The sequence below is a fragment of the Scardinius erythrophthalmus genome (genome assembly GCF_964197995.2).
Source record: "Scardinius erythrophthalmus genome assembly, chromosome: 19".
In the NCBI taxonomy this organism is placed as follows: domain Eukaryota; kingdom Metazoa; phylum Chordata; class Actinopteri; order Cypriniformes; family Leuciscidae; genus Scardinius; species Scardinius erythrophthalmus.
The window spans coordinates 28,675,119-28,736,066 of record NC_138239.1 but is presented as its reverse complement, the minus strand read 5'-3'; the positions used below and the strand labels follow the sequence as shown (position 1 = coordinate 28,736,066).

The 60,948-nt window shown below is 39.3% G+C and overlaps 3 protein-coding genes across 7 annotated transcripts; 2 read left to right on the top strand and 1 right to left on the bottom strand.

Moving 5' to 3' along the window:
* The first annotated feature begins 2,743 nt into the window (after window positions 1-2,743).
* LOC308707399 (transcriptional-regulating factor 1) lies at window positions 2,744-22,691 on the top strand. 4 transcript variants are annotated; one of them, XM_081393873.1, is made up of 15 exons: window positions 2,744-2,980; window positions 7,412-8,788; window positions 8,868-8,914; window positions 9,626-9,773; window positions 9,890-10,090; window positions 11,602-11,878; window positions 12,275-12,329; window positions 13,013-13,152; window positions 13,352-13,455; window positions 13,532-13,601; window positions 13,794-13,882; window positions 13,983-14,096; window positions 14,440-14,541; window positions 21,891-22,075; window positions 22,171-22,691. In XM_081393873.1, the coding sequence occupies exons 2-15, from the start codon at window positions 7,553-7,555 to the stop codon at window positions 22,460-22,462; spliced, it is 3,060 nt and encodes a 1,019-aa protein (XP_081249999.1). In that variant the 5' UTR covers window positions 2,744-2,980; window positions 7,412-7,552; the 3' UTR covers window positions 22,463-22,691. The 4 variants fall into 4 exon arrangements, with proteins under 4 accessions (XP_081249999.1, XP_081249998.1, XP_081250001.1 ...); XM_081393872.1 differs by lacking the exon at window positions 2,744-2,980 and adding an exon at window positions 4,471-4,720; XM_081393875.1 differs by lacking the exon at window positions 2,744-2,980 and adding an exon at window positions 4,479-4,720 and having other exon boundaries at window positions 21,894-22,075.
* A 3,035-nt stretch (window positions 22,692-25,726) lies between these two features.
* Window positions 25,727-29,582, top strand: dusp23b (dual specificity phosphatase 23b). Of its 2 annotated transcripts, none has more exons than XM_081393876.1 (3): window positions 25,727-25,954; window positions 28,959-29,236; window positions 29,316-29,582. In XM_081393876.1, the coding sequence occupies exons 2-3, from the start codon at window positions 28,967-28,969 to the stop codon at window positions 29,502-29,504; spliced, it is 459 nt and encodes a 152-aa protein (XP_081250002.1). In that variant the 5' UTR covers window positions 25,727-25,954; window positions 28,959-28,966; the 3' UTR covers window positions 29,505-29,582. The 2 variants fall into 2 exon arrangements, with proteins under 2 accessions (XP_081250002.1, XP_081250003.1); XM_081393877.1 differs by lacking the exon at window positions 25,727-25,954 and adding an exon at window positions 27,088-27,095.
* On the bottom strand, window positions 29,556-57,192 carry afdnb (afadin, adherens junction formation factor b; the record flags this gene model as incomplete). Its single annotated transcript, XM_081347839.1, has 26 exons — window positions 29,556-30,065; window positions 31,734-31,782; window positions 31,870-31,945; window positions 32,594-33,289; window positions 36,249-36,407; window positions 36,705-36,775; window positions 36,848-36,985; window positions 37,101-37,219; window positions 37,347-37,420; window positions 37,506-37,571; window positions 38,616-38,690; window positions 41,723-41,814; window positions 43,313-43,508; window positions 43,613-43,756; window positions 47,214-47,476; window positions 48,775-48,869; window positions 48,956-49,101; window positions 49,200-49,405; window positions 49,500-49,564; window positions 50,237-50,391; window positions 50,769-50,878; window positions 50,961-51,067; window positions 52,856-52,955; window positions 55,885-55,937; window positions 56,956-57,074; window positions 57,166-57,192. 26 exons carry the CDS (start codon window positions 57,190-57,192, stop codon window positions 29,930-29,932), a joined length of 3,537 nt encoding a protein of 1,178 aa, XP_081203965.1. The 3' UTR covers window positions 29,556-29,929.
* Window positions 57,193-60,948: the final 3,756 nt, after the last annotated feature.

Genomic DNA, 60,948 nt, shown 5'->3' with positions numbered 1-60,948 from the left:
GCAAATTAGGATGGCGGTGACTCATCGTCTCTCCAAGTTTGTTTGCTCTCCAAGTTTGTCCTCTCTCCGAGTTTTGTTTTGTGTTTTACCTCTGTTTTCTTAGCTTTTTGTCTTAATCTTATCTCCGGCTTCTAGCCTTGTTTTAGTCTCGCGCTCATTCATTTCTATCTACAAGTGAAATGGACTTAGCCTGAATTTCCGGCAACTTTGCTTACAAGTAAACCGTTTGAACTTCCCGCGAATGACGTGCGCTCCGGAAGAACCGAAAGAGCGCTTCAAACTCACGGACACATTGAGGACGGACACTCACACACACGCATTGTTGCTCAACATCAAAGATCCATTCAAGTATTTGCTGGCTCTCAAAGGTTAACTGTTTGTAATATTTTGCCATTCTGTGATCTGCTCTTTCTTTCTTTCTTTTTCTCTTTCTTTCTTTCTTTCTCTTTCTTTCTTTCTTTTTCTCTTTCTTTCTTTCTTTCTCTTTCTTTCTTTCGTTCTCTTTCTTTCTTTCGTTCTCTTTCTTTCTTTCGTTCTCTTTCTTTCTTTCGTTCTCTTTCTTTCTTTCGTTCTCTTTCTTTCTTTCGTTCTCTTTCTTTCTTTCGTTCTCTTTCTTTCTTTCGTTCTCTTTCTTTCTTTCGTTCTCTTTCTTTCTTTCGTTCTCTTTCTTTCTTTCGTTCTTTCTTTCTTTCTTTCTTTCTTTCTTTCTTTCTTTCTTTCTTTCTTTCTTTCTTTCTTTCTTTCTTTCTTTCTTTCTTTCTTTCTTTCTTTCTTTCTTTCTTTCTTTCTTTCTTTCTTTCTTTCTTTCTTTCTTTCTTTCTTTCTTTCTTTCTTTCTTTATTCTGTTCATATATATTCTATTTAAATGTAGTCGTATGTTTTTATAGTTTAATTTAGTAAAAACCCTTACACGCTTGATTGTCACTGTCTGCTGCTCACCGAACAAAGTCTCTTAAATGTGTGACCTTAAGCTACAAGCTTCAGTACTTTAGTTAGTGATCTTATAGAACAGAAAGTTATTCTTCGTGACCAGAAGAATAACCTATCTTAAGAGTTTATAAGAAGAATAATCCTTCTTGAGAGTTGATAAGAAGATCGTATGGTCGGTTCGGTGGACGAACGGATGATTCAATGTGAAATTAATTCTGTTAAAGGTTATTCTGAAATTTGATCTATGATCTTTATATTCATAATTGATTATAATTTTGATTATAATTCATTGTAGTTAATTGTCTAGATACAAATACATGGGCAATGTATTCCCTTTTAGGGCGATTTAAAATGTGTAGGTAATAATTGATCATAACCAGTATGATTAATTATTAATTATATATATATATAATATATATATACACTATTATATATAATAGTGAGATATGCGTGATTTTCGCTTGATCAGTAGCGAAACATTGAGCTTGAATCTCAAAGTAGAATGAGCAATGTATCAGAAACCCGCTGCACTTCTCGCCTGTGAATGTGGCTGGACGGGCCATGAGACTGGCAGAGGTAGATGTAGAAGAAGTGGTGACGAGTGGTTGCAGTGATAGACATAGCGCTTGCACTAGATCGGCAAATGAATCTGCTGTGGGATTGACGTCGTTTGAATCTAATCCCCGCTGCATATTGGTCTGGTCGTTTGTCAGCAACAGAAGAAGACAAAACAGGTAACTTCAACAGGATACTTATTAACATAAACGTTCAGGAATCAAGCGAAGTAAGCAGGTAAGTCTTATGAGCATAGAACAATGTCAGAACGTAGCTGAATGATAAACAGTCCTGTTTGTTGCTGGGGCTGACTGGTGCAAGCGGGCTGATTGACTGAAGATGACTGGTGAAGGCTGAAGACAGATGACTGAAGAAGATCTTAGAGATGAGCGTTCAGGTGAGTATACTAGTGATGTTTGGTTCTTGAACAAATCGTTCTATTGATCCGGTTCATAGGAAGTAACCAGTCGAGCCGGTTCATTAATCGAACTTTAGTTCCAGGTTGTTGACGCAAGAAGCACAAGCCAAAGTAGCACGTCTGACTCAAAAAGACCCGAATGAGCTGGTTCAACCAACTGTTGAAGTTTGCAGAGGATTATAGAGGAGTCTGATAAGTGAGTTGGCAAATACTATGCAAGCCTGCGGCACGTACTGGAAATATGCTTACTATGACTACTGTTATTAAATAACATTTTATTAATACCAGCAAAAACATTTGTCGAGAGATACAGGTATAAACAAATTTTACAATAGTTTGTGCATTCAGATTTTATTTTAAGTTAAGCGAAATCAAGGAGTTTAAAAGACTGGTTTATTATTTCTATATACTTAAGACTTGTAGAACATCCGCATTTATATAGTATCATCACTGCTTAGTGATGTAAGGAACTGATGAATCGGTTCCTTACAACAAGACCACACAGCGGTGAACTGGAAGGTGACTGCTTATAAAGGGGAGCTGTGATGAGTGGGTGCAGGTGTGACTGACAGACTGAACTGAGAACTGAATCTATTGGGTGGAGTGGAGAGGTCTAGTGTTGAAGTTGTGTTCTGACTCTGTTACAGTGGGATGAATTATTATTATTATTATTATTAATATTATTATTATGCTTTCGCTGAGAAGGAGAGAAAAAAAAGAATACTTTTTTTTAAACAAACAAACAAATAAATAAATAAAAAAACTCTTATGTTAAAGTTTGGTGTGTGTGCCATATTGTGTCATAGTGAAAGTGTGTTTAGAGGATGTTGAAGCGGAAGTGCGTTTTACAGCAGAGGGCACTACTGATGTTCACTGCAGATCTGTCCACCGAATTGCAGCTTTACATTTGGTAGATTTACGATCATTAAAACTGAACTGCTATTTGGAAACAAAAAAAGTTCTTGGAGCTGATGGCAGTGTGTGTCTGTGTCATGTGATCCTGGATCCTTCGACTGAAAGATGACAAATGAACACTATTCAGAGCTTCATCATGTGTCCTTTTACTTTCTAAAAAAGGTAAGTACTTTTTGTTTTTGCAAAACTCAACACTATATTTAATGAAGCTCAAAATGGAAGCAGATTATGACACTGAGTGAAAATATATTGATATAAATTTCCTTTCAGTTCATAAAAATATAATTTAACAACCTTAGCCCATTCTGATGCATCACAGAGCATTCAAATTAGAGCAGTCTAAAATAAAACTACACAATCTATTGATTCCTTCAGTTTACTATTACCTTTTTTCCTACATTTAAACTTTTAATTTGCACTAAACTGCCTAAACTATTTAACTGCAGATGGAAATAGAAGGTTTCGGTTAACAGGTGCCACTTTATGATCAGATAAGATGATGATGAAACCCTACTGCAGAACCAATTTCATTATTTCTTAAAGCTAAAGTCAGCTTTTAAAAAAATTAAATAGGGCCTATTTTGTGAAATCTTGTGGAAAATGTTTAAAACATTAGTTGCTGCGCGATAAAGTCCTTTTAAAATAAAATATAATGAAAAACATAAGACAGAAAACACCCTAGAACTAATTACACTTATAGTAGCAAATAGTGATCTGATCAGGGACCATGTTTGAAAGCACATCATTTGCTCATAGTAATTGGGTTGATGCATTTACATGACAGTTACATACACATAATATGACCTGATTCTCATTAATATCTGAAAATTCTCATGCACGCAAACGCAGTCAGTGTCCGTTTAATTAACAGTGAAATCAATGCAACAACCTTTTTTATAACACAAAAGGCTCTCGTCCTTACATAAATAAGAGATTCCTATAACATACAACTAAAACTCACTTTTGGGATGTGGTGGGTGTATAACTACAGATTTTATAATCATATGCATTGTATATTGTCAGCTTACCGATTTGAGATGAAGATTAGTAAGACGGTGCCGCAATTATTCTGTTCGCTGGACATCAACAGGCCTACAAGCAAGCATAAACATAAGGAAATAGATGTAAAATTCATATTCACTTATACACGCATGATTTATTCATATTGAAAGCACACATAACTCTTAATTAAAGGAGACCATCAACTCATAAAAACCATTATTCACTATGAAACTGCTGATGGCAGCAAATCTCTGCCAGTACACGTTCACCACAGGACACATTCACAGAAACGCTGACCTTTCTCAATGTGTGAATGAAAAAGTGTGGCTAAGCTGATACAAGAATAATGCAACCATAATTTACATTGGCAACATTTACATTTGATTGGATTGAAAGAAGATGCACATTGTAGGATGCCATGTACAACAACACTGTCATTGTAGACTTTGATTCTGACAGTACAGATTCTAATATAGCTTTCTATGCACCATTTTCCATCGGAAAGCCCACTTTTTATCCTCCTCCATTTTACAGATGAAGCTATGAGACAAATAAAAGCAGGTTGAGAAAATAGCTTGTGGTTATAACCCCGGAAGTCTCTGAGCTTAAAGAGAAAGATGACATTTCCTGAACTTCCTTGAACCCAACTCAGGCCTTTAGACATTTGCTGCAGCTATAAGAGGACACAAGCACAATTCATTAGTCAGCAGTATGAACTGAACTTACTTCCCATTTTCAGAAGTGCTTTTGAGTTATTCAGAGGTTTTTTTTTTGTGCGTAGTGCCGACCTCGTCTATGTTTGTTATGATATGGTTTTGCATTTTATGGTATTCACTGCATCTTGATGGGTCATTTTGATGTACTAAAAAAGTGCATTACGGACATAAAGAAACGAGTGAGGTAAGCATGATCACTTTTTATCACAAATGCACGCAGCATGTGCATCTTCTAAAGATGCCCAAACAGCTCAAGACGATTTTAAATGCAAATAACAAACTGAAAAAAAAAAAAAGTGGGTAAACACTATTTTACAGTGTCATTGTTAAATATGTTACAAGCAGTTTATAGTAATAACGGTAGCGCTTTATTTTACAGTCCTGTTCCGACCGCATGTACATACTACACATGTACGTACAATAACTGGGTTATAATTAGGTACTAACCCTGAACCTACCCCTAAACCTAACCCGTGTAGTTACCTTATATAACCAGTACACCAAGTACACGAAGTACACATACTGTAAAATAAAGTGTAACAGTAATGACTATAAATTATGCATAATTACATGCAACTTAACCTAAACCAAACCCTACAGTAAGTACATTTATTTACTTTATAATTATACGTTACTGAGTAATTGTGACATTCTGTTTACAGTCAATGAACAGATCAGTAATACAGTCAGTGCATAATGTAATACTTGCATGCATTGACCTCAGTTGGGTTGCGGATCGGTGTTGCAAACTTTGATTGTGTTATACTGTATGCACAGATATGGTTAAGAGCTCAACACAGTCTAACATATGTTGAGTCAAATATTTGAGTAGCAGTTTCTAAAAATGCTTGTAATTGAAAACACACATACAGCGATTTAATAGTCGACTGTACTATTGTGAGCACTAGGTGAAGTGGGTTTACCTCAAGAATAGATAAAGTTTAGCTAGAAGTATAAATTAAACTTGAGATGTGACCTTTGAGACACAACTCAAGTTACTCAGCTAATGTTGAGATTAACAGTCATAAAAATAGATATTTTGTCATTTATTTTTTGCTTGAGGCGCACAAGAGTTGATGCGATTTTACTAATTATGCAGAGGATCAAACTGAAAAGTGACCTATAATGCTTAGAAATCTATAACATTCGTCACCTTTGAACTACAATAATAATTTATTTCTTAAAAATAATAGATTTAAAATATAGAATTTATCATCTTCATGAATTCCAATATTCCACCCGAGCAGTTTGGAGAAAAAAATAAATAAAAAAAATAAAGAATAATTTTTACACATATTACACCAATTGTTGTAACTACAGCTATGTCTCAGTAAATGTGTGATGCACAACTACTGAATTCCAAAAACAGTTAATAATGTACACGGTCATACAACAAAGCTTGTTAAACCAAGAAGAAGAAAAAAACAGGGCCGACAGAAAAAAAACAAGCCTTCAATTGGTGCTAACTTTTCAAATAGACAGGGTTGAGATGATGTTGTGCCTCAGTAGTGTATTTTTTCGAGAAAGTACAGATCTTTTAGTTTTGTTTGTCTGTACACACACATTGTCACTTTTAAGTTTACTTCAAAAGGTCTAACAGTCGCCTTGTTCCACTCACTGGTCAGAGTCTGACGGCTTCACGCACTCAGAGTAAAGTGAAGATGGAAACTTTCAAAACCACAGTGCACACTTGAGCCTTTTGACACTCAGATGCTGTGTTAATCTGATTCAGAGAGTTGAACGAATGATCTGTTAGCACACTTTCTTTAAACGACACACAACACTTGGTCTCTCTCAAACCACACATGGGTAAAAGTATACGCATTATTCTGTACATTTGCAGACATCGTTTTGTAAGACAAACCACAGATTGATAATACTTTAGAGGTAGAATTTTTTTTTTTAATAAGTAGAGGCAAGTACATTTTTAAGCCAGTTTTGCCATGAGAGATTAAATTCACTGAATTTATGTGAAAATGTTTGTACACCAAAAATAATTTTTTTAGGACAGCAGCATCTTTCAAAGAGCTCTTAGATACAGATCAAACTGTCGTCCTATATTCTGAGAAGACCATGTGACAGGAAGTGATAAGATGGTGTCTATACTTCATATTCTAGATGTAAGAGGAAGCCTCAGACTGAGTCATGGTGTGAATTTACTGTATCTGTTGTGGGTGGAAAAATAAGATATTATTAGTTTGCTAAAGACAGATTCCTGTCGGTATGAAAAATGAACAAATTAATCTCAAACACGATCTAGACTTTGACAAGTGTTTGAAAAAATAAAATGGAAATAAACTGTGAACAACATATATTAAAGTCGACATGAAATTAAAATGTGCACTACAGTAAAGTCTCCTCTGCTCACCAAGACTGCATTTATATAAACAAGGCTACAAAAAACTGTGATATTGTGAAATATTATGACATTTCAACTTTTCTATTTGAATATATTTTTAAAAAGCTGAATTTTCAGCATCATTACTCCAGTCTTCAGTGTCACATGATCCTTCAGAAATCATTCTAATATGCCGATTTGCTGCTTAAGAAACATTTATCATTATCACCAATGTTGAAAAAAAAGTTGTGCCGCTTCATATTTTTGTGGAAACTGTGGAAATCTTTTTCCCCTCTTTGATCATCTAGAAACATTATAAATGTATGGCTCACTTTTGATCAGTTTAATGCATTCTTGCAGAATAAAAATAGAAATAAAAAAAATATATTACTAACCTAAACCATTAGAATGGTAGTGTGTATAAAACAGGTTCTGATCTTATTGTGCACAATTAACTTGCAGGTCTTTCCTACAAGAAAAAAATGTCTGTCTTTGTAAACTGAAAAATATAAGATGTTGCTCTGTCTTGCCTTACAGGAAAATGCTATTTTTGAAAACCGCTGACGGAATAACCAATGATGGAAAAGTTTCATGGTGACATTCAAACCTCCATGTAATTACATCCCCCTCAAACCATTAGTTTAACAGTACAGAAGTGGCACTTTAATATCTCTAAAGATGACAGAAAACCTGTACGAGACAAATCAGTTCAACAACCACACCAACAGGACCTATTTGTTCCAGCACAGCCCAAGTGCGTTGGGAGTAACTCACTACGGTGCACCTAACGTAAGCTTGATCCAATCATCTCCAATGTCTCCGCTACTCAACCACGAGCAACTAACATCTCCTGGCACTCCAGCACACGAACTTTCTCCAATGCTTGACATGCCAAACAGTGCCGGAAACTGGGAATATGATCAGTTTGGAAGGTCATCATGGGGATCTTCTTCTCATGAAGAACTAGCAGAGACTAATCGAATCTACCCGTTTAACATCACGTCTCAGAACAACACATCACTGACTTGCAAAGACAACGGCAGTGCTTCTCATCCTCAAAGGCTGGACTCATTCTCGCAGGCCTTCCCTACAAAAAATATTCACCCTCTCTTTGTTGATAGTAACAGAACAGATGATAAGCACTCAGAAAACCACATTTCAGGGGGTTTGCACTTACCTCAAAGTCTTCCAGAAGGATCGGACAGGCAATCCTTGGAGTCTCCCATTTTTAACACGATGGTCATCCAAGGCCAAACGCAAATGTTATGTGAACAGTCCGGCTTCCATATGTCAGAGAGCCAACATTCACTGCACGGCCTTTACCAAAACCACCAGCAGTTTCACTATGGATACCAGCAACACAAACAGAAAGTGAACAACATGGAGCAGGTAAACAGGACTCTCCATAAGCCACAAAGCCCTTGGCATCATCAGCACGGTTATCAAAGCCACCCGATGTCATATCCAATGGCCTTGAATCAACAACAAAGAGGGATATTTGCACATAAAAATCACAATGACTCTCTAGAGAGCCATGAACCTGCTCAATCACCAACCTACGGCCACCGTCAAGACTTTAAAGTCCCTGAACAGCAGATCTTCCATTACCAGGACCAACAGCATCTTCGTTCACTTTCCCAACCTGGCAATCCTTACCTCACCCTTCAGTCCCAAGATCAATCAATCCCTGCAAAGCAAAACAACATGTTTAGTGATCACTCCGCGCCCAGCACACCTGTGTTTTCAAGTCCCAAAGAAGATCAATCTGGTTTCAACTTCCCTCAAAGAAGTGAAGATCTTTGCAGTCCTCTTTATCAGAGCAAGAGTTCAGGGGTCTGTAAAGCTCTTCCACAGGCGACTATGAGAGGAGATATTTTTCATCATCTCACCGCACATGCGCCTCAGTGGTCACAGGTACTGTATTTTTTATTTTAATACTTCATTAGCAACTCATTTTTATTTACGTTAAAGGTTTCTCAAAAATGTCTTGCAGGCATCTTCACCAGATATTCAAGATGAGGCTATTTCACCTCATTTCAGGTTTGACTCTAACCATAACCCTACTTTATCAATTTAGTCAAGTCAAAATTATTTTTATAGTGCTTTTAACAATACCCATTGTTTCGAAGCAGCTTTACAGAAAATCATGATATGCTATGTTTCTCATATCTTAATATATTTGCAATTAGCAGATTAGAGCTGGACGATAATATAGTTTACATTTTGTAATATTATAAATCAGGCAGTGAAGATTTGCTAAAGAATATACCGCATAACGGCTTGGGTTATGCGGTAAGGTTGGGCTAAAATAATTTATAACAATTTGGTGTAGTGACAAGCCTAATTATTATTTGGTGATGTTTATCATTGACACAGTTAAGTGATGCATATAAATGACAGGATAAAAAAAAATCTGATAATATCGCCCACTCCAAAGCAGTTTAACATAGTAAAGCAGTCATGGCATAATACTTACACAATACATTGTACATAAAGGTAAAGGTATTATTAATACCTTTAGCCCCTACAGTAAGGGTGCAAACCAAAGGCAACTGTGGCAAGGAAAAATAACTTGCATTATTTATATATTATACAGTAGTCAACATTTGAAATGGATGAAAACCTTTCAAAGTTATTCATGAACTTTGAGCAATACCCGTTCTTGTTTTAGGACAACTTTGATCAACTTTTTTGATCCACTTCAAATGTTGACTACTGTATAATATAGTATGTGGATTTGGATTTCTGTAGAGCAGAACCTGGGTTGTCGAGAGAGGAGGGATCTCATACAAAGATGAGATGCACCGTATGTCAGAGGGAGTTCAAAAGTCTTCCGGCACTGAATGGCCACATGCGCTCACATGGAGGACTGCGAACACACCCCACATCCATCAAAATGGTACGAACCACACTCATTTTGATCATCTATGGAGTTGTTTGAGTAAAAGACAGAGGTTTGCATGAAATACGGCATGCTGATTTGCCCCACTGATTCAAGTTTCTTTATTTTAACAGAAAGACGGGCACATTCATCTGTCTACTGAGGTTGCTCAAACCAACCCCATCATCTTACCCGTGTCAGTACCCGTCAAGGATTACCAGACCCCAACCAAACTTATGCTCAACCTTCTGTGCCAGCAGAAAGATGATCAAAGTGGTTTAATTAAGTGTGGCGCACAGTCACCCCTCGCGTCTGTACAAAACCACCCTTCCTGTGTGAGTTTCTGGCATTAATATTTATTTTTAGCCACTGCTGATCTTGAACATCACTTCAGCTTTCTGAGAATAAGACTGACGATGCTCACAATTAGAAATAGAAAAAAACATGATTCATGCTTCAAATATTTAGTTTCTCACAAATCTTCAAAAACTTTATAAAAAATAAAATCTAAATTGGAGTTTTGTAGCTGTTAGTCTGTTACAGTAGCTTCTAGGCTATCTATATTGAAGCGGACACATTTTTGACAATTTACTTTTAGCAATACATGCATTTAGAATGTGCATTCTCTCAAAAATATTGATGATGCATCTTGCATTTAGGAGTCTGTACAAATGTGTCCATTTGAATATTCCCTAAAACAAAAATGACCCTCTACCTAATGCCTTCTGCCACCAGATTTGCATTAGCAAATGTTCTATTTCACAAAACATATTTGATGTTTTGACAAATTGGAGGCTAAACTTATAAATTTGTACAATCTCATTTGTTCATTTTTGAATGATCTGCATACACCCCACTGACGTATGTTTAGGGGTGGACCTTTATGCTTTTTGTTTTGTTTTGTTTTTGATCGTACAAATTTATACGAAATCACCAGCTTGTAAAATAGTTACATTTTCTTGTGAGATTGGGTTGGCTATTTAAAGTCGGCATGAAACTGACATTATGAAAATCTCTCCTTCTCTATTGTGAAATACTGTATATTCGGGTGAAACCTCTCAGACAAAAAAAAGGAGGGCGGGACTTAATTTTGTCCGTTGAGAATTGATTGGATGGTTGAATCATCTGAGTGACAGGTTGCGTTTTGATTAAAGATTACAAGGGCACATGCATTTTAAAATAATAATGATAAATAATTTATTAATAAACACTACAGTACTTCATACAAAAAAAAAACAAAAAAAAACTGCCTCTACATCCAATTCAACTCTGAAAAAATTTCTTTTCAATCATATGATTTGTGATCTACACACAAAAAAAATTCTCTTCTAAACTTGACTTTTTTGCTTTTAGTTATTGCTATTCTCTAAAATGTGCAATGTACTAGAACAAATAATGTGGGACAAATGTAAACATCAAGTACTTGAAAATGATTTTTGAAATAACTGAAAGTGTAGTTCCAGTATGCTTTCCAAGGAACAATGTTGTCAGTTAGAATAATTACACATTACGTTGTGAGGAAGAGTAGAGCTTTTGCTTAGGCTGAAGACTGGTACATACATATATTTTTACCGCTTTATTTGAAGAGAAGACTTAACATTTAGCATGCTAATACTGTATGTGCTACTGTTTGCAAACAGTTCACTAGCTATATAGTATAATTCTGTGATATGACAAAAAAAAAAAATCTATAATTGAATAAATTCAATCCTGTCATGAAACCATGTAAAATCACTTTAAAACTACTTCATTTGGTTACTTAAAAATTACTCAAACAATGTTTTTCATAGCTTCAGTATTATCAAATGAACTTATTTAATCTCTGATTTCTCTTTACGCATTCTAGATAAAGAGATCCGTCTCGGATGAAGAGTGTGCACCAAAGCAGGTAAAAAAGAGATACCGCCACTGTCTGGTCCCATTGATGATTCCTCCGCCCAGTGCCGGTCAGGAGTCCCGAGGCGCTGTGCTCTTCCGCAGTCAGCTGAGGACAGCAAGCAGCATGGGGGACGACGTGCCGTACACTCCTCCACCAATGCTTAGCCCCATACGCCCGGGCTCGGGCCTCTTCAGTGCTGTCAGCGGAAGAGGAAAGAGCAGCGGGGTCGAGTCTTCTGCAGACGGTAGTGAAGATTATTATATCTCTAGATTTTATGACAATAACAAAGATTAAAGAGTTATTTTTTACTGAATCCTGGCCTGTTCACACTAAGGACAATAACTATGGAAATAAAGATATAATTCTAAAAATCATCCTAAAAAATGTAAAAGTATAGCAGAGTCCACACCTCAACTAACAAAAATGGCACGATGTCTTTGGAATAATTTTCAGAACTATTATTTCCAGCAGACGAACAATAAAAACATTGACAACCAATCAGAATCTATCCTGCTTTCGTTTTAGTTATCATCCTTGGTGTGAACGGGCCTTTATTTTAGATGCATGGTGAATGCTTGTTACAGTACCTGTATTTTAATCTTTATAATAAGCATTATCCATCTTTATCTATAACTAACAGGTGTTAAGGATGACTGTGGTGAGACTTCAAGGGAAAAAGCAATTAATGTAACTCCGTAAGTAGTTGTTTTTACGTAAAGATAATATGGTTTTAAATTCAATCCCACTAATGGCAACAAATAAAATGTTTTACCTTTGAAAAGCTGCTGCCATGATGCTTGGTGTTGTGGGTGGTTGCCAGGGCGTTGCTATACGATTGCTATGGTGTTGCTAGGTAGTTTTTTTTTACTGGCCCAACAAATACCCAGAGTTCATCCTCAAGTCTCAGTGGTAATCTCTTCTTTATGAAAAGATGGGCACATGGTGATGGAAAAGTATGAAATGAGAGAAATTATATTTCAATGCTTTTGTGTTCACTCCCAAAACTTCGACCCAGAAACTTTGCATTTGCTCGCAAAAAAAAAAAAAAAAAAGAAAAAAAAGAAAAAGAGAACAAAATGGTTTTTCACGCGAATGCAGAAGCACTGAAATAGTTTTTCCCCTCCCATTTCATATTTTTTTTCATCAGGTCTGCCAGATGGGGAAAAAAAACTTAGAAAAGTAATATCCCACCTCCTCAAGTTGCATGATTTAAGGTATACATACCATAATAAGATCAAAAACATTAGACACTTCACCTTTAAGCTCAACAATGTGTAACTGCAACTTATTTTCGCAACTGCTTGCTTTATTTATTACATTTTAATAATGTCAGATTAAAATAACCAGTAAATAAACAGTTCTTACATGTTCTCTACAGTCACATTAATGTTGGTAAAGAATTTCAAGCAACGATCCCAAACATTAAGAGTAAAGCCCTCATAGAGGAAGATACCCATAATGCTGTTCTTCTGTGGTTGCCCACCAAAGACCTGGATACCCCTGATAACCAGCAGAAAGGTAACTAAAAACACACAAGTATTTCACTTTTGTGCTTAAAGAATGCTGCAACTACAGTGATTTTACAATGCAGAGCGGGCATTCTTATGAACAATGCAAAGCAGAACATAAAATTCACAAAGTAATAAAGTTTTTTGTCCACAGTTAGAAAAAATAAAAATAAAATCTGACTACCATTGATTTTTTCCCCGGCTTTTAGTGGAAAATCTTCTGAAAATGGCTTGCTCTAGTGTACTGCCCGGTGGTGGAGCAAACACAGAATATGTCCTTCACTGTCTTTTTGAGTGCAGAGGAGATATTATGGTAATTATATTTCTTATAATCACTTCCTGACACTAAAACTTGTCTAAAAAGCCTTAAAATAACTATTATTTTCCAGAACACCCTGGAAAAGCTTCTCCTGTCAACGCTAAACACATCCAGCCTCAAAATAGACTATCATTACGCAGGTGCGTGATTCTTCAGAAGATTTTGTACCCCAAAATAAAAAGAGACATTAATTTTGTCTTTCTTTTTACTGTGCTATCCTCATATGCAAGAAATCCTTCCTGGCGAAGTATAATACGATTATTAATTAAGTAAAGAGACTTAAAATACTAAATGCATCACATTACAGTATTTCTTCTATTGTCATCAACTAGGATCAGACAGGTGGACACTTCAGGAGAAACGGCAGCTGAACAAAGCACTTTTAAATCATCACAAAGACTTCTATCTCGTCCAGAAAATGGTAGTTGCAGTCATGCAATAAATAGTAAACTTTTGTTTTCTGTAAATACATTAGCATTAATTTGGTTTGGTGACTGTAGGAATGTTTTTTATTTATTTAGGTCAAGACAAAGTCAGTGTCTCAGTGTGTCGAGTACTATTACACGTGGAAAAAACGTTTGCGTCTGGGTACGAGAATCAGTACAGCTCTGGCTACTCCTGTTCAAGACCAGCGGGTGAGTTACAGCGCGGTTAACTGGTAATACTCCTCTGGGGGGCAAAAGCAGTGACCTAAGATTCAGTGCTTAAACACTTAAGATGAACTTATAGAAAATTTAAAAGTGCAGACGCTTTGATATGTTATCTTATTCAAAAACATTCAGACATTTTTAAGGGTGATTAAGGTGTATACATACTTTCTGTAGTCAAAGTACTACATTCATAGAGTGTTAAAAGACTTAAATGGGAAATGCCACTACAGTCATTTGCTTATATCAAACTGACTGTTAATTTGATTTGAATTGGAATGATCTGTGGTAATAAATATTTTTAATGCATAGCCTATATTTATTTCATTAGGGAGACTGGGCGATAAACAACACTGCACAACCGAACAAAGAATCCAACAGCAAAATATCAGAAAACTCCAGCGCTGTGTTTGTCTGTGAAGTGTCAAACTCTGTGAGTATCTGTGTACATACTGAAACCTCTAGGTGCTTTCTCCACTTCCTGTCATTTACCTCACACCTTTCTCTAAAACATGCTGTATTCTGCCTCTGCATTCTGTGACATTTCATGCACTCACTCATCTACAGTATATGTCCTGTGTATAATCTAATTCGTGTTATTGTGTAGCAATCACCTAGCAGCTAGGGACGTCAATTTACATTTAAATTAACGATCAAGTAATCGATTATTCAATAACCTTAACTTCTTAAATCCGAAGCAGGGGAAGTAAGTAAGAAAGTAAAATTTATTTATACATTTATACAGCGCCTTTCACAGACTAGGTCACAAGCGCTTTACAATAGACAATAAAACATAATAAAGAACAAACTAAAAGAAATAAAATAAAATGGATACAATTATCAATATATAAAGGACAGAGATTACCCAAAAGCTAACCTAAACAAATGAGTCTTCACTTGTCCCCTAAAACTGTCCAAATTATCAGCAAACCTAATACTGGTTGGCAAAGCATTCCATAGTCTGGGTGCCATAGCGGCGAAGGCTCTATCCCCACGTCTTTAAACAATTTTGGTTATTAGACCTGAGAGGGGTATGAAGATGAATTATGTCAGCAAGATAAGCAGGGGCCTGGCCATGTAAAGCCCTATAGGTTATGGTTAAAATTTTGAATTGGATCCTGTAAATTACAGGAAGCCAGTGAAGGGAGCAAAGTATCGGGGTGATATGGGTGCGCCTATTTGATCTAGTGAGTAACCTAGCAGCAGAATTTTGAATAGATTGCAGTCGATGAAGAACAGATTTGTTAAGTAAGGAGAAAAGTGAGTAACAATAATCAATACAGGAGGAAATGAAGGCATGAATGAGCATCTCCAGTTCTGAATGAGAGACCACAGACCTCAATTTACTAATATTACATAAGTGGAAAAAACAGGATTTGGTCAGTGTTTTTTTGTGGGTTTCAAAAGATAGAGATTTATCAAATGTCACCCCAAGGTTCCTTAAACTAGGCCGGACCGCAGATGACAAAGGTCCAATGTTCTGCATGATCAGAGGGATAGCGCTGTCTGGCGCTACAATTAAAACCTCCGTCTTATCGGGGTTCAGCTGCAAAAAACTTTCAGCCATCCAGCTGTTTATGGCATCTATACAATGTAAGAGCCTTGCAAGTTTGGATGACTCATTTTGCCGGAATGTACAATGAAGCTGAATGTCATCTGCGTAAAAGTGATAAGAAATGTTAAAATCACAAATAATCTGACCCAAAGGCAGCAAGTATAAAATAAACAATATTGGACCCAACACTGAACCCTGTGGAACACCACAAAACAGGGGTGATGATGCAGAGTGGGAATCACCAATATAGACATCAAAACTTCTGTCTGAGAGATATGAGGTAAACCAATCTAGGGCCACTCCCGATACGCCCACCCATTCACGTAATCTCCTAATCATGGTGGTCCACAGTTTCAAAGGCAGAACTAAGGTCTAGAAGTACCAACACTGAACATAGACCTGCGTCCGAAGCCATATGAAGGTCATTATAGACTCTCACCAAGGCAGTCTCAGTAGAGTGTCTCTTCCTAAAACCTGACTGAAATGTGTCATAGAACTCCAAATTCTCTAAAACAGCTGTAAGTTGATAAGCCACAACTTTTTCGAGGCAACGTTGAAATTGGCCGATAGTTCTTCAAAACTGTTGGGTCCAAATTAGGCTTTTTTATTATAGTTTGAATAGTGGCATGTTTAAAATAGGATGGGACACAGCCTGTGGCCAGTGAGGAATTGACAATAGCTACTATACTAGGGCCAATGGCAGGAAGTGCTTTTGAGAATAATGAAGATGGTATTATATCCTGTGGGCAAGAGGACATATTCATTTTATTAGTCAAATTTAGCAGATCAAGAAGGCTGATTGGTTTAAAAGACTCAATGGTAATAGGCCTAGGTGGGCGAATACAGTCTACAAGAAAGTGAGGTCCATGCAGAATATTTGATCTAATAGACTGCACCTTATCAACAAAAAATGCCAGCAGCCTATCACAATCGTTTTGAGAACATATTGTTGTCACGGTGGCAGGAGGAGATAAAATATTATGTATGGTATCAAATAAAACCTTAGGGTTTCGATTAGATGAAGAGATTAAATTATAAAAAATAAGCAGCCCTAGATTTCGCCACTAAATTATTAAAATCCTGCATAAGTTCTTTAAGATACATACGGTGCACTTCAAGCCTGGTGGATTTCCACAGACGTTCAGTCGTACGGCACCTCCTCCTCAGACAACGCACATCGTCCGTCCAAGGCGAGGTGTTACAGATGGGCTTAGTTTTTATCTTTAAAGGAGCCACTTCATCCAACCCAGAAGAGCAGAAATTGTTAAAAGATTGAATTAAGAGCTCAACATCTTTGCTACAACCCATAAAATTAAGATCACAGTCAAACCGAGAGATAAATTGCTCAACAGTTGTTTGAGTAATGCGCGATTGTGTCAGACGTTTCTGACAAGGGGGGTCAGCGATGGCTGAAAGATTAAAAAAGATACACTTATGGTCACTAATCAACATATCCTCACAACATATTGCATTAACATCCAAACCTAGTGTGAAAACAAGGTCTAATGTATGACCACCAGTATGTGTGGGTCCATGAACATGCTGCTTTAGATTATGTGAATCCGTAATACTAAGAAAATCTTTTGCGGCATGATTATCAGCAACGTCAGTGTGCAGGTTAAAATCCCCAACCATTAATAGCTTTTCAAAATTAATAACAGATGACAAAGTCCGTAAACTCTGTTAAAAACTGCCCAGCAGGACTAGGAGGACGATAAATGAGGATGCAAAAGAACGGCTTTATCCGACCAACTTTAGTGATTTGCAGTTCAAAAGAGGAAAAAGTTTCCACGCTCACTAGCTGACAGGGGTAGCTATTTCTCCATACTATGGCAAGTCCTCCACCGCGGCCAGACAGACGCGGGGATCCAATAAACGAGCAGCCAACAGGACACAGCTCATTTAAATGAATAAATTCCGAGTTATGTTGCCAAGTTTCTGTCAGTAATAGAAATTCCAAGTTTTGCCTTATGAACAGACCATTCAGAATGTGCGCCTTGTTCGCCACAGAACGGGCATTTAACAAGCACCTATTCACAGAAGAAATACCCGAGTCTTCAGAGGTTGAGGAAGATGTGCACTCGATAATCCTAAGCGTAGGCAGGCCACGACGAACCCGGCCAAGGCGGGTCTTGATTTACCATGAATAGGAGCGCACAGCTGAAACAGCACTGGAAGATCATCACTCAAACCAAGAAGTTATAACGTTCAGTAAAATCACTTGTTTGGATGGTATTATAGACCCTTGGTTAAATGACTAGCCTACCTAATCCATTGCATGGCTTGAAGACGTTAATACACTTTGGGTTTGTTTTAATCAGCTCCCTAGTTCAGTAGTCAGGGCACTGACTATTAACAGAGTAAATGCTCCAATACAGAACATAGCTGAGTATCGGACCTAGTCAAAACCACCTCTCTCTCACGGGGCGTGTGCCCAGGTTCAATGCAGACAAACAATACCAGATCAGTTGTCACCTCACTGCACAGACAAAACATGCGGTGCAAAAGACGGGAGGTTGTAAAATCTAGCAAAAGTGTTGGTGAGAAGACCAACCTGCCGCTAGACAGATGTCCTGAATCGACATCCCTTTAGCCAAAGCCCATGAAGAAGCCACACTCTTAGTAAAATGAGCGCAAACTCCAAAAGGAAAGATTCATTCTCAGAAGCATAGGCCAATGCTATTGTTTCCACAATCCAATTACATCCAAAGGCGGTTTCGAAACTTTCGCCCTCCAAAACGGACAAACAGCTGTTTTGACAGCCTAAATTGTTAAGATCTGTCCACATAAGTACGCAAAATGTGAATGGGGCATAAGGGGCGTGGCGCAGGCACAGTCCCCTGAGGAGCAAGCATTTGAGGCATTATAACTTGTGCCCTAAATGACATGGAAAGCACCATGGGCACATAGCCATGTCTTTGTGTCAGTCTGACTATACAATCATCCTTCCCAAATTCCAGACAAGCTGTTCTGTAGATAAAGCATGAAAGTAACCCACTCTCTTCCCACATGCCAGAGCGTGTAAAAATGTTACCAAATTGTGCTTCCCCACTGAACGACAATCAATGGGCAGATGGAAAGCAGAAATAGCAGTCACATACACCTTTAAAGTGGATGGTGTGCACCCGTTATCCAAAAAGTAGAAATGTAGAAATCCTGGGTCTTCATTTCTATATTTACACCATGAGACGAAGACCTTCCATCTCAGGGCATAAAGGACATACTAATTTCCGCGTTAGTATCCAGCACACGTTGCAGCACAATCAATCATAATGGAATTGGCCACGGGGGAGCCGTCTCCGTTCTCCCTGGACCGTGCCACCACTGGGCAGCATGTCCGTGCCACAATTCAGATGGTTGGAGACATAAACTGCTCGCATCGATAGGAGATTCCCGTCCGCCCACAAAAGGAGACACTCCGCCAGTGGGTGAGAGTGAATACCCTCTTGGTGATTGATGCAAGACACCACCGTCGGGTTAGCGTGCTCATACAGCCACGAGTCACCAAAATGCGCATCTGGCCTCTTTGCCAGGCAGTGCGTAGCACACAAACTTTTAACCAGAGCTTAAGTGGTTTCATATGCAGGAGTACAAGCTGGCACACAACTCCATCAATCCCAGCAACCTCTGAAAGAGAAACCAATTTTCCTGGTATGAATGGTGCAAGAGAGTTGAGCAAAGAAGGTACGTGCTCGCACACTTTGTAAATGCCTTCAAAGCCAAAGCCAGCCCGAAGGGGAGGACTTTGAACTGATACGCAGTGCCCTCAAACGTAAATCTCATTCTGCATGCAAACTGAAGCGTATAACTGCTTTTGATGGCGTTTATCACCCACTCGGACACCTCCGTAAGCACACGCTATGCACTGGCGCAGTGAGAGAGAGGTTGTATAGCGCTCTGTGATGTGACTGAGGTGGCTCGCTTCCCATTGGCGACAGTGTGACGCTTTCTTTTAGAAGGGTGATACTGACATATCAATATCAAGGTCAGTGGCCGATTGCAGCTTCCTGGAAGCCTCCGGATCTTGACCCCTCTCGAATAGGGGGAGCAGCAAGCCCGCAAGATTTCCTTTTGGACTTCCGGGGACAATAGAGCGGGTCTCTGGGTGGGCACCAGCTTCGTGACCCTGCTGCAGAAACCTTGCTGGCTGTTCCGGTGGTGACCAGTTGAGGCCCAGGTCTTTAATAGTCTCTGAAAGAATCCTCAACAGCTCCTCATCCACCGCAGCTGGAAGCTCGGTCACCTCACTGCGTTGAGCCTCAAACTCCTGACAGGACCAATCACCCGAGTCAGAGGCCGTGGTGGACATGACGCCATCGTCATCATCCTCGCCTGCAGTGCCAAAAGAGATCAGGTTACAGGCTTTATCAGAGGAGAGAAAGCTGGTCTCAGAATAGGACACAGGAGACCCCAATCGATGCACACGCTGGAGCTGTGTCGACGTGCAAATATCACAGGGGCCTAATGCACGTGGCTGCCTCTTCCACTCCTTCCACTACGGGAGGTGGAGGCGAGGGGGCAGCCAGAGCACAGTTCGGGACTGTGGAAACCCTGGCACGTAGGATCCTGACTGTCATTTTCTCGCAGAAAGAAATGGGCACAGCCCAAGTAGAAAACACACGCATCATGCATGTCGGGGAGCTCGATGGGTCCACCACACACACGACATTCCTTGATGGACATCACCTTCCTGCCAGAAAACACATAAGGCGAGAGAAAGTGTTGTCCTCTTAAAGAAGAGATCAACGGCGAGAAGAATTCAATGCTTGCTTTGTGAAAGAGGAAGAGAAATATTCTGAGGCAATGGCACTGAGCACTAAGCTATAAAGTGAATGGCTTCACCCATAGCTTGCACTCTCAGTCGCCATTGGCCAGTAATTTTAACTGCCGTGATGCAATCAGGCTTCAGTATTCAAGGAAGGAGAGGGATACCCCATAGCATTAGCATGCAATGTTGAGAGACCGACTTGAAAGGGAACTACACGCTCTGATGATGACCTTGCTTAATCGACCCATTGATAAGTTTTATCAATTAAATTAATTGATCGTCACTTAATCGTTAGCATACCTACTAGCAACCACTCAGAACACCTTAGCAACCAAAGAGAAACATGTTCAAAACACCCAGAACACTTTTTCCCAGTCATCTCAAAGGCAAAATGTGTCCCAATCAACCTGAAATCACCCCTACATCTTGTTCAGTGATATATAATTCCCTTGTTGATAATGTTCAGTCTGTTGCATTATATAAAATGTAAATGTGTGTTATATATAGTATAACCTATTCTGTTCAATACAGCAACAAATGTTGCATATTCCTAATAATGAAGACAATTCTTTGCTAACTATACAAGTTGATTTTAGTTTTAGGATTTGCTTTAAAAAAAAAAAAAAAAAACATACAATGATTAGACAATTATTCAATCTAAAATTACATGCTGTCATTATTTACTCACCTTTATGTAGTTCCAAACCAATTCTGTGGAGCACAAAAGGAGAATTTTACGCAATTACATTTCTGAAAACTTCACATACAGTTTACACTTGGGCATATTCTTTTAAAGTATATTGTCTGTAATAAGTAGACTTTTTAAAAGTATGCTGAAGTGCACTTCTTTTTCACAATGGGTCTTTTCCATACAACTTCTGTCAAGCTGCAAAAACACTATAAAAGCACCATCTATAAGTACTCCATACAACATATAATCTTTCCCTCAGACAAAGATATTGTATGATTTGGAATATAGTGTATGATTTGGTATATAGTGCATGAGTTGCATGCTTTTTTTATGGCGTTGTCCATTTTGCAACTTATTACGGTTGTTTTAATAAAAGAGACCCAAGGACCAACTAGGACCAAGGAATGGACCGGAGCACTCAACGTTTTAATTTATTTAATGGTACAAAACGACTAACGTTTCGACGCCCATGCGTCTTCTTCAGAGTCATGAAGCGCATGGGCGTCGAAACGTTAGTCGTTTTGTACCATTAAATAAATTATTTAAAACGTTGAGTGCTCCGGCCCATTCCTTGGTCCTAGTTGGTCCTTGGGTCTCTCTTGCTGATTTTTGTGTCCTGTTCCGTGAGCACCAACCAGGCTGAAGCGCAAGTGACTCCTTTTTACTTTTTATTGTTTTAATAAAACTTATACTGTTGTTCTAAGGAAACATGGGGTTGGAACAAGTAAACATTTGTCTCTGGGTAAACTATTACCATTTCTCTCCCAGCAGACAAATGGAGAAACGTGGAACCAGAACAATCTCCGGCTGCTCTGTAGCTCTCCAGCCGAACACAGAGCGTCCACGGTGACCCAGTCTTTGGGTTCGGCTTCTGTGAGAAGTTCTCCCTCCAACAGCACCACCAGCGGAGATACTGATTCAGCCCTCGTCTTTCCCTGCAGTGAGTGTGGAAAGTAAGCTTGCGCCCTGAGTCAAAAACAGAAACATCTTCATACAGTTATGAATCACAGTGGTTGCGGTCTGATTCACGATATATCTCTTTTCATAGGGTGTTTTTGAAGGTGAAAAGTCGGAATGCCCACATGAAGACACACCGGCAGCAGGAGGACACACAGTTGTGGCAGTTTCCCAGGGTTTCTGAGCCAGATCATGTGATTGTGACACGTGGTTGCCATGTTACACCACTAAAACAAGCCATAAACCTTCATTCTTTACCATATGACAGAACCACAGAAGTGAAAACATCCTTAAATGAAATGCGCAGTGAGTCAGTGCAGGAAATAGATCACCCTCTGAAGACGCTTCCTGTCCATAGTCCACTGGACTACATTCCAAGTTAGTAGCTTAAGTTTAGCTGACTGAAGAAGGACATTCTTTGTAGACTATAAAACAGACTACTTTATGTAAATGGTACAACTATGTATATTAAAACTAATAAGGCTATGGTATATCTTTGCTTTAATTTTTGGTGTTAAAACTTTGGTGTTTTTATCTGCTTGTATTTTGTATCACTTTTTTTTTATTTGTAATTAACCACCAGTTGATTATTAAACACTCACATTCACAACACATGGATGTCTTGTGCAATATTTGCATTGCATAATTTTCCAACAAGTTTAGCTTGTTGATCGATGGGTGATTTTATCCAACTTCTCACCACTGCTTTTTTAAAATAGTACAGTAGTTATTCTCCATTTCAAGCAAAAATAATATTCAACATGGTTGTCATATGACCTCATGGCACCTTTTTAATATGCACAATACACAAGCTGCATGTTGAAGAACAGGCCTATGCTATTTATGAACACAGACTTTGTCAGTTTGCAATCTATGACATCTGTAGCATAATAAAGATACTATATGGCGCAACTGTATGTCCCACATATACGTTAATTTTGTTACTGCAGACTGAAAATATGGGATAATGAGGGATAATAAGGGATAATGTAGAGCGAGGCGGTTGTTATAGCGAATACAACCCCGACAGGCTGATCAGCAGGGGCCAGTTTCACAAAGCTATTTTAGACCGGTCTATAGTGTTAGAAAAGTCTCAAATTTGCTCATAGACTAGTCTAATGCAAGTTAGACTGTTTCACAAAAATAAAGACTGACTTAATTTAGACCAAAAAAAATTAGACACCTTACCCCCAGGCTAACTTAGGTCTAAGACTCTATGTTACCTTGGCAACCAGCAGTAACAATCAGTTACATTACAAACAGCCAAAAGAAAAGGGAAAATGGCTCATAATTTAAACATTTCTTCTTGTTACTACAGTCTCCGCTAAATTTCCCAAATAAAATGTCCTTGTAACTGTTATATTCCTCCAACAAACACATATTTTCCATTGGGGTAAACTGCACTGAGCAGTTGAATGCGCTTACTCAATCCGCCATGTTTTTTGTTTTGAAAAGTGTCTTGTTTTACCCAGAATGCATTGCAGTGTAGTCCTAAGATAGTTGCTTTGTGCAACGGTCTGATTTTAATGTCTATCTGAAGTCTGACTATCTACTATATCTAAGCCATAGTCAAAGTCTATCTTTGTGAAACCGGCCCCAGGACCCCGACGCGAAGCGGAGGGGTCTTCAATCAGCCTGAAGGGGTTGTATGTATTCGCTAACAACCGCCTCGCTCTACATTATCCCGCTTATTACATGGCTACCTACCAAATAAATCAATAATTTGACACAAAATATTGATTTAAAAAGGAGTTTATTGATTTAAAAACGATTGTATTGCTTCCGCTAAAGAAAATAGTCCGTTCCGTCTCTACGGTTAGAATCCTGCGTCCATAGCAACGCTCTGTTTTTCATGGCAACGGTGTGTTATCCTTATCAGCGGTCTGTTATCAAGAAATAAGATAGATTAGAATTCAACCAAGCCATGTAATAAATATATAAAGAGTTCAGATGCAAACGCCTCTAAAAGTGCCATCTGAAATTTTCTACTAGAATGATCATTTTTATCAAGCTTGTATATTTAAGTTCAATAATTTCACTTAAATGGCAATGCAAATTACCTATTAATTGTCATTTAAGTGAAATTACTTAACTTAAATATACAAGCTTTATAAAAATGATCATTCTAGAAGAAAATTTCAGATGCCACTTAGAGGCCTTTTGCATCTGAACTCTCTCTCTATATATATATATATATATGTATATGTATATATATGTATATATATATATATATATATATATATATATATATATGCTAATATTAGTAGTCAACAATTAGCACGAAACGCAGGGCAAAAATAGTGACATTCGCAAGTACGTTTGGTCAAAATAGTTTTCTATTTTAACTGTCAATGTTTAGTTCTAATTAAATTACGTAATGGGTGGTAAATAATATACACACACACACACACACACACGTATGTATATAGTAGTCAATATTTGAAGTGGATCAAAAAAAGTTCATCGAAGTGGTCCTAAGACAAGAACGGGTATTGTTCAAAATTCAAGTATAACTTTGATGAACGGTTTTTGATCCACTTCAAATGTTGACTACTGTATATATACACATATTTTATTTAAATAAAAATTAGATAGAAAAGATAAATAAAAGATGGACTAAAATAAGTAAATGAGCAAATAAAAAAAATAATTCTAACAGTACAGTGCTACAATGAGTTGGATAAAATTTAATAGAAACTAAATATGTTCTAATCAATATTTAGACATTTATAATATTTTTTTCACAAAATAAATTGGCCTTTTCCACAAGAAACTAAACATGTACGGTATTTAAAAGTTTGAGGAGCTTAGGATGAGCGTCCCTTAGAACAAGGGTGGTATTGTGTGGGTCCGGACTCCGTGGCACAATTGAAAAGCCCTTGCACAAAAACATTGTTTTTCTTTAACCATTGATTCCTGCACAAAAACATTGTTTGTCAGAAGTGGGATTCGAACCCACGCCTCCAGAGGAGACTGCGACCTGAACGCAGCGCCTTAGACCGCTCGGCCATCCTGACATGCTACATGCTAATCACATGCTAATATTAGTAGTCAACAATTAGCATGGAACGCAGTGCAAAAATAGTGATATTCGTAAGAACGTTTGGTCTGAATAAATAGTTTTCTATTTTAACTGTCGAGGTTTAGTTCTAATTAAATTACTTAATGGGTCGTAAATAATTGTCCAGGCTCCTTCTAAAGTAGCAACAGAAGTCATTGTTAAGTGCCGTGGTCTGGAAAATTATTTACGCCTGAAAAATGACGATGGGAAACTGTGGGTTCGAATCCCACTTCAGACAAACACTATGTTTTGTGCAGGTGAATCAATGTATGCGTGTGAATAGTAATTCAGGCAGTAGCCATGGAAGTCTTAGTTGCGTGATAACTGTTACTTCTCTCAGCGCTGGTCGAACTGGGCCAATCACAGTCGTTTATGATTATAGTAAAATGTACGTAATTTAATTCATTTTACAGAGATTACTAAGTTGAATTTTTGTTTATATATCAACTACATGTCGTTGCGGTTATTATAGTTAAATGTTTCATGAAAATAAATGTTTCCAGTAGCACTAAGTCAAAACACTTACTCCGACCTCAATGTGGTTCAATGGAGGATACGGCTTTGTCGCCCTTGAGCGCCCCCTGGAGGAAGAGCCTGCATGTGGCACACAGACATGTGCCACTAATGGTCGAACTCGACAGCTGCTGTCGAGCAGGGGTCAGTTCCAAAGATACGACATTGTATTTGCTAAAATAATATATGGATGAATGCATTGGTATTTAGAGAACAGAAGCAGTGTGTGATTATCAGGGTGTCCAGAAGGGAACCGTTTAGTGGACTGATATGGGCCACGTCGAGTCAACACTGAACTAAGGTAACGTTACAGAGAATTATTAGCCTAACGTTACTTCTATTTGCAATCAAAATAGTCGATTAGTTTACCATGTACACCAAGAACGTGACATAATATATATGATATACAATGTGCAATGCAATAGTTTTGTGGTTACATTATATTACAATATTATTTGAACTCTAAAATTGCATTAAAAAATACAATAATATTTAAATTAGCATTATAAATTGCACTATACAATACAATATTATTTAAATGTAGGCTACATTATCTAACGTTAGCGGTTAAAAAAACTGCATTCATTTTGCAGAAGAGCATTGTTTTGATTGTGTTTCGGTTCGGCAGCGGATGAATATGGTTCTTTCTCATAATTAAACAAACACTGAAACATTAACTGTTAGGCTGTAGTATAATCAGTTTAGATGGAGGATCACAAGCGGACTGGCTGAAGATGTAACTAGCTATAACCATTAATAGACACGGTAACAGTTAATTCCTTGAAAATACATTCCAGCACAGCTAAACCATGGTGACATTAAATGACCCTTCACAATAGATAATGTTTTACAATGAATTTTAGAGCTATGGCAATTTATATGTTTAATAAAATATCTTACTCACCTGCTGAGTAACGCCATCTCTGCGTCGCCTTTACAACATCTCAACCCCCTCAGTTCTCACTGTTGATTCTGGTTTTATTACGATCTCTCTCGCGGTCTCTTATTGCCAGCAGACGCTCCTCTGCTCGGCGTTTTCCTAAAACGGGCGATTCCCCGGAGGTTCAAATATTTAGCTGCAGATCAACCTCTCTCGCTCCTTGTGACAACTAACCTGTACCATTCCCACCGTCCCACACCATACACGATTTGTCAAAGTAGCAGGTGTTATGGGTAAATTGTGGGATCGTGTTAAATTGGGACATGCGCGTGCACTCAAAACATTTTACCTGGCTTCCTAGAACGAGGCGGCAGATTCGCCGAATGCCATTTTCCACGGAACACAAATAAACTAAATGTTTTCCACAATGTTTTGTTAGTATCATTAGTGGACCGTGTTGTTTCCTTGTTCTCTGTTCTCATGTGGGCCTATTTAGTTTTGGCGTCTTTTCATGTCTCGCCTCGCAACGTTATTTTGAGACGTTTGTTTTAACGGAAACTGAGTATGATACTTTAAATAAATTTGAGCGCATTAAATAAAGTTTTTTTTTCTTTGTTATATTTAAATATATAAAAGCTATATTTATGTTCATTTACGTTTTGAGGTTATAAACTTTTATAAAACATTTGTTTTATAATTATCTTTAACATTTATGAAAATTGGAAAAAAAGGATACTGTATTTTCTGAACAATACTAGAACCTGTTTCATCATTCATATATACATTGAACACAGGAGCAAATGGAGAAAACTGCAAGTCATTCACATTGCATTTAAGATATGCATTTTATCCATCTGGTCATCATCAACTCATGACCTTTGACTCGCTAGTGTCATCCTTTACTTTTTGAGCAACAGGAACTATTTTTTATTTTATTGACTATAATATTTTACAATTTATGCTATACTATTTGCTATTTTATTCATAGTTATTATATTGCTACTGTATTATACTCATACTCAAATTTATTTTAGCTTATTAAATGTAATAATATAGGGTAGTGTGCTATAATAATAATAATATGCTATAGAATAAAACTGCCACATATTGTATATTGAACTATAACATCTGAGCTTATATTACAAATATATTTCATAAATTTAAACCGGACTCAAGTTATTCTTTAAATGTTTTACCACTGGAACAAATGTTCAAGGATTATCTCATAATTCGGGGCCCAAGCTGTGATATTAATATTGCTCACTAGATGGAGCCACAGGATACGGAATATCTTAAAGTCCCCCTGTGGTGAAAATCAAGTTTTTAATGTTGTTTATATGTCTATGTGGTGTTTTTAATATGTTTTAAGACAAACCATGTGCAAATTCATAAGTCAACACCATTGCTGAGTATTTTCTCCTTAAAACTGCAGTGAAAAAAAGACAGTCTTAAAAACGTGGTTTGAAATCGCTGGTGTTTCTGACGTCACAAACCACCTTGCGGGTGGGCGGGCGGGCGGGCTTTAGCATATCATTAACTACTGTGAAGCAGGGGAGTCTCAAGAGAAGCCAGGTTATCCCAGTATGTTTTTCTGTTGATATGAAAAATCGGGTATATTTAGCAATATAGTGGGTGAATTATGTATGTGATGTATATTATGATGAACTGTATGTTCTTCAAAGTTGTTCAAAGCCTTTGTAAGTATACAAATTATTAAAAGGCAGCTTTCACCACAGGGTGACTTTAAAACTCATCTTTGATCACCAAAATGACATATTTAAATGTTTTTTCCTGTGAAAAAAAAAAAAAGTCTCCATGCCTTAAAATACCTTGAATGTAACTCTATATCCTTGCTTCATTGAATATACGTTGCGCATAAAAATGCTAATTACCCTGCCTCCACTCACTCACACCAGCTCAGAGATCCAATCGGTCAACTTACTGTAGTAAACATGGCATAATAGCAGTCTAATTCAGCCATATATGTTTGACCAGAAACTAATTCATCAGAAGTGAAAGAGGCTTACAGGCTCGTATACAAGTCGATGTCTCAGAATGGTAATGCATTAATGTTCTTTAAGACAAACCATGTGCAAATGTTTGAAATGTTTTTATTTTCATTTTATTAATTTTTATTGCATGTTTCTGTCATTTTTATTTCAGTTTTAGATATTTAAATAGCCTACTCCGTGAAAATACACAAAAATGTGAAATCTTGCCTTTGCAAGCAGCTTCATATTTTACTCCAGTTAACATTTATTTATTTTTATGATTTTGGTTTTAGATTTAATTATAATAACAGGCCCAAACAGCACTTTAGCAGAAAGATTTGCAAATATGAGACAGTTTTTCCTCAATCCTGCAGATATGCGACAGTGGGCCTCGTTTAGTGCTAACCAATGTTTTAATGTGACTCACGCAACAGAGAAAACTATGGCTTCGGCACAACCTCCAAACTTCTCCTGGGTGGATCCTGGGAAGGTGGCAGGACTGGCAATGCCACGAATGACGGCCCACTATCAGTACCTGCTGGACAACGGCGTCAAGCACCTGGTGAACCTGTGCGAGCGCAAACCTCCTTACCACGACACCTGTCCAGACCTCACCCTTCATCATATCAAGATTCACGACTTCTGCGCCCCCACATTTGATCAGATCAAGAGATTCTTGTCCATAGTGGAGGAGGCCAGTGCGAGAGGACAGGTAAAACATTCTTCATGCACATCTGTGTTCTGCAAATATGTGTTAAGCATCTCTGTGTTTGTCTACTGGACTTTGGCAGGCTGTTGCGGTGCACTGTTTGCATGGTTTTGGCCGGACGGGGACGATGCTCGCCTGCTACCTGGTGAAGAGCAGGAAAATCAGTGGAATCGACGCCATTAATGAGATAAGAAGCATACGCCGAGGGTCTATTGAAACCCGAGAGCAGGAACTAATTGTGGTGCAGTTTCATCAACAAAATAAGGTGTAAAATAAGAAAATGTATATTTTTAAAGCAGATGCTTACAAATAATGCTATATTAAGCAATAAAGAGTTATTTATTTCCAATGTATGTATTTATTTTTGAAGATCTTGACCTTATGGGCAAGGCTGTACAAGTTGCTATCACTGAAAAATATGAAAAAGCAGTGCAACTGTAATTAAATTCACTAAAACATCCTGCCATTTCCACTATTAATACATTCCTACAGGATATTTCTATGACATAGTGCACTATGTTAAAAGCAGTGGTGAATTTAGATAAACTAAGCCACCTTTTTAGTAACTGAAATGAAAAAGTGGCCTATCTTATATGAGTTTACCTTATGTGTATACAATTTTAAAACTCGCATGCGGTTCAGGAGGATCTGGAAACAAATCATGACCTATTCAGCCTTGTGCCCTGTAAAATGATCTTAGTGGTTTGCCTTTTCATCAGGACACTTTGAATTACTTGAAGTGACCATTTCCAAAGAAAACAGCTGCTGACGCTCCTTAAAGCTCAGATTCTCTGGGGCTCGCTGTGTTTTGAAGCTTTTGTGATCCATTTCACTGTAAGAATATAAAAAAAAAAAACAGATTATTACAGGTTTTTGTAAATAATCAATGTGTGAAACAAAAAGATCGCAAGGGCTTAGAATAGACATTTTAAAATGATAATTATTCTTGTTTTAATTCAGTTTTTGTGAGTTCTGTCCTACAGAATAAAATTTCAATACCGTCATATTAAAAAAAAAACTTTGGGTAACAAGTAAACAATAAAACATAATGACAAACACAACAGTGAATGATATAATAAAGATAGAACTGAACTGGGATCTCAGAATAATTTTCATAAATGTCAGATTAAGACAAACATTATAAATTCATTACTGGGCCTGAAGTAACTTTGCTTTAATTTACTTGATTATACATAGTTTACACATACAGCAGTTTTCAGAAAAATCATGTTAAAATGTATCAATTATGATCCATCAGGCTTTTGAATAACTTTTATTTGTTCGTCTCTCAATCATCAGTGTATTGCACAGCATTATATGTTTGAAAACTACAGAGTTTTGATCATAAAACTAAGCATTTAAATATCCTGTTACTAAGACATATTATTGTCAGTTATAAAGTGACAGCTGATATTTATATGCATTTTATTAAAGTATTATACCACTGAGTATTATATCTCATTGATTTACATTACAAGCTATCAAAATGTCATCTTACTTTGTGACCATATAAAGATCATACCAAATTGAATATTTTTGCTCTGAATAAAATGGTGTTTTTTTCTTCCTCAAGTATGATTTCCATATTCTCACTATCAAACTATATGAGCCATGAAGGCCTGATGTATCAAATATGAACTATTTTTTTATGGCCCCCAAAATATTTTGTTCATTCATTCTCTTTTTTTTTTATCAAAAATTGAATGTGGTTAAGTTTAATTTAAAAAAAAAAGCAACATTTTGAGCAAAAAGCTGAAAAAATCACGTTTTTTTTTTTTTTTTTTTTTTTCAAAGACTACAACATGCATAAGCAAAGCTTCTATGACCCTCTACCAAATGGCACCCTAAACCCTCATTCACTATTGTTGGTCCCTATGTTAGTCCACTGATACTGTTCAGCTGAAGGAGTGAATAAAACGAGTGAGTGAATTTCGGACAGCTGTTGAGCGTAGGCTACATCGGTTGTACACTCGATAGTGCAGTGCAATGTGGGATTGAATGAGTGCACTCAATAATGTCCACTATGGTTTCAGACACCACTACAAATGGCTGTCCCTTTAAATAGTGCTCTATTTGAGGGTGTAAGGGGCGATTTCGGATTCAGCCCTGGTTTTTGCTTCACCTGTGTTTTGATCCGGAGATTCTGTACTCTTTCAGGAGATGTGAAATAGCGTCCCCTACCATACAACACTGAAAACATAGATTGCCGGAAAATTCCGTCAATGGCAGGAAAAGAGTTAAATATTTTTGCCTTAAAAAAGGTTCTATAAACTGTTCCACTTCGAACTATTCAGGGGTTGTTGTTTTTTTGGACTATTATTTAATATTTCAGGCTTTACAGGGTTAAATTGAACTGAAAAGTCATTATATTACCATTAAAATAAACATAGTCTGAGAAACATTGACTAAAGTAAACAATGAAAATGACACTCTCCCCTATTTTGGAGTGTTAAAAAGCAGAATTGCAGTGAATAATTATGAATTTTGGGTTGAGACTCACCTAGAAGACAACTTCATGTCACATCCCATAGATTCATGTTTGATTCCATCTGCAATTCCAGAAATCAATGTCAGACAAATGTATCAAGTCTAAACCAATAGTAATCAGCGATTGATTTTAAAATACTGTCCAATACCTTTCGAACTGTCCTCTTGAGAAAAGTGGCCTTCCTTTTGCTGGTCAGCCGAGCTTTCATTCTTCTCACAGTTACTCTAGAATGACATTAATAAAATGTGTTTTGGTGTTAAGTGTCTCTCGGTATGTGGTGTGATGTTTCATATGTGTTTTATTGCTGTTGCACTCAAAGAGAAAATTTATTGACAATTAAAGGGATAGTTCACCCAAAAATGAAAATTAGCCCATGATTTACTCACCCTAAAGTTATCCTAGGTGTATGGCACTCTTCTTTATATTAGTTATATTAAAAAATGTCCTAGCTCTTAAGCTTTATAATGGGAGTCAATGGGTATATTTTTTTGGAAGTCCATTAAAGCAGATCCATCCATGATTAAAGTGCTCGAAACGGCTCTGTGGGGGTTAATAAATGCCTTCTGAAGTGAAGCAATGTGTTTGTGTAAGAAAAATATCCATATTTAAAACTTTATCGACTAAAATAACTAGCTTCTGGCAGACGGCGGTACGCAAGTCGACTTACGCCAAAAGAGTAACACTTGACGATGTATGACGTAGGATGTAGGAGTAGCGTCAGCTTTGACGCCTCTCGCGGTTCAAATAAACAGGGCTGGGCAACCGCATTCCCTGCGTACATCATGGGCTAATTTTCGTTTTTGGGTGAACTATCCCTTTAAGTAGTTTTGTTATTGTTATTGTGATGTTTCAGTTATACTAAGAAAACTCACCACTACATCACTTCCTGTCTGAAACCTCTTCCGTTCTGCTCCGGAATGACTCTCATCATCATCCTCATCTTCATCCCCGTTGTGCTGGTACTCCTCTAGTCTCCTCTGGAACTGCAGCTCTAGAGAGAGTCTGCGCAGACGTTCACTCTCCTCTAGGGTGCGCCACACTTTAGCCTGCAGATGCTGCACTTCCTGTCCCAGCCGGTCTGCAGCAGCAAGTTTACTCGTCTTCTCGACCACTTTCTGCTCAAGATTAGCACTTAAACGTTCTGAGGCTGTGTTATTCTGGGATGTCTTCACCGATGAGTGGAAGACAACAGTTTTTTTCTTAAGGACCTGCTGTGGTCTTTGAGATGGTGATGTATTGCTCTGATGTTGATGCCGATGATGTGCTGGAGAAATAATTTGGGTTTCCGCAGGCTGGCGGAATGTGCTAAATGAAAGACTGTTGGCTTGTGGCGAGTAGGGGACGTCCATTCGTTTCGGCTGCGATAGAGGGACGGACTGGGTGGTTGTCGGGATCTTCCAGAGTCCATTTTTGTGTCCCATGCTGGACAAGCTGGAATCCATTGGGCTTATGGTTGAAAGGCTGTTCCATTTGCTCAGGTCTTGCTGTTTCTTCAAGTATCTTGATCTGTCCTTAAGAGAGCGTCCTTTTTCTACACTCCAAAGATTGTCTTGAGAATGTGCCTGTTTCTGTGAGATTCAACAGTTATTCTTTGTGAATATGGGTGCAATTTAATTAGAATTATATATATATATATATATATATATATACATATACATACATATATATATATATACATACACACACACACACACACACATATATACAGACCCTTTCCAAAAAATTAGAATATCATGGAAAAGTTTATTTATTTCCATAATTCCATTCAAAACGTTAAACTTCCATAGATTATAGATTCAGGGCCCACAACTTAAACGATTTTAAGTATTTAGTTGTTTATTTGTACATAATTTGGGCTTCCAGCTCATAAAACCCACGAAAACAGGATTTAAAAAAAATGTAATATTACACGAAATCACACAGTAATTAGGGGAGAGTGGGGTGAGTTGTGCCAGTTTTTACTCAAAGTGACTTTAAAGTGAGGCCATGACAGTAATGCCTTCAACTTAAGGATGTACATGCATTTCAGGATGTTGTGCATCCCTGAGAATAATAACTTTGGATCTGAAATAAATAGTTTCAGAAATATAGCTTTTGGGAAAAAAGTGGTCTCATGGCACAACTTGCCCCTGGTGCGGGGTAAGTTGTGCCTTTTGGGGAAATATGTTGGGGTAAATTGTGCCAGTGCTTTCTGAAGTAAAACAGAACATTTTACTGTTATGAACCGTATGCTATATGAAAGCAAGACAAATTCAATACAAAATGACTAATTTAAGGTTTATTTAGATATTGTCACCCTGGAATACCATAGCATGCGTTTTTCCTATATGGTCAATTGCATAGGGATTTTGTATTGAACACAACTCTGGATCACAGTGTCACAGAGACAAGGGGGCGGGCTCATTTTACTCAGACGACCAATCAGTCTCTCAGGATCATTGTGAAGCTACGCCCTAGCAACCATTTAGAGCACCATAGCAACACAATATATGATATTTGTGATTCATTTCAGGCAAAAAAGGCTTTGGCAATAGATGCCTGTTGACAGAACGCTGTCTGTCAATTATGTAACATAAGAATAAAGTTACTAGGCTAATTTCTAAACATCCTATTATGACTTAGGCCACTTAAAAACTGAATAAAACTTCTCTTTAATAACACAGTGCAAACTCAAAACTGAAATCAGTGTTAGCTAAATTAAACAAATAGCAGGCAGGCCTAAGTCAAACAATGATGAGGAATGCCCATCTCCTCACTTCTCAAGATTATCCCCTGTGAGTATGTAGGTCTTTAGGTGGTCTGGATCTGGCACAACTTACCCCATGCCCTTTGGCACAAATCACCCCAGACCCACAAGTTTGAAAAACTAGCATGATCCAGCAGTTAAGAGCTAACATCATGCTAACTGTATAGACTCATTGTGTAGCCTACTAAAGCACTAAAACATGTGTGAAATGTTTTCAAACTTGTCTATAATTGTCCAGACACTACAATCAAAAAACCTTAATCATAGAAAATTTACTTTGAAAGGGAAAAAACAGTTTTTTGCACTAAAATGTGCTTAACTCTCATGCCATGTATCTCTCTTCTTTGGAGGATGAGTAAAATTGATTGCTTTTCAAAATTATGTGGTCACACGACCAAATTATTCTATGGTTTTCCAGAACAAGGGGTGGAACTACTTCCCCCCCTGGCACAAATCACCCCACTCTCCCCTACACAGTGTCTACCAGGACATTTTCAGAGCACTTCATGCTTCCTTCATTTTCCCGCAGGATTTGCACCTGCCCACACTGCCAAAAGAACCAAAACCTGGTTCGATGAACATCGTATCACTGTGGAATTACTGTGTGAATTCATATTAAATTTTTTTAAAATCCTGTTTTCGTGGGTTTTATGAGCTGGAAGCCCAAATTATGTACAAATAAACAACTAAATACTTGAAATCGTTTAAGTTGTGGGCCCTGAATCTATAATCTATGGAAGTTTAACGTTTTGAATGGAATTATGGAAATAAATAAACTTTTCCATGATATTCTAATTTTTTGTAAAGGGTCTGTATATATATATATAGAGAGAGAGAGAGAGAGAGAGAGAGAGAGAGAGAGAGAGAGAGAGAGAGAGAGAGAGAGAGAGAGAGAGAGAGAGAGAGAGAGAGAGAGAGAGAGAGAGAGAGAGAGAGAGAGAGAGAGAGAGAGAGAGAGAGAGAGAGAGAGAGAGAGAGAGAGAGAGAGAGAGAGAGAGAGAGAGAGAGAGAGAGAGAGAGAGAGAGAGAGAGAGAGAGAGAGAGAGAGAGAGAGAAAGAGAGAGAGAGATAAACACACACACAATAATAAAATGTAAAACTTTTTCAGTTATAGTCAATTATAATATAAAGTTACTTACTTATATAACTATTCTTGTAAGGGCCAAATGTCCTCACTTATATAGTTAAATATTATGACTACTGACAGTTAAAGACATTTTACTGGTTCTTACTAGTTAAAAAGGCTTAGAAATCGGCCAAAACATGTTTTTATTTAAATCTAGTGCTTTGCACATGTTTCTGTGATGAGTAGGTTTAGGTTTAGAGGCAGGGGTTTGGGTTAGTCCATAGAAAATATAATTGACCTGATATAAAAATCAATGGAAATCGATGCCATGTTCTCACTAATATAGTGAAACAAACGTGTGTGTGTGTGTGTGTGTGTGTGTGTGTGTGTGTGTGTGTGTGTGTGTGTGTGTGTGTGTGTGTGTGTGTGTGTGTGTGTGTGTGTGTGTGTGTGTGTGTGTGTGTGTGTGTGTGTGTGTGTGTGTGTGTGTGTGTGTGTGTGTGTGTGTGTGTGTGTGTGTGTGTGTGTGTGTGTGTGTGTGTGTGTGTGTGTGTGTGTGTGTGTGTGTGTGTGTGTGTGTGTGTGTGTGTGTGTGCGTGCGTGTTTCACAACTAGCCCCGGTCTCCTCTGTCTGCAAAGTTATTATGCTTCTGATGAAAAAGATTATGGAAGCACAAATATCAAACATGGCAATAAAAGTGCAACACACAAATACCATAATGTTGATCTTTTGCAGATCCCTGGAAAATGCAGAAATATGCTGAGGTTTTTCTGTGGTTCCGGGTACTTTATTGCTGTGCAGTTTGGATGCTGGCAGGGTCAGATATTCTCTGTGATAAGTTTCTGTGTTTAAAAGAGTGTTTCTGGGTTTCACCTGGGGTGACATATAGAAATATATGAGATAGTGAGGTCAAAAGAGCAAAAACATGTATCTGTACCAGGGTTATTATCATTAACTAAAACTGAAACTCACACCAATACCATAAAAATATTATTTGAAATAAAATAAACATATAGCCTACATACATACATACAGACAGACATATGCATATATGAGGATGCCGCCGCCTGAATATATATATATATATATATATATATATATTCCCATTCAAAAAAAAATAATATATATATAATAGTATAGGCTATCAAATAGTATATCAATGATACTCACAGAATCCATTAAATTGTCAGTGGATAGAGATAGCTTTATCTTTTCATGGAGAACTGGATCAACAGGCGTATCTGACGGAAACAGAAATAGAGCTTAACAACCTAAAAACAAACAAAAAATGATGTGCAAATATAAACACTCACATGTCAGGTTGGGATTTGAAAGATACTCCAGTTTCTTCTTAAGCAATTTCTGGTTTTGTTTTGTGTTTGCTCTGCTGATTGAGTGCTGGTTTCTAAAGGTTACTGGTGGTCTTGATGGAGGTCCACCATTATCATGATCTAACAAACATGAAACAAAAGCATGCATATATTCAAAAGCCATAGATTATATATTGAAGTGTTTCAGATGGTTAATGCATAATTATAGTAATTAAATGTGCATAATATTTACTACCTTTAGAAGTTGTTTGTGTCGGCTGGGTAAATACTCCCTCAAACCCGTAATATAAAGCTGCTGACTTGAGAGTTTCCAGTGTTACAACTGATCCAGTGTGCATTATTATCTCTGCAGCCCTGAAAAGGATCATTATTAAATCAGTTTTCACTTCCAAATGTGCATTAGTTCTTGTCATGCCTTGCCATACGCACATAAGAGACTTAAATAACACTACATAATTAAGTAATATTCTGATTATTTCACCTTTCCTGTGACACTCCCATGAGACTTTTGCCATCCACACTCAGTAACTGATCTCCTGGATTCAGTCTCCCATCCTTCATCAAAACTCAATAGTAAATAATATGATGCAAATAGGCACATTTATGGATCATGCTTTTGTTTTTGCACAACGATACTGACCACATTTGCTGCTCCTCCCTGGACGACAGATTTGATAAAAATGCCAAGCTTCTCCTGTCCAGCCCCCTGTAGGATATACAGTACATATATATGTTATACGGAACACAAATGAAGATCTTTTTGATGAAAATCTTTATGAAAAGTTCATAAAGAGATTGTAAAATGAATCCATATTAATTAAGCGGTTTAGTCCAAATTTTCTGAAGAGACTTGATCGCTTTATATGAAGAACAGATTGAATTTAGGCTTTTATTCACATATAACATTCATCAGCTCACACATAAGTTGTGATACTGTAAATGGAAGCTCAAGCATGTTTGATTGATGTGCGAGAACCAATGAGGTTCATTCTTGTATTAAGCAGCACGTTTGAGCTTCAGCAAGAACCAATGAGGTTCATTCTCATGTTACGCAGCACCTTTGAGCTTCTGCAAGAACCAATGAGGTTCATTCTCATGTTATACTGCATGTTTGAGCTTCAGCAAGAACCAATGAGGTTCATTCTCATGTTATACTGCATGTTTGAGCTTCAGCAAGAACCAATGAGGTTCATTCTCATGTTACACTGCATGTTTGAGCTTCAGCAAGAACCAATGAGGTTCATTAATGTGTTACGCAGCATGTTTGAGCTTCAGCAAGAGGTTTGTTCTGGCGCATCAAGCAGGTTCGGTTGAGCTTCTGTTTTATGTTCGCTGATCAATGTTAATATGTGAAATAAAAGCCTAAATTAAATCTGTTCATCATATAAAGCAATTGAGTCTCTTCAGAAAATTAGGGCTAAACCGCTCAATTCATATTTATTAGTTTTACAATCTCTTAATAAACTTTTTGAAGCATCAAAGTAATAGTTATGTAGCTGTCAATGGAGGGAAAGATCGTCAAAAAGATCTTCATTTGTGTTCCAAAGATAAATGCAAGTCTTACAGATTTTTGGGTGAACTAACCCTTGAATGTAAATGGTTCATACAGCTGTTCATTGTTTTGTTAGTTGACAGTGCATTGACCAATGTTAACAGACACAACTGTTAACTAATGTAGTTAACTAATGTTAACAAATGAAACTGTATAGTAAATTGCAACAAAATCACTAATAACTGAACTTAGTCTTACCTTGGCGGCCACAATGCTCACTCCCATTCCACCATGCAAAGGTTTCTTTAGAGTTATTTTCACTGGATCTGGTTTCTAATATTGATAAAATAACATATATAAAGAGTGTTTCAGAATGAATGCAGAAAATCTGAATAACAGTTAAATGCAGCAACAGCTCCTCCAAAGTCCAGATGTACTTGATGGATAAGGACGAGGTTAATTACTACCTGTCACATTCACGGTCTGTCATCGTCCTGTCTGCACTACAGTTCCCAGAATCCTCCTTGTTTCCACACCTGAACTCACTCCCTTCATTACCCACCTGTTCTTCATCATGATCTGCATCACCTGTCTTGTGTTCATCTGTGTGTGTATTTAAGTTCCTGGTTTTCACTCTGCACTTGTCGGTCAATGTTTTATGTTAGGCGATCTTTGCCTGAGCACATGCTCCCTGTTCCTTGTTTTTGTGAGATTGTGAATTAAAACCTTGGATTACTTCATCTGCGAGTTTGCCTCCTACTTCATCTACCCTGCAGCCTGACAGATTGACCGACCATAAATAAAAAGAAAAGAAGATGGAGATCTGGAAGCAGGCCTTTGTGGGAACCCGCCAAGCTGTGTTCAGGGGGATCCGTGGAGGTCACAGGGGAGGATATGGGCGATATGGGGCCAGACACTTTTTTCAGCACCAACATCCCCACGTCCAACCAGAACCTGAGCCAGTCGTCTGCAGAATCAAACACATCTCCAGAGATGATGACTTCTCTGATCTCCCTCCTCTCATCAGTCCAGCCGAGCCTGCACTTCACGCCAGTCCAGCCGAGCCAGCACGTCACGCCAGTCCAGCTGAGCCTGCACTTCACGCCAGATCTGCCGAAGCCAAGGCAGTATGCGTCATGCCCGCCGCGCCTGAGACAGTGAGCGTCATGCCCGCCGCGCCTGAGACAGTGAGCTTCATGCCCGCCGAGCTAAAGACTGACAGCGTCATGCCCGCAGAGATTTTGTTTTCTTTTATTCCGCCGAGCTTGAAGCTCCCTTCGCCGCTGGTTCCGTCCAGCTCAAAGCACTCTTCGCCGCTGGTCCTGCCCAGCTCAGAGCCCTCTTCGCCGCTGGTTCCGCCCAGCTCAGAGCCCTCTTCGCCGCTGGTTCCGCCCAGCTCAGAGCCCTCTTCGCCGCTGGTTCCGCCCAGCTCAGAGCCCTCTTCGCCGCTGGTTCCGCCCAGCACAAAACCCTCTTCGCCGCTGGTTCCGCCCAGCTCAGAGCCCTCTTCGCCGCTGGTTCCGCCCAGCTCAGAGCCTTCTTCGCCGCTGGTCCCGCCCAGCTCAGAGCCTTCGCCGCTGGTCCTGCCCAGCTCAGAGCCCTCTTCGCCGCTGGTTCCGCCCAGCTCAGAGCCCTCTTCGCCGCTGGTTCCGCCCAGCTCAGAGCCCTCTTCGCCGCTGGTTCCGCCCAGCTCAGAGCCCTCTTCGCCGCTGGTTCCGCCCAGCACAAAGCCTTCACCGCTGGTCCTGCCCAGCACAAAGCCTTCACCGCTGGTCCTGCCCAGCACAAAGCCTTCACCGCTGGTCCTGCCCAGCACAAAGCCTTCACCGCTGGTCCTGCCCAGCACAAAGCCTTCACCGCTGGTCCTGCCCAGCACAAAGCCTTCACCGCTGGTCCAGCCCAGCACAAAGCCTTCACCGCTGGTCCTGCCCAGTACAAAGCCCTCACCGCTGGATCTGCCCAGCACAAGGCCCTCACCGCTGGATCTGCCCAGCACAAAGCCCTCACCGCTGGATCTGCCCAGCACAAGGCCCTCACCGCTGGATCTGCCCAGCACAAAGCCCTCGTCGCTGGATCTGCCCAGCACCGAGCCCTCGTCACTGGATCTGCCCAGCACCGAGCCCTCGTCGCTGGATCTGCCCAGCACCGAGCCCTCGTCGCTGGATCTGCCCAGCACCGAGCCCTCGTCGCTGCCCTGCACCGAGCCCTCTCTGGTACCCGGGACTTTTCCCAAGTATTTTTGGGGGGGGGGGCCATAGGGCTCCGTCCTGGCCACTCGAGGGGCCATGGCCACCTGAGGGGTCCTCACCACCATGGCCACCTGAAGGGTCTTCACCACCATGGCCACCTGAAGGGTCTTCACCGCCGTGGCCACCTGAAGGGTCTTCACCACCATGGCCACCCGAAGGGTCTTCTCCGCCATGGCCACCTGAAGGGTCTTCTCCGCCATGGCCACCCGAGGGGTCTTCTCCGCCGTGGCCACCCGAGGGGTCTTCACCACCGTGGCCACCCGAGGGGTCTTCACCGCCGTGGCCACCCGAAGGGTCGTCTCCGCCATGGCCACCCGAGGGGTCGTCTCCGCCATGGCCACCCGAGGGGTCGTCTCCGCCATGGCCGCCCGAAGGGGCTTCTCCGCCATGGCCGCCCGAAGGGGCTTCTCCGCCATGGCCGCCCGAAGGGGCTTCACCGCCATGGCCACCCGAAGGGGCTTCACCGCCATGGCCACCCGAAGGGGCTTCACCGCCATGGCCGCCCGAAGGGTCCGCACCGCCATGGCCGCCCAAGGGGTTGTCTCCGTCCTGGCCACGCCCACAGCCTGCTCCACCGTGACCACACCCACAGTCTGCTCCGCCCTGGAGGCTTCCTGCCTTGTCTCCCTTGCCTTGTCTTCCCCGTCAGCCTCCAGGGCGCCCACCCTCCCACCCCCTTGGTCTTTCTACGGCGCGAGGACGCGCCTACCGGGAGGGGGGAGTAATGTCACATTCACGGTCTGTCATCGTCCTGTCTGCACTACAGTTCCCAGAATCCTCCTTGTTTCCACACCTGAACTCACTCCCTTCATTACCCACCTGTTCTTCATCATGATCTGCATCACCTGTCTTGTGTTCATCTGCGTGTGTATTTAAGTTCCTGGTTTTCACTCTGCACTTGTCGGTCAATGTTTTATGTTAGGCGATCTTTGCCTGAGCACATGCTCCCTGTTCCTTGTTTTTGTGAGATTGTGAATTAAAACCTTGGATTACTTCATCTGCGAGTTTGCCTCCTACTTCATCTACCCTGCAGCCTGACACTACCTCATCAATTATTTGCAATTTTTAGGAACTGTTTACTTTAATTTATGCTTTATCTGTAAATGAGCAACATACCCAAGTTGAACACTCTGTGGAACAATCTGACAAGCCGAAGAAAATGGTCCAAGTCCCAACACAGTTGGAATGAGAAACCAATTTGCAGAGACCTAGAAAAGTTGCAAGTTCATCAGTTTTTGTTTAATAGATGTATTTTTAATCCTTGATTTTATATGTATTGACTCTACACTATCACAAGAGGAACATTTAAAAGGATATTTCACCCAAAAATGAAAATTCTTTCACCATTTACTCATGTCGTTCCAAACCTGTCTTTGGTTAATCTTTGAAACACAAATTTAAAATATTTTTAATGAAACCTGAAATATTTCTGTGCCTCCATTAAAAGTCCAGGTAACCAAACCTTGATTGACACATAGGGCACAACACGTAAGCTCAAACATGCAAACCAGAGAGGTTTGTTCTAGCACGCATGAGTATTTAACATATTTGCCATATGTGATATGTATATGCATTCTATGTTTCTTTGTTTACATGTAAATAAAAGCCTAAATTAAATCTGTTCATCATATAAAGTGGTTGTGTCTCTTCACACTATATTCATAATTCATTTTATGACATCTTTATGACCTTCTTAGATCTTCAAAATGTTGGTTACCTGGACAAAAATCTCTCAGGTTTTGTTAAAAATATCTTAATTTGTGTTTCGAAGACTAACTAAAGTCTTATGGGTTTGGAACGACATGAGTGTGAGTAAATGAAGTACATACAAATGTTTATCATGCCATCATTATATGTTTTTCTGCAAATATCAGAGTGGACATATCTTAAGACCACCTTAAGATCAATATCTTCATAAAATCTCCATATGTTAAGATCTTAATCTTATATCACAGATTGTTGTAAAAATAAGTTCTGGTATTATATTGCTATAAAATGATGGTAACACTTTACAATAAGGTCTCATTTGTTAATGCAATAGCTAATATAAAGTAACAATGAATGAGTGATATTCTTGTGATTTCTTGTGGCATTTATTAGCATTTGTTTACATTAGTTAAAAATAGAAACGTTTATTTTTTGTTTGGTAGTTGACAGTGCATTATTTCCAAATTGAACAACTTTTGCATTTAAAAAAATGTACGGTAATGTAAATGTTGATATTAACTTTATAAGACTACTAAAACCTCTCGGGTTTCATTAAAACTATCTTAATTTGTGTTTCAAAGATTATCCAAAGTGTTATGGGTTTGGAACTACATGAATGTGAGTAAATTATGACAAAATGTGTTATTTTTGGGTGAATTATCCTTTAATGCTTTGGCAATATTATCAATTTGACTGCACCGACACCATTGGATGAGAAGTAAACTTGAACTGAATTGAGATGATGACACTTTTCTGCAGAGCTGCTTTGAATTGAAATGAACTCAATATGTTAATTGATGAACTTTACAAGTTGAACTGAACCGAATCAAACACTGAACTATCCTTAGCTGAATAATTACAGTATTGTCTTTATAGCAGAATTGAACTCAGTTTGCATCATTAATCCTTATTATCCTGTTTATCGCTGTCAAGCAGCTTCGAAACAATCTGTATTGTATAAAGCGCTAAATAAATAAAGGTACTTGTCTTGAATAGTACCTTTGCGACAGATGGGCTCTAAAAACTCCTGAAATCCCTTGGGAATGCCACGCATGGAATCACATGAATACCCGTCCTCGGGCAGCAGGAAAGGCAGGTGAAGCTCTAGTTCCTCTTCCAGACGGATTTCTCCTCCCTCTCTTCTCAGAACGTCTGTTGTGGTCTCCGCCAAGGCAGCTACGCGCTCTATCAGTGCCTATGAATGACAAACTCTGTAGACATCATCTTCCAGTGGGACATCAGAACAATTATGCATAGCTGTTTTGATTTTCGTGCGAGTTATCATTTTCCATCACTTACGGGTGGAAAGTGGGGTTGATTTGGGGCGTAGTGATATTTGCTCATCAGTGCTCTTAGCTGTAGGGAGTTCAGCTTGTAACATGTGGACTGAATCATCAGGGAGTCGCGTGTGGAGTAAGAAGTCATGGTCAGGAGCATCGTCGCCTGAGGAGAAGCAGCATTTTTAAGGAAATAACTATCATAACCCGGATGGTTCAGATCTTTTGATGTTGATAAAGATCTAAATAATATTGTTCAAAAAAACACTCTTAAATGTTCCAAAAGGGGGGTTTCGCAGCCATAACATAAACCATTTTTAGTTCCCCAAATAACCTTTCAGCGAACAGTTTTTAATGGGATAGGTCATCCTAAAATGAACATGAAGTCATAACCGTGGTGTTGTTCTAATGCTGTATGCGCTTCTTTCTTTTATGGACCACAAAATGAGAATTTTAAAGGTCCCGTTGCATGCGATTCCATGTTTCAAACTTTAGTTAGTGTGTAATGTTGCTGTTAGAGCATAAATAATATCTGTAAAATAATAAAGCTCAAAGTTCAATGCCAAGCTAGATATTTTATTTAACAGAAGTTGACTACAAAAAACGGCTCGAATGGACTACATCCCTCTACATCCTGCATTAGTGACATCACCAGAACCGTTTCTTGACTAACCTCCGCCCACAGGAATGCTCCCTCAACTCTACTGGCTACTTGCGCACTTCTTATAACTTAGCCTACTGTGTTTACTCAGCTCTTACGGTGATTTTCTGAAGTAAAACTGACGCTTCATCTTTTTTGTGATGTACAATAAACTTTATTAAACTCATCAGTACATGTTTGATCATCATTCAGACAGCAGACTTGTAGGCTATTAATAAATAATGGATACATAGCCTACAAGCAGATGACAAATACGTTATAATAACCGTAATTAAACTACTAAACCATACCTGTTTCATCTCTATACAGCACTCTGACTCTGTAGGCATTATTGTCCGACTCGAAATGAACGCCGTTACTGAGAGTTTCTGATATTATCATCATTCCGTGAGATGAATTTGTCCTGACAGACTGAGCACGAGCTCATGAAGCTCCGCCCCCTGTGTCGTCCAGCAGCACCTCATTTGCATTTAAAGGGGACACACTGAAACGGCTCGTTTTTCTGAGCCCCAAAAAATGTCAATTTAAACATGCTGTAAAAAATGATCTGTTGGGTATTTTGAGCTCAAACTTCACATACACACTCTGGGGACATCAGAGACTTATTTTACATCTTGTGAAAAGGGGCATAGAACGGGACCTTTAAAAAAATGTCCTGCTCATTCCAGTGGCGTGGCGTGGGGAAAATTTCTGAGGAAGCCAATTAAGACTGAAGCTGTGTGTTTTAAGGGGTGGGGGCAGAAAATCATACGTTACCATTTATATGTTGCTATTTGGATGAACTATTAGAGCGCCCAGCATCATCTTACCGGGACTTACGCTTGTTACAATCCAACACTTTGAGCACGTAGATGCCTAAAATATGTTGCGCATACAGCTCAACTAACGCGATTGTTATAAAGGTGTTTGAACAACAAAACACATCCTCTTGCACATATTTGACAAACGGAATATCAGATATATCCTGCTATAACTAATAAATTTGTGAAATTTTGAATAAAAAAAGGAAATAAAAGCTGATCATTCAGCGCTATTGTGCCTGCGGTGTGACAAGCAATGAAAGACGCGTCTCCATGGGAACCATAAAGTGATACTACGATCAATAACGGTCGCCTTGAAAAACTTACGTGTGAAAAGGTTGTTTGTAAGGCTTACATTTAAATGTGTCTTTGTTTTGTTTTGAGTGTATGGTCAATAAATAAAGGAATTAAAAAGATGGGCACAAAACCACAAATCTTCCGCTATTTCATTCATTCATTCATTGACGATGATAACGTGATGTGATTGGCTTGATGCCAACAAGTTCATGGCTTCCCTTGACACTGTCCTGACCAATCACAAGGGAGCAGTGTCATGACAATAGCGTCACCTGATTGGTTAGTCATTCTTTTTTTTTTCTATCAAGGGATGCCAACTCAGCCTGGCCTCCTCACAGACACAGGGTGCAGTACCATGTTTTCAACGCTCATTCACCATGTCACTTTTATAGGGGCGCTGTTTTACACATCATAAAACACTCAGTAATGAACGAAGAGAGACGATGAGGAGATGACAGAAGGATTGCGTAAACTGTGAAAACAAAAGTGTTTATTAAATGACGATTATATTCTGAAAAAGTGAGGAAGCCTGGCTTCCCTTGGCCTCCGCAAGAAAACGCCACTGGCTCATTCAGATAATGGCAGTGAAAAGTGACCAACTTCAAGCTTTTTTAAAAAAAAAAAAAAGATGCAAAAGTATTACAGAATGGTCCCAAGAGACACGTGCTGTATATTCCAAGCATTCTGGGGGGTATATGATAGGGTTTGGTGAAAAACAAACCGAAATTTTATGTATTATGTTACCAAATTCTTGACCTTGGCCGTTGGTCTGTGTGCGCTTTTGTAAGACTTTTAAAAAATATATCCTTTTGTGGTCCATAAATTAAAGAAGGGAATATGGCATTTGAACAACACCAGGATAAGTAATCTTTAATTAATTCATTAAGTGTGACCTATCCCTTTAAAAGGACCATTTTTATTTTTAGTGTGAACATGAAGAACATTTTAACAACGTTGCCCTGCATCATATTCGATTCTGAATGAAATCAAATACTTGTTTCTTACTAATTTTGGGGTGCTGAGTCCAAAAACAGTGGCTGTTTTCCTCTTGCACATAATGCTTTCTCAAAAACATATGTGAATTTTCCAGCATTTTTGCTCTCGACAACCATTATTTTGTAAGGTGAAAAAAAGCTTATTTATTTATAAACTTGTGTTTATGTAAAGTTCTTTGACATTAAATGGAGTATTTGAACTTTTTTTTAATTCCTTTGCAGATTGTAAGCTAAATCATACATTTTGAGAACCATTTTTAAAACGTTGGACATTTGATTGCATTAAGGCTTATTTAAATTATATGTAGGCTATATATCATTTGAAAAATCTTCATTCGTATTACCCCCCCAAAAAAAATATATTTACATGGTGGAAAGTTTTTATTGATATTATTGAACTCAACATCGTCAAATTAAGGTTTTTTTTTTGTTTTGTTTTTTTCAAAGTGTGAAAAAAAAGGCTGAGTAATCTAAAGAAACTTTTCTACTACACTCTTAAAAACAAAGGTTCTTTATTGGCATTGATGGTTCCATGAAGAACCTTTATCATCCATGGAACCTATTCATGGAGCAAAATGTATATAGTGGGAAATATCCTTTAGAATATTAAAATGCTCTTCACACTAAGAAAATAATGGTTCTTTGAATAACAGATTACTGAAAGGTTCTTAGGGGAACCAAAAATGGTTATTTGATGGCATCACAGAAAAAAAAAAACATTTGAAACCTGTTGTTAAAACCCATTTGAAACCAGGATGTTAACCGTTCTTCACATAATCATAGATGCCAATAAATAACCTTTATTTTTAAGAGTGTACATCATTTTGCGTTTTGTATTTCTCATCATCTTTTTTTCAGATACACTAGTACCTGGATTATCCGACTGAGATGGCAGTCAACAGCCAGCTCCAGCCCTTGTCTTTCTGCCCAGGCCTCTATGTGTCTCAGACGCTGGCGTAGAGTTTTGCCCCAGTAGTTCGAACACAGCTTTGATCCCGGTGCAGTGAACTGGTTCAAGATCCAGGCCCCCATGAAGTGAAAAAGCTGAGAAAAGAGCTGGATGCTCAGAGCAGGGTTGACCCGACACCTTCGGAGCAAACTCATGGTCTTAATGAGAACGTTTAAGACGCCTTCTAAAAAACAAATTCAGAACAGAACAAAATCTTTATTTGCTATACAGTACACAACCATGTGCAAAGTTACCATCTTTAATCCAGATGTTTTATCATCTGAAGAAACTTAAGGTTGTTTTTTGCTCAATTGCACAATGCTAAAAGTTCACTGATGATCATTTGTGGGCTCTGAACCTGTACTCAGCTAACAGGGAACATTCTCAGAACTTTGGCTGACAAGGTACTCTCAAAGTTAGGAACAAACTTCCAGTATGAACAGTTCTTCCAATACATAATTTATGGAATGTTTTTCGGAAACATTTTAGTTGGACTTTAGTTTTTAAACGTTACTCCTTGCTACTTTTTGTAGATGATTCAGAGAACATTCAAAATTAACATTCCCATAATACTTGCACAATAATAAAATAGAGAAAACATTTTCTCTAACATTAACATAATTAACATTAAGAGCTTTGAGTACCCAGAAAAGCGCTATGTAACAAATTATTATTATTAATTATTATTATAAAAAAGAAACTGGAAATAACCAAATAACTGGAAGAATAGCATGAAGGTTAGTGAGCCTCAGCTGCTTTGACTGGAAATTCAGAAATAACGTTTCATAACTTTAATGGGAACATTAGCAAAACATTCTTAGAACATATTTTTGATAGTTGGGTGGATCCAAACTTGCAACTTACAAAACCTAATCCATTTGACTGACATGCAAAGTGATCTACCGAATTGTTTTCACAATTAATGTTGGGTAATTCTGAATTACACTGTAAAAAGTGAACAGTTGGATCAACTTAAAAAAATTACTTCAATTGGTAACACCTAAAGAAATGAAGTTCTCAACTTAAATTATCACATTTTTCACGATAAAACGTGATAATTTAAGTTGAGAAAACTTAATTTCTTTAGGTGTTACCAATTGAAATAATTTTTTTAAGTTGATCCAACTGTTCACTTTTTACAGTGTAGATGACACCAAAATTATGGATTGATATGGATAAAATGCATTCAAAATATGCCACAGCAGTCTATGTGAAAGGTTGTACAGAAAACACAGAAGAGATTTTGTGAGGATTTCAGATGCAATACAAAGCTGTCAAATATTGCCCTGATGTTTCATTTCCTAACCCGTTTCTTGTGTCTGCTAAGTGAATAACATGTTGTTAACTAACCACAATACTTTCTGATTGTAACATGCATTTGAAGCTGCTTTTGAAACAATATGTATTCTAAAATGCGCTATACAGATAAACTTGAATTAAACCGCATTGGAAAAAAAGAGATAAATAAGAATGTAGGCCTACCCGTTTCTGTAGCCTGAGCTGTTTGCTTTTTTACATCAGCAAAGAATGCAGGCAAGTGGTTTTCAAGATCAACCTGAAGCCAATGTGACAGATACCTGAGGAAACATTAACGCTTCATTAAACGGTCAAAATACATCGCCCTCGCTGCAAACATCACAATGCAATCACGCTTTTATCATACCTGAAAGCCCGTTGCACAAGTTGAGCAAGAGTGTTTTGAGCCTGGAGTGTGATGGGACACAGATCTCGGTCCCGTCTGACAAAGTTCAGGAGCTCAGATGCGTTCGCCATCCAAAAGGCAAGAGCCACTGTGATGTTCCTCTGTTTCTAAACGGGAAACACAGACACAATCATGAAAATGATCAGGGAATTTGATCTTGAAGTCATGGAGTACAGTACATTTTTAATAATAGATTTGAATCTACCTCAATGATGTCTTGAATTAAGCTCACAATCTTGTCAAATATAATGCAGAGTCTCTGTTCAGTCTGTTGGTGAGGTTTATTCCTCTGCCCAGGTTGGCTGGTTAAAAATCGCCCAACCAGATAAAACACATACGCGGGCGAGAGCTTAAAGTGAATCGTGGAGCTGTTGATGTCATTTATCACAGCACGTAAGAAAGAATCCTCATCTGAAACAGAAATCAATGACGTAAAACGCAAATGACCGAAGAGCAGTACAGAGAAGTGTGTATTATTCTATTGTGCCAGGATAAACAAATGTACCTTTTTCCTTTAAAGAAATGCTGATTGGGAGATTCCATTTCACTTTCAAGTAGTCTTGTGTTTTGCTGTAATGAAAAGGGAAAATATACTATATATTTTTTGGGATAATGAATGTTGCTTTTACAGGGATATGCTTAAAATAGACGGAAGGATTTACTGATTTCAGCAAATGGCAAGCATAAAAAAAATTGAATTTATACTTGACCTATAACGTATAAGCATCTAAAGGTGACATTTTAATTATATTGTAAATGTATTATATTAAGTTTTACTATAGGCGCAGACACCTAAATATAGATTTAGCTTTTTAAATAATATCTGCTGGTAGTGTTTTTGAGAATCTTTTTCATTCACATTTCATATACAAAGTGTTTTGTATATTTTTCCAATATACATTTTTTACTTTTCATTAAATTCACTTGCTTTTCAGGGTTCAACCAACTGATCACATTAAAGTAACATAAAAGTTGACATTTTCACTGGTGTCTAAAACCTTTGCTATAATGTGGATATTTGCACACACTCAATAAGATGCCAGTTTTTATATATATATATATATATAGGCCTATAGTTTAAACAGTTCAAGTCACAATAAACAAATTAGGTTTTTATATACTATAGCTTTATGATAAATAATACCTATCCACTTCAAAAATGTATCACAAATGCTTCTAGGAACAAAAATCTTTTACGTTAAGATTGTCAAGCTATGGTCAACAACAAAAAAGATTTCCTACCTGTTCGGTTTACTTTCAGAGACATCTTTCTTCAACATGTAACTGCAAGAAACTTCTTTTTTCGTCTCTTTCTTTTTACTCTTCTCTTTCCTTGATAATGTCCTTTTGAAATTCTCTATTACCCCAACTTTTTCCTTATTTTCCAGACAGCGATTCTAAAAAAAGTTTTTAGTTCACTCCAAAATCCTGATACAAAACTACTGTAAGTGGTAACACTTACAATAAGGTCCTATTAGTTAGTGCATTAGCCAACCTAAAATTAACTAACAATGAGTAATGCATATGTTACAGTATTTATTAATCTTTGTTAACATTATTATTTTTTTAAATGTCAGCTCAGGTACATTAAATAATGTTAACAGATAGATTTTTATTTTAATAATATATTAGTAAATGCTGAAATCCACATTACCTATTTGTTTGTTTTAAAATCATTGTTCATAATGAATCATAATGAAACCATATTATAAAGTGTTACCAACTAATTTAACTTGCATATTTGATTTAGTAGAATGACAGTAATGTCACACACCTGTGAAGATACAGAAGTGTCATTCCTCAAGACAAATTGGCCATCTGTTTCTTTACTCCAGTTGAGTTGAACCACCAAGGGCTTTTCTGAAAGGTCCAGTTGTCTTTCCTCTAAATGGCAAAAACACAGAACATTAAGTGACTGGCAAGAACATGCAATGTCTCAAAACAAGAGTTAAATTCCTGATTTCACCTTGATTTTTTAAGACCTCAAATAATGAATATGGGAAAGGATTTTGTGTCTCATCACACTGAAACTTCTCCAGCAGGGTTTCAGTGACCTCTTTTGTGGTAGTAGAGCTTGAGATACAAATGCATTTGGTGGCACAGTTCCCTGAAATATGGTCTTGGAGGTAGAAACGAACAACTCCATGGAATACAGAGTCCTAAAAAGATGCAAATCTATTAAATTGTGAACACAGAAATACTGTAATCAAACTAAATGAAAAAAAAAATTCTTTAATATCTAAATTATTCTAGACAGCAATGAGATTAAATAAATAAAAAAAACAAAAAAACATGGAGAGTTTTGCTAACTCTCCTTTTCCTCATATTTCTCTCCTGAGAAAAAGTCCCCTGCAATCTCTTATCTCGACTGTCTGTAGATATATTAACTCTTTTCTCAAAATGTGCTCAGATTTACCAAAACACCAACATTTTTAACCAAAAGTCAAAGATTGCAGGATGAATCATCAAATTCTTCAAAGGCCAAATTATCTGATCACATGCATTTTTTGCCTCTTTTTCCTACTGAAATTTAAGGGGGAACTTAAAAGGATTTAAATAACCCAATAAATACTTCCACTCTGAATAGTTTGAAAGTGTAAAATTGTCCAGTAGTTCTAACATTAGAAAAAAAAGCGTTCACCTCATCAGGATCAGTGATCTCAAACAGGCTGAGTCGATTTGAATTCCACTGTCGAATGTTCTCCTGAAGTCTCCTGCGTTCCTCTGGACCCCTTTCAGCGTCATGGTCCGAATCAAAAGCATTTCTTTGCATTTCCTTCATAGCTTGACAAGCTTTGTTTATCACATCAATATATTTTTTAAGTTTATATTTTTAGCAGTCAAAGCTGCTGAGGTTCACTAACCTTCGCACTATTCTCACGTCAAATGCCTGGCACTGATTTTTTCCCAGCCTGTTTAACATACAGACTGATGGTTGATTGTTCAGGTTTGTTTGTCCCATTAACACACAGCAGTTGAAAGGCTAACCTCATTTCCCATGATGCCCTAATGTAATGGCTACAGCAACACTGACGTACAAAACGGGGAGGGTCCTAATATGGCCATTCAAGTTTGTTTTTTAGTGCCCATATGATTCTAAACTGATTTTTTGTCATTTAGTAAACTGAAATTCAGTGAAAGAAATGTCAAAATCTGTATAGCTCTTCTGAACTAGAATGACTGGATTGAGTGTTGCTGAACGTGCCCCAAAAATGAATGCAATGAATTTACCTTTTGTTCAGATTCAGACACTAACATAATAACACTATAGTAGAGAATTTATAGGTCACCACGTGTTAATTAACATAATGTATTGTGTGTCTCTAAAAGCATCTCTTCATTAAAAGTGAGTTTCATGGATGACTGGATGTGAATTATGAGCATGAATATAAAACAGCTTACGTACTTCATATGACTATATCACCCAGAACACTGACATACATATAGACGTTAGATATTAAACATGAGGAAATACATATGAACAACAACAACAACAAATAAGCACATAAAGCATTACAAGTGTAGGAATATGTCATATTTAAAAATCTGTTGTCTGAAAGCATCTGAAAGCAACTATACTCTCAGTTTTTCTTCTGTATGTATATTGCAGATGATATTACGGTAATATTACAGCAATGGACATGTTATAAACCATAGATCTTATGATTATATTTATTGTTTGTGACTGAAATCCCTTCTGGGATGTTCTCTCAATAGCTTTCATCGGAACCATGCTTATTTCAGGAAACTGATCACCATCTATTTCCTTGTGTTTGCACCTCCTGCAGAACATGATACTATTAAGGCTAAACTAATAACTAGCCTATTATTAGTGAACTGAAAACAGAAAACTTGACCTACCTTCTAATATTTTCCACATCATCCACAGTTTCTGGGAGATCAACACCTTTCATTTCTGGTAAAAGCATCACCAGTCCACTGTACAGAACAGACATGGCCCCTGTATAAGGTGACAGAGAGAATTATGACAGCTGATAACAAACACAATGGAATTATTTGTATTGTCATTTCTGCAATTGAAAGACTTCACACCATAGACAAGAAGGGGAAGTTCTTGCCAAACACTAGCTAATCTGTACAGAATAAATGGAGCAACAACTCACATTCGTAAAACTTCCATGTTAAGAGCCTGCTGTCTCCAGTCTGTTCATTATAAATATAATCTAACATGGTGTCAGAAGTGAGAGAGATTCCGAATAGCAGCGGGAATTAGTGAAAGAAGCCAAGAATATCAAGTTAATTCACATATCTACACAATGGGAGATAAAGCTGATGATATCATGCTGGCTCTTTCTGAAGAAGGCAAGAAGAAATACAGTATGACAAAGTTAAAGAAGCGTTCAAGAAACACTTCGTATGTAAACACAACGTGATCTACGAGAGGGCCAAATTCAACCGGGCGAGTCAGCCGAAATGTTCATCACTGCAGTTCATAAACTAGCAGAAATTGCCAGTATGGAGTCCTTCAAGAGGAAATTATACGAGACAGACTGGTAGTTGGCATACGAGATCACGGATTGTCAGAGAGATTACAGCTTGACCCCGAGCTCACACTTATTAAAGCCGTCACAAAGATAAGACAAAGTGAAGAAAAAAGTAGCAGACGATCTTAAGACAAGCAAGTGGTGACTCAAATGAGGTAAACATGGACATGTTAAAATACAAAATGAAACCAAAATTTGCACAAAAAAGACCGCAAAGACGACCAGACAGTACAAAACACAATGAGGCCAGCAAGGGATGTGGCAGATGTGGAAAGCCACAAGCACACTCACTGAACAGCTGTCCAGCGAGGGAGGCTGAGTAAAGGAAGTGCAAGAAAAAAGGTCAATTCGTTGCAGTCTGCAAAACACAGAAATTACTGGAGGAAATATATCATTGTGATGAGACAGAGAGCATAGAGACTGTGTTCCTGGGAGTGGTAAAGTCTGAGAATTCGACTGATGTCTGGCAAAAGTCAATTGAAGTGAACGGTGAGCAAATCCTTTTAAAACTAGATACAGGAGCAGCAGTAACAGCCATCCCAGAGAGCATGTACTCAAAGACGAGCCACGGTGTTCTCAGCCCGCTGAACAAAAAGCTGTGAGGACCAAGCAACATGTCAATACAGGTGAGAGGGCAGTTTGAAGCATCACTTGGTCATCAGGGAAGAGTGATAAAACACCCAGTGTTTGTAATACCACAGTAGATTCAATTCAAACATCAGACCCGAACTACAAAGAGCTGTTCCCAAAAGTCTTTACGGGACTTGGAAAACTGGAAGGAGAGTACAAAATCAAAGAGTTAACCACTCCATTTGCTCTGTCCATTTGCTCTGTCTGCCCCTTGCCCATGATGAACAGAGTCAAAGAGGAGCTGGAAAGAATGGAAGAAATAGGAGTTATAGCGCCCATTGAAGAAGCAACTGAGTGGTGTTCAAGTATGGCGATAGTAGGGCTGGGCGATATATCGGATGACATTGTTATACGCATCTCGTCAGTAAAGCCGGTTCCTTGATTAGTAGTAAATCGCCATCACCTGCCTTCAGACGGAGCGGCATTTACTACACAGAGCTGTTGTTCACTGACAAGCTGAGCCATATCGCATTAATTATTGCAGGCGATACGTCCGTGATAATGAAGGGGAAATTGCCCCGGTTGTCAGTGAACTACGGCTCTGTGTAGTAAATGCCGCTCCATCTGAAGGCAGGTGATGACGAGATGCGCCTAACAATGTCATCCGATATATCGCCCAGCCCTAGGCGATAGTGCCAAAACCAAATGGCAAGATTCAAACTGAAATTTTAAATCGTTGATTTAACACATCTAAACTACAATGTCTGCAGAGAGAGACATCTTCCTGCAGTTGATGAAACACTGGCTAAACTGTCAGGCGCAACAGTGTTCTCTAAGTTGGATGCTACTGCTGGATTCTGGCAGATTCCTTTGCATAAAGATTCGGTCCCACTCAATACATTCATTACGCCTTATGGAAGATACTGTTTTAACCACCTTCCGTTTGGCATTTCCTCAGCACCTGAACACTTTCAGAAACATTTGACACAACTGTTAGAGGGCCTGGAGGGCACACTGTGCCACGCAGAGGACATCCTGGTGTATTCGGTGCTACAATCAAAGAACATGATGCAAGACTTATCAAGTTCCTGAACCGCCTGGAAAAGAAAGGGTTGACACTGAATGAAAAATGTACATTTGCAGTGCCTCAAGTTAGGTTCCTAGGACACATCGTCAGTGCAGAAGGCATACGAGCAGACCCAGATAAAATAAAAGCTATCAAAGAACTGCCAAAGCCTAGAAATACGGTTGATGTCAAGAGATGTCCATCCACGCCATGCCACGACCCATGTCCTGTCCCCCTGCACGGACCTGGCCCACCATCCCTCCCCCAAGACCGCCACCGCTCCACCACCCTCCTTGAACATTTTTTTCTTTTGTTTGGGTGTCTGGAGCCACCCTTAGAGGGGGGATCTGTCACAGTTTGGGTTTGTTCATAAGCGACGAGGCAGCAACAGAAGCAGAGACGGGAAAGATAAAGTGCAGGCAAGCAGAGCGGTCCTGATCAAAGCTGAAGTTACGAGAAGAGGAGAGGCAGAGGCGGCGGGACAGCAGCAGAAGAGAAGACGGTTGGCAAGAGAGAGAGAGAGAGAGAGAAACGAGTGGTGCTCTGAATTACTGATTGATGGTCGAACTTGGCATTTCCCTTTTGAAAGCATCATCATAGTGGAGCTGCTGGTCCCGACGAGCTGAAGTGAAGGTACACTTTTCACTGTTAAGCGGTGTGTCATTGCAGTGTCTGACGATTGAAGTGAGCACGTCTGAATATTTAAAGTGGTTTGATGCATGCACGAGTATGGGAAGATTTGATGTTACCAGCACTCTGAAGGCTCAGTCGGAGATCGTCTAGTCTGGTGGAGTACCAAGAACTAATGGGAACATAGAGAAACTGCTATCCGCCACTGCATTTAGTCATTGCTGCCCTGTGGTAAGAAAACTCAGTTGTTAACTGCTGGATTCTGTACTTACCACTGTTGTTCTGTGAACATAGAGAAACTGCTATCCGCCACTGCATTCTGCCATCGCTGCCCTGTGGTAAGAAGACTCAGTTGTTAACTGCTGGATTCTGTACTCCCCACTGTTGTTCTGTGAACATAGAGAATCTGTTATCTGCCAATGCATTCTGCCATCGCTGCCCTGTGGTAAGAAAACTCAGTTGTTAACTGCTGGATTCTGTACTCCCCACTGTTGTTCTGTGAACATAGAGAATCTGTTATCTGCCAATGCATTCTGCCATCGCTGCCCTGTGGTAAGAAGACTCAGTTGTTAACTGCTGGATTCTGTACTCCCCACTGTTGTTCTGTGAACATAGAGAAACTGCTATCCGCCACTGCATTCTGCCATCGCTGCCCTGTGGTAAGAAGACTCAGTTGTTAACTGCTGGATTCTGTACTCCCCACTGTTGTTCTGTGAACATAGAGAAACTGCTATCCGCCACTGCATTCTGCCATCGCTGCCCTGTGGTAAGAAGACTCAGTTGTTAACTGCTGGATTCTGTACTCCCCACTGTTGTTCTGTGAACATAGAGAATCTGTTATCTGCCAATGCATTCTGCCATCGCTGCCCTGTGGTAAGAAGACTCAGTTGTTAACTGCTGGATTCTGTACTCCCCACTGTTGTTCTGTGAACATAGAGAAACTGCTATCCGCCACTGCATTCTGCCATCGCTGCCCTGTGGTAAGAAGACTCAATTGTTAACTGCTGGATTCTGTACTCATCTCTGTTGTTCTGTGAACATACAGAACCCGTTATCCGCCGCTGCATTCAGTCATTGCTGCCCTGTGGTAAGAAGACTCAGTTATTAACTGCTGGATTCTGTAATCACCATTGTTGTTCTGTGAACAGAGAGAACCTGTTATTCGCTGCTGCAATCCGACTGCTGCTGACCTGCGAAAGAACTCGAAAGAACACTCAGTTATCTGATGCTGTCCTGTGAAAAGAGAAAGCCCACTGTCTGCTATGAACAGAAGTCCCGTTATACGCCGCTGTACTCTGCTATTGCTGTCCTGTGGGAAGAGAAGACTCAGTTATGAACTGTTGGACTTTGTCCCCCCACACTGTTGTTCAGTAAAAAGAGATGATCAACTGGCGGCTGACCTGAGCCTTTCTCCACTGAAGCCCCATTCCGACGAGTGGCCCCTACGAAGAGTTCTGTGGCAGTGACATTCCTTTAAAGTGATTTTATATTCAATAAAAATAATTAAGTTTGTATATCACGTCGTTGTCTGGCCTGTGGTGTGTTTTGGTGTAGCTCCTCCGGAGTGGTGGTTGTCCTCGGCCCTAGGCAGACCCAAACGTACTGTGAGGGTCTGTTGGGAACGTTTGGCTGAATCTCCTGTCAGAGAGATCTTCAACTCCCACCTCTGGCAGAGCTTCGACCAGATCCCGAGGGAGTCTGGAGATATTGAGTCCGAGTGGACCATGTTCTCCACCTCCATTGTCAATGCGGCCACTCGGAGCTGTGGCCGTAAGGTCTCCGGTGCCTGTCGAGGAGGCAATCCCCGAACCCGGTGGTGGACACCGGAAGTAAGGGATGCCGTCAAGCTGAAGAAGGAGTCCTATCGGGCCTGGCTGGCTTGTGGGACTCCTGAGGGAGCTGATGGGTACCTACGGGCCAAGCGGACTGCAGCCCGGGTTGTTGTGGAGGCAAAAACTCGGGCCTGGGAGGAGTTCGGTGAGGCCATGGAGAAGGACTATCGGTCGGCCTCGAAGAGATTCTGGCAAACCGTCCGGCGCCTCAGGAGGGGGAAGCAGTGCCCTACCAACGCTGTCTACAGTAGAGGTGGGGAGCTGTTGACCTCGACTGGGGATATCACCGGACGGTGGAAGGAATACTTCGAGGATCTCCTCAATCCCGCCGTCACGTCTTCCATTGAGGAAGCAGAGGCTGAGGGCTCGGAGGCGGACTCGTCCATCACCCAAGCTGAAGTCACCGAGGTAGTCAAGAAACTCCTCGGTGGCAAGGCACCGGGGGTGGATGAGATCCGCCCTGAGTACCTCAAGTCTCTGGATGTTGTGGGGCTGTCTTGGCTGACACGCCTCTGCAGCATCGCATGGCGGTCGGGGACAGTGCCTTTGGACTGGCAGACCGGGGTGGTGGTCCCTCTTTTCAAGAAGGGGGACCGGAGGGTGTGCTCCAACTATAGGGGGATCACACTTCTCAGCCTCCCCGGGAAAGTCTATGCCAGGGTACTGGAGAGGAGAATCCGGCCGATAGTAGAACCTCGGATTCAGGAGGAACAGTGTGGTTTTCATCCTGGTCGTGGAACACTGGACCAGCTCTATATGGTGTGGAGGGTGCTCTGGGAGTATGGGGTTCGGGGCCCTTTGCTAAGGTCTATCCGGTCCCTGTATGACCGGAGCAGGTGCTTGGTTCGCATTGCCAGCAGTAAGTCAGACTTGTTGCCGGTGCATGTTGGACTCCGGCAGGGCTGCCCTTTGTCGCCGGTTCTGTTCATAATTTTTATGGACAGAATTTCTAGGCGCAGCCAGGGGCCGGAGGGGGTCAGGTTTGGGGACCACACGATTTAATCTCTGCTCTTTGCGGATGATGTTGTCGTGCTGGCCTCATCAAACCAGGACCTCCAGCATGCACTGGGACGGTTTGCAGCTGAGTGTGAAGCGGCTGGGATGAGAATCAGCACCTCCAAATCCGAGGCCATGGTTCTCAGTCGGAAAAGGGTGGTTTGTCCGCTTCAGGTTGGTGGAGAGCTCCTGCCTCAAGTGGAGGAGTTCAAGTATCTAGGGGTCTTGTTCACGAGTGAGGGAAGGATGGAACGGGAGATTGACAGGCGGATCGGTGCAGCTTCTGCAGTAATGCGGTCCCTGTACCGGTCTGTCGTGGTGAAGAAGTAGTCACGAAGAAGTCGTGGCTCTCGATTTACCGGTCAATCTACGTTCCTACTCTCACCTATGGTCATGAGCTGTGGGTCATGACCGAAAGGACAAGATCCCGGATACAAGCGGCCTAAATGAGCTTTCTCCGCAGGGTGGCTAGGCGATCCCTTAGAGATAGGGTGAGAAGCTCGGTCACTCGGGAGGAGCTCAGAGTAGAGCCGCTGCTCCTCCACATCGAGAGGGGTCAGTTGAGGTGGCTCGGGCATCTTTTCCGGATGCCTCCCGGACGCCTTCCCGGGAAGGTGTTCCGGGCATGTCCCACCGGGAGGAGACCCCGGGGAAGACCTAGGACACGCTGGAGAGACTATGTCTCCCGGCTGGCCTGAGAACGCCTCGGAAGAGCTGGAGGAAGTGTCTAGGGAGAGGGAAGTCTGGGCATCCCTGCTTAGACTGCTGCCACCGCGACCCAGTCCCGGATAAGCGGTAGAAGATGGATGGATGGATGGATTTATTTATTTTATGAATGTTGTCTGTTTTAAATGTAAAAAATAATTTTATATTTTTTTACATTTCTCTTCCCCATGTCTGTCATGTTCATGTTTTATGATGTTTTATTATGTATAAATTGTGCTATATAAATAAACTTAAAAAAAGAAATAAAAAAAAGATCATTGCAAGCAATTACCAGTAATAGACCAGAAAAATTTATGTTGGCAGAGTCATGGACAGCTGTCGGTTTTTCCATGAAGGAATGTAATACGCAAGAGCAGGAAGGAGCACCAAACCCAACGAGTACAGCGTCCGGGACATTACGGAGACAAATTTCCTGTTGTATGATCCAAAGAATTCAATTACTGTTTTGAAAAAGAAAATATATCAAGAAAACACTCCTAGTGCAAGATGTCTACAAGAACCTTAGCATTGCTTTTTATAAACATATCGGTGAAGTTACACGCAAGGGATTGCTTTTCAACTGTATCTTTTTAAATGATTAAATGTTTTTTTTATTTAACTCCTGATTTTGAGTTCTGGTCTGATGTAAATTCATGTACTCAACAAATAACAGCTATGGTAGGATGTCCACAGGCACATAAAAAGGCATTTTATGTACTCACTTAACACATTTGTGGCAATCGTACTCTTTTGGCGGAAAAACCTTGAAAAAATCTGAAGAACAGGAGCAGGGAGAAAAAATAAGTAATGAGAAAAATAAGGAGAAAAAAATAATACATAATCAAGACTCTAAGGCAGAATATAGATGCAATAAAGCATGATTTTATACCAAACCTGTAAAAAAAAAAAATGAAATTAGATTTTTTTTTTTTTTTTTTTTTTTGAGACACTCTGAATATACCACAATGAAACATGCTGATAAGATAAAAGATAGTCCTAAAGCATTTGATCAAACCTGTCAGCTAGGTATCCAGTCACTAAGGCACCTATAAAGAACCCTACAGCTAAGGATACCTGATTCAGGTCTGCAAGTCTTTACAAACCAATGAAAACTAGGATACATGAGGACAACATTCAGATTAGGGTAAATACAATATACAGTAAACAATGATCTTATTGCAAAATTGAAAATGTGCACGCAGGTACATTTCCATTTCCATTTATGTATTTGACAGATGCTTTTTATCCAAAGCGACTTGAATTGCATTTCAGATTTTTCATTTCATTTTATACACATTTTACATTCTTATCAGTTCTTGCTTTCCCTGGGAATTATATCTACACATATCTAAATCTAAGTATCTACTGTACACATAAATCTAAGTATCTACACATATCTAAAGAAATGCATGTATATTTAGACATTTTTCTAAGGAGATGTGTTCGAATTTAAATGCAAACCCAAAGCAAACAGATGCATGTTAGTGATTTGTTATTTTCACTTCAGTTTTGACTCAGTTCTGAAGCAGAGCTGGCACTAGTTATTCTCACCTATGTTACAATGGTGGTCCGGTTCTTGTTAAAGGTCCATCCTTTAGTACAGCAGGATAGATGAGTGCTGTTGGTAAGGCTGGTTGACAGAGACATTAC

What these genes read in the sequence shown, in the direction of transcription:
- LOC308707399 (XM_081393873.1), top strand. Translation starts at nt 7,553, where the DNA reads ATGACAGAAAACCTGTACGAGACAAATCAGTTCAACAACCACACCAAC. An exon ending in CTCCTGTTCAAGACCAGCGG is followed by an intron (nt 14,097 to 14,439) that starts GTGAGTTACAGC and finishes TTATTTCATTAG; the next exon opens with GGAGACTGGGCGATAAACAA. An exon ending in CCCTGCAGTGAGTGTGGAAA is followed by an intron (nt 22,076 to 22,170) that starts GTAAGCTTGCGC and finishes CTCTTTTCATAG; the next exon opens with GGTGTTTTTGAAGGTGAAAA.
- dusp23b (XM_081393876.1), top strand. Translation starts at nt 28,967, where the DNA reads ATGGCTTCGGCACAACCTCCAAACTTCTCCTGGGTGGATCCTGGGAAG. An exon ending in AGGCCAGTGCGAGAGGACAG is followed by an intron (nt 29,237 to 29,315) that starts GTAAAACATTCT and finishes GGACTTTGGCAG; the next exon opens with GCTGTTGCGGTGCACTGTTT.